The 56,816-nt window shown below is 36.6% G+C and overlaps 1 protein-coding gene across 1 annotated transcript; it reads right to left on the reverse strand.

Moving 5' to 3' along the window:
• Nucleotides 1-15,267: 15,267 nt before the first annotated feature.
• On the reverse strand, nucleotides 15,268-46,697 carry LOC129258798 (dystrophin-like). The gene is made up of 22 exons (XM_064098672.1): nucleotides 46,545-46,697; nucleotides 41,892-42,064; nucleotides 39,539-39,695; nucleotides 38,838-38,928; nucleotides 37,865-38,019; nucleotides 36,870-37,004; nucleotides 36,253-36,478; nucleotides 35,592-35,652; nucleotides 35,060-35,196; nucleotides 32,609-32,813; nucleotides 31,497-31,740; nucleotides 29,681-29,887; nucleotides 28,923-28,994; nucleotides 27,825-27,961; nucleotides 25,573-25,641; nucleotides 25,119-25,169; nucleotides 24,121-24,184; nucleotides 22,682-22,773; nucleotides 21,370-21,622; nucleotides 20,928-21,093; nucleotides 20,164-20,382; nucleotides 15,268-19,446 (listed from the first exon to the last, which is right to left on the reverse strand). The coding sequence occupies exons 1-22, from the start codon at nucleotides 46,680-46,682 to the stop codon at nucleotides 19,328-19,330; spliced, it is 3,171 nt and encodes a 1,056-aa protein (XP_063954742.1). The 5' UTR covers nucleotides 46,683-46,697; the 3' UTR covers nucleotides 15,268-19,327.
• Nucleotides 46,698-56,816: the final 10,119 nt, after the last annotated feature.

A 56,816-nucleotide genomic window follows, 5' to 3' on the forward strand; every position in this document is an offset into this window, starting at 1 on the left:
CCAACAGCCTGAGTTGTAGCTTTATTCCACATAGATAGACGGATGTTTGCACTCTGAACTACATCCTCCTCTTTTAGATACTTTTGTGGAAGAAGATTCACTGTTGCACCTGAGTCCAGTTGGAACAGTACCCTCTGATTGTTGATAAGCATGTTACAGATAATTGGCTCTTTGTCCATATCCACTGCATTAATGTGCACAAAACTAATGCTTTCAGCTGAGGATGAGTAGTCATCATCTCCGACATGGTGAACATTCCTGGTCTTGCACACTGAAGATCCCTTGAAGTGATTAGGCTTACTGCAAGCTTTGCACTTTTGTCCCCATGCTGGACAGGACTCTTTTTTCATCTCATGAATCCTGTTACAGAACTTGCACTTCTTAACCTCTGATTTACCATTCTGTAGATATTTCCCGATTGGTTTCTGCGTGCCATTCTTTTTTTTTCCAGACTTTGGGAAATGTCTCTGTCCAACTTTATGTATGTCTCCATTCTTTTGACTCAGAGCTTTCATTTGGACAGAAGTAGCCTCTACAGCTTTACACACGTCTATAGCAGTCGTGAGGTCAAGGTCAGATCTCGAAATGAGTAGTTCTCTCATTCGATCATCACGCACACCGAGTAGGACACGATCAACAAGCAGTTTGTCTTTCATACAGTCACAGAATCCACACGTCTTGCTCATCATACGAAGAACCGTGACATACTGCTCGATGGATTCACCACTCTCTTGATTGCGCTAGTTGAATTTAAATCTCTCAAAGAATTCTCTGCTCTCTCCCACCCATGGGTTCATATCATCTCGCGTGCGAAGGAATATCAGTCATATGCATGCGACACACACGACAAGTCAAAAAGATAGTGGGCTTTTGCCCACATAAAATATCACCCATAATCTGGTATTTCACATTCTGCTATGACACTTACCCAATCATTTAGATCCTTCCGTGACTTCTCCTTGAAGTTTCTTTTTAAAAATATGTATATTTTCTTGATCTTTAGTGAAGATTTCACGGAGATAAAAATTGGTGAGCGTAGATAAAAATTTTCGCCTAAAGAGGGCGCGCGATTTATATTCATACCAAAGACACGACAAGGGAAAGATTAGGAAACTACACTATTTTACACGCAAATCGATGCAAGGCATTACGCGAAGTCCGTGAAGTGTCCAATCTTTTCATTGTATAGACTTTGGTATACCGTGACGTTCGTTAATACTGCTTGTACTGCTGGTTTCGTTCCAGGCATGTGTATTTTTTTCAATTTTTTTTTTATTAGTTATCGTTTTAAATTAATTGCAAAAAAGTGTTATCATCGCCGATAGTAATCTTGAATTATGTTTTTGAAGGTATTTCATTTATTGGTGCCCATAATTAGTAAATTAATCATAAGAATTGCGCATTCAAAGAATTTAGACAGTTATAAAATTACAGAGGAGCTGAATCAAGGTTGTGAAATTTATTAACGCCACCAACGGGCTTCCTTGTATTTCCGTAGAAGAGACAAACGAAGTCACTCGCCAGGCCGAGGTAAGCGAAATTTGCTCTTTTTATAATGAAATTATTTCCAAATCATATGTATAATTTTTTTATGTATTGCTACTTACCGGAAAGAGCCCAGGTGCGTAGCGAGAAGGAGTTTCGGCAAATATTACTTCAGCAATGAAGTGATGTTTGCTGACTTCTTCGAAATCCAGGGTCAAACACGGTCCCTTGTACGAGGTTAGTATATATACTAACCTCGTATTAGTGTGAGTGGACTTAACTAGTAAGAGACAGAGTGAATGAATTGCTAAATTCCATCACATCAATTTGATAAAGCAGAGCCAGGAATCAACATCTCTAGATCTAACTGTTGCTGGTAATCAATTCAGCAACACGCCAACAAACACTAAACAACAGTAAGTGCATTCAAAAGACAAAACATTACATGCCCCCCCCTGGTAGGCACGGCCGTAGTCACGAGATGGCGCTGTCGCGGAAGTGCTCAAAATTTGTACGCAAGCTTCGTTCGCATGTCAATCATTGCAATCGCATAGCGATGCGATATCGTCAAAATTAAGCCCCTGTTAGCGCGGATGATTATGATATTTTCTCTTTGTGGTTGTCCTCCCGTGCGATGAAAAATATGTCATTGCATTGCACAAGACTTTCGCGAGCTACTGATGCCATTTTCGTGCCCCAAATTCCATGAAATCTTCCGAAAATAACCATGAAAATGTCTGGAGTTGCTCTCAATTCTTACCTTATTTAGTTGTATTTCTTGTAAAATGGGTCTCGAAGGGTTCCGGATTTTCCGTTGATTGTGAAAGTTGAGTTGATTTCCTTTCTGTGTATTGCAGTGAAATTGCAGCGCGGGGAATCGCAAGGGCTGGGGAAGCCCTTCTCAGCGAGGTTTGCAAGCTGAGCTGCCCTTGAATTTGGTCGAATTTCGAGCCATTTTAATCGCGCGCGGGATGATTAATTTACATCATAATAGAGATTAAGATTACGTCACGTACGTGCGTACCTGTGATACACACAGAAATGAAATTGAACTTGAATCACACGGAATCACAGTCAAGAAATGCTTTGTTTTCTTCGTTTGCTGAATGATTTCCTGAATTTAAAATCATGAATAAACACCAGAGTAATGACATGAATAAGATAATCATGGTCATATTTGAGAAATAACTAAATATATTCTGAAAACGAGTGAAGATGATGGGGCAGTGATGTGCATGCACTGGAAAATGAACATTCAGTGTCAGTGCCGTGGTGTCAGTGTTTTACTGCCAATACTGGCTTTACTTTTGCACTGGTTTTTCTTTTGCCAACTAGATTAAAAACTCATTTATTGATATGTTTATTGCAATTTTTGAATAAATGGTAATACAAAGTGGAAAAAAAAATTAATGAAGATAAAAATAATTTTGACTAAAAACTTGTCATGCCATCACCCCCCCCCCCTAAAAAAATACCCACTATCTTGAATGACTCAGGTAATTTAATTTGCATTGAAAAAAAAAAAATTGTATTTATGCATTTTTTTTTCTTCTGATTCTTTCTGCCAGATGCCATCATGAATAACCTCACCACCAGGTTGAACTCCTAAACATCTTGATGATGACTATCTCCCGAGATATATCTTGCCTTCTTGAGATTGGAAGTTTTAAGTTCAAGTCAGAGCGACCTAAGGCCCTACTACCAAGAAGAATCCAGATTTACATAAAAACAAATCCCACGAAAGATACAAACTGATTTTACTATTAATGTGTAGTGTGTGTGTGAGACACTGTGTTTGTGTTTATTTTGATGAGGATCTCCTGTCTCTTTTTATTATTTCATTGACTGAATGAATGATCAATACCTAAAAGTGAGAACTGATATTTGAGGAGAGTAGATAAGTGTATGGTTTTGAGTGAATTTGAGTAACTGTTTTGTTTTTATTACCGGTATTTTTTTCATAAATAATATTATTTTGCCTTTTATTACATATTTTCAGTTATATATTTTCAGTTTATTTAACATTAAGTTTAAGTAACCAAATTTGATCAAAGTGTTCAATTTTTGGGATAGAATTTTGTAATTTCATTTATCAGGTAATAAAACTGAGTTTGGTAAATTTAAAAAAGGACACTAAAAATATGAACACTTGGAGATGCTCACTAAGATGAGGAAAAAACATGAAAGGAACTGGAACTTAAGTGGATGTTATAGCATGCCTTTCGAAGATCTCCAAGCACCTGGAATCATAGGCGGTGGAAGTGGGGGGGGGACGTATCCCCCTAAATTTTAGGTGGGGAGGGGACGACCCCTCCCCTCAATTTTTTGTTGATAACCTTTTTTTTTTTTTTTTTTTTTTTTTTTTTGGCTTGTCAATTTTCACTTTTGTTTCCTGTGTCCCCCCCCCCCCCTAAGATTTTTGGTCACTATTTTTTTTTTTTTTTTTTCAAAAAATTTTGGCGGTTCCCCCCTAAAATGTTTGGCTTCCGCCGCCAATGCTAGGAATGATGATGTTCAACTGAGAGTCGCTGAAGTGGAACTTGTTGCAGAGAATGATTATTCCAGGACAAGTTAGATGATATTACCCAGCCCATACATCACAACAATGGAAGGGAGACAATATACCCCTGTAATACGTGAAGTATCATATTATCTTCAGGTTGGTTTGGAAAGTAATAATAGTCCTCTAGTCAATATTAACGTCTGTCCAACATAATGGTACTATCGAGCAATTTGGGGGTTCAATCACAAACAGCAAAAGTTTAGTAAATTGACACTAGTAAGATAATTAAACAAATATAATACAACCAAACTGTCTGACCCCTTACTTGACTACTGACTTAACTACTTATTAAATAATGACAAGTGATGCTTAGGCCCTTTGTAACCATTGTATTGGGCAGACTTTGGAGCAGATGACTAGAATTCATACTTTCATGAAGATGAAGGAAGATCAAAAGAATTATTACAATTTAGCAAATATGAAATTAGAACACTGTCATGGTTATAAAAAAAATGAATTTCTATCAAGTAAAATGACAATACAATGTAAGAAATAACTGCAATCAAGTAATTTCATTTGCAAAAGATATTTTCCATAATTTAATAACCAAATTTCTCAAGATAATATTCTTCTGCACAGAAGTGTATGACACGCTCAGTGTAAATCATGCTGTTTATAAATCTCTCGGAAACCTTTTTTTTTCAAAATGAAAATACATGTAAACTTAATAAAAACCAGGGGTGGATCCAGGATTTATCCTGGGGGGGGGGGGGGCACATTTTCATGATGAAAATTTGTCAAGCAAAAAAAGGGCCTTGCTTTCCGGGGGGGGGGGGGGGGCATACTCTGGTGAAAATGGCATATTTTCATTACAAATCTCGACTGTGGCTCTCTAAGGGGGGGGGGTGAGCCAGATGTGCCCTCCCCCAGATCCACCAGTGATAAAAATCAACATTTGTGAAAGATGGCATACCTTATCCTGAATTGGTAAATTCAATGCATATGTCTACAAAATGAAACTGACATGTTTGAATAAATTGCTTATTTTTGTTTCTAGAAAGAATTCATTAATAACAGCTTAGAGTTATTGAGAAAACATCAGGCAAAAATAACATTCTGATATGCAATAACTAAATCTGTTTAAAATATGCTTTGTTTATCAAAACCCCCTGTTATGTCAAAGGCTTTATCGAAATAAGATTATGCTATCATTTATAAATTACTGCATTTTGGAGCCCATTCAAAATGAATCATATAGGGCAGTGCCACACCTTATTCACTAAAATAAAGGAGGGGTGCAGCTGAAAAATCTCATCAGCAGGGGCAATAATTTTCACCGCCATTTCAATAGTACTATTAGATATCCTGAAAACACATAATTAAAATAAAATTAACTTTCTCTCAAGAAGTGCCCCTGTATACTATTACAGCCCTTGACCAGTATATTCTCTAAAGAGGTTCAATAATTCCTTCTCTTCCCTTGTTGAGTCGGTTCGGGTGCGAATGTGTCTGGAAAAAATGATAAGCCAAAAAAAAAAGATCATTAGTAAAAATTGTAGAGTGAACAGAACATATCATTTAAAAAAAAAATGACAAGCAAAAACAAAGATTGATCTGGCATTGGAAAATAAAAGGAAATTAATGAACACCGCCCCCCCCCCCCCCAGCTTCAACATTTTTTGTTGTTTGCTTCTCCTGCTTACAACTTTATAACTTTACCTGATACACCATATATGGACCTTTCAAAACTTCTGGCTCCATTATCATGACTTTGCCACTGTTCAAGTATTATTTATTTGAAACCAATGCTAAGACTATATAAGGTGAAATGAAATTATATAAAGAAAAAAAATATTTCACAAAGTATAAAATCATAATGATGTAGGTCATGTTGAAATTAGACCCTGGACTGGACTCAAAATTAGATCAAGTGTAGTGTAGACCAAATGTAAATTACACAAAGTGTAGACCAAATGGCAATTAAAAAAAAATTATAGACCAAATGGTCAAGCCCATTTGGTATTTAAAAAATATAATTAAGTAGGTCATGCTGAAATTAGACCCTGGACTGGACTCAAAATTAGATCAAGTGTAGTGTAGACCAAATGTAAATTACACAAAGTGTAGACCAAATGGCAATTTAAAAAAATTTATAGACCAAATGGTCAAGCCCATTTGGTATAAAGACTAAAAAAATATATATAAGTAAAAAATATATAATTAAGTAGGTCATGCTGAAATTAGACCAACTGGACATTTCGCAAAATGAGAATTAGACCAAGTGTAGACCAAATGGGTTTAGCCCATTTGGCATTAGACTAAATGAGAAGTGGGCAAACTGCATGTAGACCAAACGAATATATACATATTTCACACGGGAACTGCATGATATAAAGCCAATTTTATGTACCGGTATTTGACAAAGTAAAAAAATTGTAATTATGTAGGTTATGCTGAAATTAGACCAACTGGACATTTCGCTAAATGAGAATTAGACAAAGTGTAGTGTAGACCAAATGGCAATTTAGTAGACCAAATGGGTTTAGCCCATTTGCCATTAGACTAAATGACAAGTGGGCAAACTGCATGTAGACCAAATGAACATACACCATGTACACATATTTCACACTTGGGACTGATAAAGAGAGCCGTAGCAGACGACGGAGATGCGTACATGATCTGCGTCCGCAAATAACGTGCACGCATATATGTACTAACATGGAAAACAGCATATGGGACGATCTTACAAAAAATTGCACATGCGGGGCTATTGGAGAGTCACAGCAGATAACGGCTAGCAGACGCCGATGGGCGCGCGCATTTAGCGAGCACATCGTGATCGTTTTAACTATCGATAGTACGTACAGTGTATAACAGAGGTACCGCGATGTCTATGGCTTTTTCGGCCCATGTTGGTGCTATGAATTTGATTTTTTTTACAGTTTAAATGAATTTTACGTAAGTTTTAAGTGGTTTCACATGATAAATTAGATATTAAGGAATATTTTGATATCATTCTTGGGACAACAAACACATTTTGAAATTCTTGTTGTCCTGCCTACCCCTGGCAAAAAAAGGCAAATAATATAGATCTAATCTATCTAGAATTGTAGAAAGACTAGATGATAAGATCTAGACTCTAGTGAAATTAAATTTAGCCTTTTAGGCTTGAAAGTTGAACTTGAAGGTAATGTTTGTGGAATTTATTTTAAACTTGATCAGGGCATCAGGCAAGACTTTCATTGGCATTGGCAAACTAAGTAAATACAAAACAGTTCACCATTAAGTGCACGTACACGGACAAAAACGACAGTCTGCACAGTCAGTAGGCGTGAGAGCCTGCTGCTGCCTGGCCTGGGTTACGCAAACGTCTACCTTGCCGTGCCTAACGCGTCGGGAGGCTAGCTGAGCCTGAGACGCCCGAACTGAACGGAGCTGAGAGTGACACATGAATATGATGCATTCAGATTCACGCGCCAGGCAATTCCGTAAGACAACCATTTCCCTAACTTTGACTTTGTTAGAGGCTTTAAACATGTTAAAACCGGTCTTCTATCACTCCGAATAATTACTAAAATTGCAGCTGTGCATTATATTACAGGGTTCAAATTAAGCTAAGTATTGGTGCATACCTGTGATGATAGCAACTTTACCCGCAAGAGAAGAAGACGCCATGGATGCTGCCATTTTGGATTACTGAATAATGCCTAGGCCACGCCCCGGTCGGCCTGGCCACGCCCAGTCGAGTGATGGATGATAAAATACTAGTACTGTAATTAGACCGCTTGTAATTGGAAAACACGTCATGTTATTTTTTTTTTCATTCTTGGAGGTTTTGTTTAGTTTTGTTTTAACTCCGCTCGCTCACAGCCTTTTAAAGTTTTAGAAAGTTGCCCCCCCCCCCCCATTATCGCCATGGCCCCTCAATTTTTTTGGCTAACATACGCTTGGTGCCTCGACTAAAAATAATAAATAAGTCGAGGGAACGAGTTAGAAAAATAAAAATTCTTGTCACAGTAGGGGGCTAACGAAAAAACTGACTCGGCAAGGGCGGATCCAGGATTTTCCAAAGGGGGGGGGGGGGGGGTTGGAGGAAAATCTCGAAACGCAAAAAAAAAAAAAAAAAAAAAAAAAAAAGGTTTTCAATCACAAATTAAGGATATTTCGTACCCGAAAAAACTTGACAAGCAAAAAAAACAAAAAGAAAAAAAGTTTATCAATTTCAAAAGAGGGGGCACACCTCTGTTTTAATGGCATCTTTACATTACAAATTTTAATTTTACTCCTCAAAAGGGGGGGGGGGCAAGTGCCCGCTGTGCCCCCCCCCCCCTGGATCCGCCAGTGGACTCAGGGCACCACTTACTGCATGGGGATCATGATGATGGGCTGCCCATAATGAATAGTTTACTTTGAACACAATTGATAAGACCTACTCCTGAGCCCCCCCAAAAAAAAAAAAAAAAAAAAAAATTTGAGGTGACGGCTGATGAGCCACTGCCACCCCCCCCCCCAAACGGGCCCGCACCTTCCATTTTAGTTTTCTGTGCAAATGGTGTTAACCCTTCTCTTGAGGAAAGTGGTCTATGCAAAAATCCTTGAATGCAGGGATTTTCGCAAATGGCAGCGTACCATGCCCCACAGCGAATATAATCTTTGCCACTTATTTGAATCTTGCATAATTTTCCGCAATATATTTCAAAAAAAAGCCTTCATGTTCTTCTTTTCTTTTCTTTCTGCTTTGTTCCACTTTTTTTTTAGAAGCAGCTACTGCATGGTTATATAAGATGATATATTCCAATCCAATTTCCATTTACCGTCTGAGAAACCCAGCAGACAATCTAATCCTCCAATGTAATGATTTCCAATAATTGTACGTCAATTCCGGATAACACAAAATCACCAAGATCTTACAAAAACTATAACTTGGCTATAGCACAAGCGATATTTGGATGACAGAGTTAAATGTTTAGGATTGTCTCTTGAATTTCCTCCATGCAGGTGAGATGTAGGGTCATATCATGAAATATTTTTTTTAATTGGATCATTGAGTTGATGAATCTCAGAAAGGGTGATGTCCCGGATGTGATGTTTACTCCGAATGAGATAATGGAAGCAAATTTTACTTCAAGCTGACGCAGTTCCTCATTGGCGGCGGAAGCATCAAAATTTAGGGGGAGGGACGGAACAAATTTTAACCCACATTTTTCTCAGTCCGGGATGCTCTTTTTTTCTTCTCTTCCCCCCCCCCCTCTTCCTTTATGATTTTTGTTTAGGGTGTAGTCCCCACTAATCACTGGCGTAAATCCGGGGGGGGGGGGGGATGGGGGGATATATCCCTCCCACTTTTCGAGGAGGGGGGGGGTGGCCTGTACAAACACCCCCCACACACTTTTTACGAAAGAAATGAAAAAAAAATCACAAGAGATAATTGTTTTATTGGTGAAAATTCTTCCTAAAATACCGTTTAACAAATAAAACAATATTATTCATCAATGTTAGGGTCTTTGGGAAGGGATTAAGATGGAATGTCCAAAAAATATTAATGTAATCTCTAATAAAATCATTAAACCATCATGGGGTAAAAAAGATAATAATATTGGAGGGGTATTTGCCATATGGACATACAGTTGGAGTAACTACGGGGGGCATGGGGGGCACATCCCCCCCCCCCATCGGCTGACCAAAAAAAAAAAAAACGGGGAAAGGGGGAAAAGGAGAAAAGAGGGAGAAAGGAAGAGAAACATAGTGAAAGAAGAAGATATTATTCATTATAATATTATATTATATTATAATTATGTTATGTTACATTACATAAGAAGCATTTTTATCATAACTTTATGATTTGCTCAGGACCTACGTCTTCATTGTTCCTGGTGCTCGCACTGTCTGTTTAACGAGATGTATAATCCTGTTGTACTAAAACATCCCGTTTTCAAGTCAATACAAACCAAATATATTTCCTAGCACTTGAGTTATCATTGTTTTATGTAGTGACATATATGCTTCTTTTTCATGTCTCAAAAAGTGATTGTCCCATGTTAATGTCTTCGTATACATGAAACATTTCCTGTCCGTGATTACGTTCGCATTAGTGGATTGGTGAAATATGTCTGCTCTTCTTGAATTCCCAAAATCAGTCCTTAAAATTAATGTCCCTTCTTCTGATCTGAATATAAAAAAAATTTCAGCTCGCGCTTCGCGCTCGCATCATTTGGTTAATGAAATACGTATGGTCCTAATTAATTCCTACTTTTCAGGGGGTAGTCCTAACTAAAAACTGAAGTTTTAAGTATAATTATGTTAGTTTTGAATGTTATAAACACGATAAGGTATCTCATGTGGTCTTAATATATAATGCGAGCGCGAAGCGCGAGCTAAAATTCTTTGATATTTTATGTCCTTAGAACTGAAGATTTTGAGCAGTTTTTATAATCATGAACAAAGATAAGTATCCAACTAAACAATGCGAGCGCGAAGCGCGAGCCGAAATTTTATTATAGTAACGTGAAAAGGGACTCAATTAGGACTGATTTTAGTGATTAATGAAGAGGATACAAGTATCACCAATTAAATAATGAGAGTGCGAAGCGCGAGCTCAAAATTTTTTATATTCCGACCTGAAAACTGGACAGTCTAAGCGCGTTTTTATTTAAGTAAAGAAAAAGCTGTGTGTCTTAAACAATAAATGCGAGCGCGAAGCACGAGCTTAATTGTTTGATATACTGACATGAAAAAGGAGCATTTTGACAAATTTTGGAAAGAATTTTCAGAGGATAGGTATCTCACAAATCAAACAATGCGAGCGCGCAGCGCGAGCTGAAAATTTTGATATAACAATAATTTGTGTAAATCAAACAAAATAATGAAAGCTTGATGTGCGAGCTAAAATAGAAAGTGGGGATGTTACATCAACAGCCCACCTAATAAATATTCATGACGATGTGCATATAACTATTTTCACAAAATATTGATAAACTTTTAAACTCAATAACTTCAATAACGTTATTAATCCGATTTTGATGAAATGTTTAGCATTTTGCTTTGTGAATGTTACTCTATTTATTTAGATATGAATACTTTTAGCCCGGACCATCTCTTTAATTGTAAAAAAGGTGCTAGGAATCTCTATCAAAATGGTTACAAAAGAAAGTGATTTCCCAAGATTGCACTGAAATGATTATCTCTAAATACTGCTGAAAAGCAGTAACTAGAAAAGTAAGAAACGAAGGGCATTTTCACACGTGAATCTTGAATCATCATTGTAATGATTGCTATTGTTATCGTGACTGTGATAGCGTTCGTGAGTCTAATCATGTTCTAGTTTGGTTTCACATGTGCTAAATTTTCGTCATTAGCCGCATTTTTTTCACTGGATCATTATTCAAATTACAATTTTTTTACCGTGTGAAAGGGCGGGAAGAAATGTGAGATCAGAGCTGCTAACTCGGGAAAGGGGGAATGCAAATTTCTTAGCTCTATATGTCTTGTGCAATATACCTTTGTTGAATTTTATTATTACTCACATTTCACTATTTAATTTCACTTATCAAATTATGAATTTATGTTGATTTAGTAATCAGAATTGTTTGTACCAGTCTTCCAAGTGTATTAACTAGGAAGATTTTTTTTAAACATTAAACCGAAATGAATAAAAATAAAAAAAAATCATTTTTCTCCCAGTTCTTTTCTTCTGTTTTATTTTCCCTTTTTTGTTTTTGTTTTCCTATTCCCCTTTACTTTCGTTCTTTTTCTTCCCGTTTACTTTCCTTTCTGTCATCTTCTTTGAATTCATTGTAGTTTCTCTGGTTTTTTTTTTCTTTTCCCTTTTTAAAACTTCCTTTCACCAATGAACAATGCGAAACTTTGTAATATCAAACGGTATTCCTCCTCCCATTTGATAAAATTGTCAGGAATGAAAAAAAAATATTTTTGTTGTCTTAATTTCTATTTCAAAGTATCAAAATTATGTATTTTACTCTTTCTCTTTCCTTTTCTTTCTTATTTTTTTCTTTGTTTTCCTGGTCGTCAGTGCCTGCTCCTCACATTCTCCAGATTCGTTCGTTCTGTATTTTTTGTCTTTCTTTTTTCTCTCTTTCTTTCTTTCTTGCTTGCTTTCCTTCCTTCCTTCCTCCCTCCCTCCCTTCTTTCTTTCCTTCTTTTCCTTTTCCTCTCTTCTTCTTCTTCCTATCATTTTTTTTTATATTTTCCCTCTTATTTTTCTTCCCTTTTCTCTCTTTACTTACTTTCTTTCTTCTTTCATTTCTTCTACTTCTTTTTCTTCTACATTTCCCCTCTTATTTTCATTCCCTTTATCTTATTTCTCATTTTATCTTTATCTGTTCTCCTCTCCTCCCCTCCTCTTTCTTCCTCTTCTTTTTCCTCATCTTCATTTTCTCCACACTCTTTCTTCTTGTTCCTCCTACTTATTCCCCTCTCCCTTCTTTCTTTCTCTTTCTTTCCTTCCTTCCTTTCTTTCTTTCTATCCTTTTTTCTTTCCTTTTTCTCCTCCTCCTCCACCTCCTCCTCACATAAGCCTACTCCAGAATAATTTTTTCCATATTTTTCTCCCTCCCTGCCCTCAATTTTTGTTTTCATTATTCTTTCTCTCTTCTTTCTTTTTCCTTCTCATCCTCCTTCCTCCTCCTTCATCTTTTTTCATTTCTCCCTCTTATTTTTCTTTTCCTCATAATTTTTCCCTCTTGTTTTATCTTTCTCCTTAGATTAAAATCTGGATTATTTTCTAAACTTCTTTTCTTTCACCATTTAACGAGAAAATAATTTTTTTTGCAACCAGGTTTATGTTGTTTCTGATTTCAGTTGTGTAATTTTTGAATATTCAACTATACCCCCTTTATTTCCTTTCCCTCACCATTTCCCTTTTCTTTTCTCCTCTTCACTTTTTCTGTTATTCTTCTTCAAGTGTTTCTTAAAGTTTCATTCTAATTTCATCTAATCCCCCCTTGTTTTTGTTCTGATTTCCATATGCATTCATGGATTAAAACATTTAATTAACTTGAAGTTATCTCTATCTTTTACCCTGGTAAATGTAAACGTTGGTAACTTTCATTGTAGGGTGTCCCTGGGAGCGTTTCATGAAAGGACTTGTCGGACGTTTCATCTGACAAATCCTGTTTTATCTGACAGTTACCATAGTAACAGTGCCTCTCAGCCAATCAAAATCAAGGAAAAATGTCAGATCTGACAACTTGTCGGACAAAAATGTTGATGAAACACTCCCCAGGTCGTATTAGGGACTTTTATTAACAACTGCAACGGGGACAAGCTCAAGAACACAGCAAATGAATTGAAAATACCTATCAAAGAACAATAAACAGATGGGAGGTCTTTGTCCAAATATTGGTGAACCAGAACTGCACTTTCGTCACGAGTTTCTGAGCTGACAAAAATTGCACATTTGTCGTTTGTCCAGAGTCACGGACGAAACTGCTCAGGGGAGTGTTTCATCAACATTTTCATCCGACAAGTTGTCAGATCTGACATCTTTCTCTGATGTTGATTGGCTGAGAGGTACTGTTCACTAGCGTACCTACGGGGGGGGGGGGGCAGTCTGCCCCCCTGACGAGTCACAACCCATGCAAAAGACGTATCCATGCCCCCCCTGACGAGCTTGAAGACCTTTTTTGCCCCCCCTGACGAGTTTGAAGACCGTATTTGCCCCCCACTGACGAGCTTGAAGACCTTTTTTTTTTTTTTTTTTTTTTTTTTGCTTGTCAATTTTTTTGTCCTACGGTTTTGCCCCCCCCCTGTGGAAAATCATAGGTACGCCACTGGTACTGTTACTATGGTAACTGTCGGATAAAACAGGACTTGTCGGATAAAACGTCCGACAAGTCCTTTCATGAAACGCCCCCCTGATTCACTATTTAAACTCTCGAGAAAGAGGTTCCGTAGTGTGGCAGTTCCGGCACCGACGGCACGCAGCTTACGGTATGAAAGACGCACGCAGCGATTGTCCACTTCATTGCCTGACGAAGACTAGCAGGTGCAGTCGAAACGTCGCAATTTCAGTTTGCCGCATCGTGAGACAACAGATTATTTCCTTTACCGAAAGACTGCTTTGTCATGAAGGGCATTTGACAATACATTCTCTGTGTTCCCGAAGGCGTCGTGTGTTGTGGAAGTGAAAAACTCTCTAGCTATGATTGTGACCCAACATTCTAAAGATAACGTTAGGGGTAGGGATGCCATAAAGGTTTATTAATGTTTAATATGAGGATTAGGTGATTGTTGGGGTTTTGAGGGAGAGTCCCTAGTCTTATGTTAAAAAAAATAGGTCCCATTTTAGTGTGAATCAAAACAGAAAAATTTGTTCAAAGAAAAGGTACCGGTAACTTGGCTTGTGTCATCTTGCATTCAAACAGATCAATAGAATTACAAACCTGAAACGTGTTTGAAATACATTATTTCAAACTTGTTTCAGTCTCATATAGGGGTCTAGATGCAATGTTTTGCTTCAGCTGTGCTTTTTTTTTATCAATATCATATCTGTATATTTGGTATTCATCTTCTTTTTTGCCTTGAGTCATTTTTTCTGAGAAATCTTGTATTCTTCCTGAATTCCATGAAAGTTTCTTTAATTTCCCAAATTGCAGAAAACTACAGGCTTTCTGTTAGGTATTATGTTAGTTGCAGATTTTCCAAGGGAGCATTTGTTGCCAATGCAGGAATGAAGTAGTGGCCACTAGAGAAAAACCTTCTCCCAAAGACATTTTACATGTGATTCAGCCCCAGGCCAAGGCCGGCAAAGAGTGGTCTCGTGGCCAGCCAGAGTTGTGTTGTAGTGTGATGTGTTTTTGTAATGTGTGGTATTGGGTGTGTTTTTGGTGTGGAGTTTTTGTAATGTGTTTATTAGTATGGTATGGTGTGGGTGGGTTTTTGTGTTTTTGTAGTGTGATGTGTTGTGATTGCTCAATGTCGAACCGGGGCACATGGATGTGTTGGACCGGCACCGTGCTTGGTGCGTTCCCCCCCCCTTCTCGGCACCAAGTAAAGCTTCAGTGCAGCTGCCTTTGCAACGTACTATTATATTGTTTTGGGTTAGTATTAGGTACTGTAATTTTGCATTGTACAATATTTACTGCCATTATTTTTGAAATTATTTATTATATGTTATATATTGTTCTTCGTATACCAACAGCCGGAATATGATTTATATGCTAATCTAATATCTAATATCTAATATCTGTCTTGGAACCTTCACACACTCAGAGATGAGCACAATACAAAAAAATATACTGACAATTTCGACACTTTAGAGGTTGTATTGCATAATGATTAATTTAATATTATAATCATGTACGACCACAGTAACTTGATACAATGGGAATTCAAGCAATAGTGAAGATAAAATACAGTGAAAACTAGATCCAACGCCGAAATACATATCAATCATAACATACTCACATACAAGGGAGATCTTGGGTTTATAAAAAAATGAACATGGTTGCAAAATAATGTATACAAGGCATAGCCTCATTTACAGTCAATTCATGATTTAATCAAAACTATGTAATAAACAGATGCTCATGAATCAGTTGTTATCAGGTAATTTCTTCATAATTCATCCCTCTTTTTTTCAAATGACTTGAAAATCAAGATGGACAATAGTGCATAAAAGGTGATTGTGACGAGTTAACCATACCACAAAATCTTTTCTACATGACCACAAACGTCGAAGTCTAGTACAAAATATGACTTCATAATATAAAAGACAAAGAAACGATTTGTTTCATGATTTGTGTCGAGCTTGACAAGAAGGAAATCAACATATATTTACAGAGAAAAATCAACAATATTCTGATAATTTTTTAAATATTTAAGAGAGAAAGATTATCTAAAGATGTGGCATTTGCAATCAAAATGACATCTTTATTAAACATATTAATAATCTATCAAACACCCACTCACCTTCTAAATGAACTTGTTCTGTTCTGAAATATTAATCATCCATTAATAAAATCAGGATGAAAAGAAGGGGGAAAACACCTTCCTTCCAAACGTCTTCTACAATGAATACTTTCTAAACTGCCATATATTTCTACACATAAAAAGCCTTTCTTCAAAACTGTTTGGGAAAATACTGAATTGACTTCAAAGTATGTTTTTTATTCTCATTCCATTAATTGTGACTTAAATAAATGCTAATTTTTGGCACCTCAATGTGGAGTTTTCAAATACTAAATCAGTTCGTTGAAAAAAAGAGGGATAAATAAATACCTTCACATTAATTCATCACAAATTTACAAGCTTTTGACCATTTACAAAGCTAAAATAGACATTGAATCTTTGTAAATTGTGACCAGATTTCTCTATTATTTTAAAATACTGCATAACTTTATATACATTGCCATGCAGAGTATTAAATCATTAGTTATATATCTCTCACAAAATCTACATCTTAATTAAGTAGCAAATTGGAAGTGCACTTTTAAATCACAGGTGTCCATTAAGAAAAAACAGAATTTTGTGCATCGTGGCAAAAAAAAAATTTGCAGATCTATAAGCATGAAAACTATTCATTGTCGAAATCAGTTGGTAACATCAAAATGACCATGATAATTGTATTAAAAATATGTTGTTTCTTTAAATACTGGCGATACTCAAAGTGAATACTTACACTTTATATTAATACATATTAATACTGAAATCCCCCCCATAAAAAAGGGAGAAATGACAGGACAATTGTTGAACTTAAGAGATGTGTATACTTGATATCAATTTCATAACAAATTTTGTCCCCCCCTCATACGAGCACGTTGTTGTCATTTTGTTTTACAATAAAGCAGAAAATAAGAAGAAAGGTTGCAAATTATCAATACAGTTGATTTTTCTTCTTTTAAAGGAATATATACTGAGGAGTAACGAGTGAGAAAAAAAATAAAGACACATCTTTAATGAAAAAAAAAATTAACAAAAACAATCCAAAACAATATAGTTTGATGAAAACAGAAAATATATTTTTCATATAAGCACACATTTTTGGATTTAACGTAGAAGGGATAACCATTAGCACACAATCCCCAAATACTACTGGAAAATGTGTAGTATGAAATGAACAAAGTCAAATTCACTCCTCCGTCCGTCAAATTGTAAAGAAAGTCTGTGCAAAACAAATATAAAGATACATTCCTTTCTTCAGGAAAGGAATTGTAGCTAGCACAAAAAATTAATTGTAGTTAGCAAAAAATAAAATAAAAGGAACAAATTAACAAATATGAAACTGACAGTTTATAAAGTGAATTTAATGGCAATATTATGAATCAAAATGTAAAACAATCATAATTGATTGTTTCAGCTATGAAGCAAAATATAATCTAATAATATAATGATTCAAACATCTGAAAAAAAAAATGATTTCATTCAATTTTTGAGAAGATGATTTTAGCATGAATTCACCATGACACAACCAACTAGATATATGTAAAAAAAAAGAAAAAGAACTATAGTACAAGCTCTAGGCAGAAGGAAGATATCGATGCATCAAGAATATAATAATATGATGATGTATAACCTACATAGAAGACATGAACATAATGAAACATAATCATGAAATAAAATAAAGGAGGAAGCATAATGCAATCATACAACAAATGTGTGGAATCCACAAACATTCCAGTAGTAACTTTACGTCATCGAAATTTACACAACTTTTGATATGAAGTGGGTAGAATGCATTGTATATTTCAACCATAAAATAATCAGCCCTAATCAACAATATGTGTAGGGGCGTCGTGGTCTAGTGGTTAAGACTCTCGTCTTTCAATCTGAGGGATGTGGGTTTGATTCGCAGCCATGGCGTGTTTTCCTTCAGCAAGAAATTTACCCACATTGTGCTGCACTCAACCCAGGTGAGGTGAATGGGTACCGGCAGGAAGTAATTTCTCAAAAAGCTGTGAGCACCTGAATAGGTAGACTAGCATAGCCAGGTAATATAGGAATGCCTTGAGCGCCTAACAAAGTGGATATGTGCGCTATATAAATCCTATATTATATGTAGGCCTAAGTGATTTTCTTCAGGTTAATCATTATTCATTTGATCCTGGAGTCATTTTTTGTTAATGCCCCGTGCATAATATTCATGTCTAATTTCAACCCTACAAGGCATAGTGTACCAAATTGCATTGCAATTTTTCTAAATTTTAATAATTATACTAATTTATGCAAGAAATCAGAATTTGCTTTGGATCCACTGATCGATTAAATATCTACTTTTTAAATTTTCACTCGCAGCCCGTGCAAGTAGGAAAAAGTGGTCAACCCACTAGCCACTCATATTAATGAATGTTGATGGCGCGTTTTATGAAACACACAGATTGCTTGTGCACTGGACAGCACCCAGGCCAAGGCAACCGTAATACTCATGAGGTCATGAATAGATTCATAATAACCGATAGGAACAAAGGGTTTATATTTCGATACGTCTTTAATTACAGCAGCTTCTGTATTACCAGGGGCCGGTAACACAAAACTTAGCAATCATCATAGGAGAATATCTTTACAATTGATTGCATTGACTACAATGCACAATCAATCGTGAAAATCGAGCGTACAATCAATCGCTAACCTTTGTGTCACCGAACCCGGAAGAGTAGTCAAGCATGCGGTGTAGCGACACAACGACTCAGCTTGTCTCTATATATGCACATAAATTCCTTGATAATAGCACCAGTTTAACATCTACACAAACTCATTCCAAGTTGAGTCCCTCGTTCCCTGCAATGTATAATTTGTCTTTGGTCCTAATAAACCATCTACAAGAAACTAACTCCAAAATTAAAAAAAAGACTCGACAAATCAGAAAAGATTATCTCGACATAAACACAAAAACATTGCATGATGGGAAAGGACGACATTAACTGCAGCATGCATAGATCAAACAAAAAGCCGGGAAAGTTAGTTCTAAAAAATGGCGATAATTGATAAAATCCTTTGTATATCATATCTAGAAATAGCTACTGTTTTGTGAATTGCTGTCATAAATAGCTAACATCCCCTGGAAATGAGACTATTTCATTTGATAAAAGTCATGTCGCATTCATATCATCATGAATCAGGGTAATTTATCTAACAGATATCAACTGAAGTAAAGTCATATGATACAATCACATACTAGAAAAAAGGTTTGGACACTTGTCCTCATAAACGTGAGGAATTCATAGGATGGAGAGAGGGGAGCAACATTCCCCCCCCCCCTCACTGGCAATGCACACCGCACTGGCTGTATATATATAGAATGGATTATGCAAATTATGTTCATCATGGAAGACCCCTCATTGGTTGAATTTGTTATGATTTGAACGGAGAGAAGCGTGTGATTGGCTATGCCTCGCTTTCCTTATCGCTCTGTTCCTCGTCCGTCATGACGGTGACTAGGGTCCCGACCGCCTTGCCGATGTTATCCGCCATATGGAGAAGACTACCTACACTGTTTTGGCCAGCTGGGGATGGAAACAAAGAGGGCAGAAAAGAAACAGAAAATTAAAGATAAATTATTGTAATTGCAGTTAACGCTGATTTCAAGTGAAAGTCTGTAAAACCAAAGTTAATTGTCGCCATATCAACATACAATGTAGATCTAGATCTGGTTACAATTACATAAACTGAACTTTATGAAATCCTGAAATCTAAAACTCGATCACACTGAAGATCGCCAAAACAAATAACCACATGTGGAACAGTGTATTACCATTACTTGGAAAAAGGAATTAAAAAATTACATAAATCACAGGTAACTCTGCCCAAGTTAAATATTTTGGAACAACAAAAATCAGTTTGACTTAGGAGTAGTTTGAATTAGAAGAGGTATGTAACATAAGTCTTGAATGATCCGGGTCCCGTTGCATAAAAGTTGCTAATATGGCAACTAAACCATCCAATGATACATGTAACTTGCATGGAATCCTTGATTTTGATTGGCTGTTGATCAGCGTTACCATGGAAGATACCACTGGATGGCAAAGTTACTGTAATAGTAGCTTTTATGCAACGGGGCTCAGGTCTAAACAATTGCTTTGGCTTGATTAGGCGATTATTCGACTTACAGAAGGTTGTCTTAGGCGGAGTTACCTGTATTTCAAACATGTGGTCATTTTGTATAAAGATTCCTTTTTAACTTTTTCTATTCTAAAAGCAAAAATATAACCCTCCTGCCTCACCACTTCCATTCTTGGTCCCGTCGGGAAAGTTATTGAGTTCTTGAATGACTTTGTCAAGGTCAACCTTTCCCTTGGCTGGGACCCCGTTAGCTGCCCCGCCCTGGTGGAGATGATGATGGTGGTGGTGGTCCCTACCGTTGGGTTGGTGCTCCCTGGGGGTGGGGTCATCTTTCAGGTGGGGAGGGGTGTGAGGAGACGGGTGACTGTTCTGCTCCTCCACTGAGAGAGAAAGAGAGAGATGATATACATGTAATGTCAGTAGCTTCATTAAAGATTAGTAATTACAAAGTATTACTAAGAGTATAACATGTAATTTGGCTAGCTGAATGCATGACTTCTTGGCTGCTATTCCAATCCAAAGATTTCTAAACTACATTTTTTTCTCACAAGATAGAATGTACTGAATGCTGCTTACTTGTAAATGCCTACGATTATTATCATCATTCTAATCATCATCATCATCATTATTCTTATTATCATTAATAATAATCACAATAAGCATTACCATTACCGTTACTATTGTCATTATTATAATCATAATTATTATCCTTATTATTATTATCATCATTATCATTATTATTATTATCATTAATATTATAATTATTTTCATAATAATTATAATTTCAACAGTATGAATGATTCCCATTTATCTTGAAATAACCTTGAAACATTCCTTGAAGCTTATAGATCAATATCATATAGGGCAGTAAAAATTCTCCAAGAATATTTCATTCTAACAAATCAAAATTCTCATTTGCTCTCACCTGCCATATCACTATCATAGTCACTTGTACCGCCATTCGTTCTGGTTTCTACGGCAACAGGATGCTGTATTCTGATTGGCTTAGAGGCGGAGCTTATGGAAGAGGTTGGTGAGACTGCGGGGGTGGTCTTCGACGAGGACACTTGGGATGTGCTTTTGTCTTGCGGCTGAAAAAAATGGAGAGACATAAACATTATTTTTAAGAAATCAAATTCTAAATACTGATGGCAAGTGATGATTGATGATTATCACATTGGATAAAGTCTTGACAAATAGCTGGAATGTCATAATTTCTCAGGAATTGAACAATTTCTTGCAGAATCCTTTCGCATATATCCCTCATTCATGCATACGACAATTGGGTGGTCATTTCATTGGCTTCTGGACAAACCCATTTTGAAATCGTTACCACAACTGGTTTTCAACTTTTTACTCCATCATACCTGTTCTAATAACTGTCTCAGCCTTTGCAGCTGAGCTTCGAGCTGACGGTTATGATCTTCCAATATTTGCATCCTTGCTTCTAGCCTTCCCTTGTGTTGCCGTAGTAACTTGGCTTCGGCGACGAGCTCCGCATCCCTGCCCGGTGACCTCCCGGATGACCTCTCGTCACCCGACGATGCCGCTAGCTCTGCCGCCCTCTTCACGTCCTCCGTTCTTAGGGCTTTCAGCGTTTCAAGCTCTGATAGTAACGTTCTAGACGGGAAGAATAGAAAAAGGAGTTAAAAGCAGTCAATAAGTTACATGCAAGCTTTTATGATGATTGGGAGGATGCTGGATGTGCTTAACATCCAATGATGTCATTACTATAAATTTACTAAATTGATGATGATGATGTGGATACTGATGAAGATGATGATGACGAGGAGGATGATGATGAAGATGATGGCGGTGATGATGATAAGGATGATGATGATGAATTATGATGATGATGATGATAATGATGATGCTGGTGGCGGTGATGATGACGATGATGATGAGGAGGATGATGAGGATGATGATGATGATAATGATGATGATGATGCTGATGGCAATGATGATGATGGTGAAAATTGTGATAAGGATGGAGATGACGACGATGATTTGAAGATGTAGATGAGGATGGTGATTATATATGATGTAGGAGATGGTGATGATAATGGTGATGATGATGATAATGAAGATTGTGATGATGATGATGATGGTAATGATGATGATGATAATGACGATGATAATGAAGATTGTGATGATGATGATGGTGGTGATGATAATAATGATGATGATGGTGATGATGATGGAGATGACAAGGATGATGATGAAGATGATGATGACGAGGAGGATGACGAATTATGATGATGAAGATGATGATGTAGATGAAGAGAACGATGGTGATGATGATGAGGATCATGATGATGATTGTGGTGAGGATGATGACGATGATGATAATGGTGGTGGTGATGACAGTGATGATGCTGACAATGATGATAGAGATGGTGATAATGTTGATGATGGTGAAGATTAAGATGACAAGACAATGAAAAAGATGATTCCAAGCATAAGAATAGGTCCATATACAGTGTATCTGTAAAAAAATCAGTGAGAGGAACTGAAGCAGACTGCTCCAAAACAGATAGCATTCACATCTCTGGTAGGAAATGAGCATCTTCAGTGACGCCTCACAATCATGGTACAAGAAAATAAGAATAGGAGGAATGCTAAGTCTCCATGAAACTTGAGCTTGCAGTTAAAATAGAATATTCAGAAACATCAACCCACCTGTTTTCATCTTCCAGTTCATTAATTTGAGACTCTAGGTCCGGTCTATGTTCAGCATCGATGGATACCACAATCTGGGCTGGACTGTTAGGCTGCAAAGAGCAATCAAACGAAATGACTAATCATAGTTCTATTAACTCAATGTTTGGCAGCTTCTTTCTGTCAACTCATGTTGATAACAACTTAAACTTCTACTGCATCACCTACCTTCTGCAATTAATCCGAGGTGTTATAGAGAAAGGAAGAAAGTAATTGGGTAGCACATGAAACGTTTCTTATCATATTTATGGAATACATAATTTCAAGGAGAGAAATGTCTTTCCAGAGAAGTATCAGCCTATCAGGATAATGAAAGCAGCATATCTGAACAGGAAATCGGTTTCATAAATGACTATTTGTTCTAAGCAAGCTTCTGGCATCCTTGCATCTCAGTGGCTCAGAGCAGAAAAGTCAGTACGGGGCAAACGCCAAGCGTTGTCTCGCCTGCATATTGCAGTCATGAAGAGACTGCATGTCAAAACTACATGTATGCTATATGACTTAGATGGACCTCTGTTACGAGTTTGGCGATCCCACCTCGAAGCTATAGAAAGTTATTGTGTGTACAACACAGCAGTGCCAGTCATGGAAAGTTCATTGACCTTTGACCTTATTAAAATTCGACTCATATTCGAACTTGACCTGTACCTTCAGGAGGTGGATCTCTGGTATGAATTTGGTGATCCCACCTCGAAGCTATAGAAAGTTATTGGGTGTACAACACAATTGTTGACGACGACGATGACACCGACGCCGGAAATAGTGATACCTATGTCTCGCTCCGCTACGCAGGCGAGACAAAAAACCACCGACTATTTGTTCTGTGAAATGTTTCTCCAAGAAGAATGAAAAACACCCAGATGGGAACTAGGGTGAAAGAGGGTGTATATTTTTAAGTCATGGCGAAACAAACCTACATTTGTATAAATAATTTTCTCAGGTACAGTCAGGCACAGATCAAAGGGGAGGGGCGCATGGGGCATGTGGTGCACCCCTTCTTTAACCCAGATCGGTAAATAAAGGCACCCAGGGGTATATAGTACCCCCTCTTGGAAGTGAGGATAACATAAAGTCAATTTTTTATAGTGTTATCTAGTTTGTCAATTGATTTTCAACTATTTTGGAAAAATATTCTGCAATTCAGCCTTTGGCTAGGCATTGGCTGCGAATGAATTTTCAATAAACTATTACCATTACCACAGAGAAAAATGGGAATCCATGGCGCCATAGCGATTGATTAAGGAGCTAATTTCTACGATTGAGTGCATTGATTATTGTGAATGATCACATAAAAGTCAGCCAAATGATCGATTGCTTAGCTTAATGATACGGGGCCCTGGATCTGCCTCTGGATAATTCAAATAAATATATATTTTCATGGAATGAAAATATAAACTTACCACTGTAGAAACATCGCCACCAAGGCTATGACAGTAGTGGGCTATCAACTGATGCTCATCCTCGCTATCAAGACAATAGTCAGAAATAATGAGAAATAAAATGGGTAACCGAATTTACTCTAAATATCACTGAACATGATTAACATTAAAGGGACCACTGCACTTTGTAAGCAGCTGATTTAAAAAAATTCTCAAGCTGAGATGAAACATGTGTATGAGTGCTTGCATTTTTACTCTAAAACCCTGGAACACACCACAATAAAGAATGAAAAACTACGATTTCGGACAAGTAACACCATGATTTTGATACCCGTCTTTGAGAATCATTGTTACGTAACATCACCGGTTGCATAGAGTTGCGCGCCTTTTGCGTCAACCTGCAACGCGTTGTTAGATGCGTTGCGATGTCAACATATTTTCTTTTTCCAGTTTGTTTTGTCAGAGAAATAGATTTCCTCTCGTAAGCAGGTGTAACTTATTTTTTGTGCTGATCAACAACCATTTATCATCTGAATATTATTTGAATCGTTATGTTGGAAAAGGAAAGTTTTACAACGGCTTACGGACTGCTTTTTTGCCAAAAGTATCGTCACCGAAAGATTAGACTTGGTTCCCGTTTGTTTCCTGTATATACTGAATTCTCGGGGCTGTTTTTAATTTTGACAAGAATAAATGTTCCTTCAAACCTACAACAAGTACAATTTCACGTTTCGTAATTTTGAGCCCTCAACATTTGTATTGCAGTTCAAATTCGCTCTTTACACGTAGTGATTGAAACCAACCCTCATTCAATTTTAAACCTTGGTTTACATCTTCAAAGTTTGAAAATAGTTCCTGTAGATATGATACTTTAAAATTTTTGGATTGGTATTTTTACACTATAAGCCTTACATTTATCCCATTTCCAAGAAGCATAACGAAATTTTTTAAAATCAGAACAATTCTTTTTCCATAATATATTTGTATTATCGAGAAAGACAGAAGAATGAGATACTCACAGGTCGGTAGGTACAGAATTTAATGTTCCTTGGCTTTCGACCTCTGCTAACCTGTATGTATGGAAAGAAGAGCAGAAATGCTAAACAAGATCTCATTTTAATATCTGTAGGCACAGACCCAATTAAAATCTTGATCAACAAGTGGGTTTGGAGAAGAGCGTAGCATAAATACAACTCATTGCATCGAAATGCAGAAATCACATGGATATCCCTTATAATATTCCTAATTTCAGATCAGTTAACAGATATAGTTTATTTTTACATATATCCAATTTTCATCCATACATTCTATAACACCCCCCCCCAAAATATTTGCAGAAATAGGGGAGCATACTATCACGGGGATGCAAAATATTGTCCTCCCAACAACATACACATGAACAACAACAAATGGTGGTTGCTAAACAGTATGGGTCATGCCTTGTCTAACATAGCAACACTCTCTCATACATACCTGTTAGCATAGAGCTCCAGTCTCGTGTGTGTGTCCTGATTGGCCATGTGTTGGGGAGTTGTGATGGGACTGAAAGAAGACCACAAAAAAAAATTCTTAATTTTTATTTTTGTTTCGGCAGCAAGATCTACAAATAAAGACATCGGTCCAAATTCACAAAGTTGGTTTGGAATCAGTGGGTTGAAAACTTAGACAGAATTCATGCACTTATTATGCTTAAAGGGATCGTTTAACTTTGTGAGCAGCTGATTAAAAAAATTCTCAAACTGAGTTGAAACGTGCGTATGAGTGCCTGTATTTGTCCTCAAAAACCCTGAAACAGACCACAATATAGGATAAAAAACTCTAATTTAGATACAAGTAGCAATTTATTAGCCTGATTTTGAGAACCGTCTAGTAGACGGGTTCAGCTTATGACCAGTTTTCTCCAATTCAAAAAGTCCGTTGGCTATTTTGACTGCCTTCTGCTGTGTGTATCTCCTATACACACACTATTAGCTGCACTGTACATTCAGTGTATACCTTGTACACACTGTATGTAGGTCATGCTGGTCATGCTGTGTTCATCTAGAATTAATGTGTTGTGGTGCACAGATTCCCTGTATACACATACATGTAGTCATTGAAACCAACTCCCAATTATTTCAAACTTTGGTTTACATCTCCAAGGTTTTAAAATTGATCCTGTAAATATAATACTTTGAAACTTTTGGGATGGTTTTTTTACACTATAAGCCTAATGTTTAGCCCATTTTCAGGAACCAAAAGGAGAATTTTTTAAATCAGAACAAAGTGAAATGATCACTTTAATTCAATGCGTATACATCAAACAGTGAATGTGCGATATCATAACAGGGCTAAATTGATGAAAGATACTGCATTATGAGAAAAAATTTGAAGCAAATTAATGAACATTAACAGTGGTTGCACTAATTCAAAACTGGGGTCTCATTTTAATCTATTTTTTCTCTCCAATATTTGAAAATAAAATAAAAAGTGGATGGAAACACAGAATTAAATATAGCTAATCAAGAAAAACCATTTAATAATATCAAAATTCTGATTATAATTCTTGATGGAATTTCCTCAAACCTTCAAAAATATTTTTGCTTTTTTTTACAATAAATTTTTTGTCAGGGTGGGTGAACACTTCCCCTTTAAGGACGTTCCACAGTTATGTTTGTGCGCATTATGATCTGCGCATAGTTTACACTCTGCGCGCTGACGTCACAATGGATGAACAGGTGATTAATTAGCTGCGAGTATGAGCTGATTTTTGTCATCTTCTGCACTTTAACTGCAGATCTGATGCATTATTTCATGAAGCTAAAAAATGAAATTATTCCATGGACCATTCAAAAAATATTCTCTACAATTTCAAAATACTTTACTCTGCAGTGCTGCCAAGAATCACGAATATTACCCCGAGTTTGAATAAATGGTAGAGTGGTTTTGATTTTTTCTTCACATAGATACAAAGAATTTGGCGCATTTTTGGTGTTTTAAAAAGCACATCTGCTCTAATAAAAATGCTGATAGTTTAAAAACAAGCACATGAACCCCTATTTTTTAATGTTTGTACCTCTTAGGTATACCTTCCTCTACAACTATGCAAATTTTGGTGTAAATGACATGGATTTTGAATAAAGTGCAGCATTTATTGTACGTTTGTAGTGTGTTACTGAAATTTTTACATTTTTTAGATTGGGATTTTGTTATCTTTTACGCCATTTTTAAGAACTGACAGTGCTGTTAAACTTAAAATTGCAAACAAATAGTACTGTAAATAGATTCTCCATTCTAACGATACAATCATTAACTCTCTTGCGAAATTTGATGACTTTTTCATGTATTTTGACTGAGTAATAGAGGTTTAAACTCATTGTCGTAATCTTGGGCGGTCTAAAAATGCCAAATTCTTTTGAATGCGCAATTCTTAAGAACATCAATTTGGGTGAACTTTGAAGCTCTATAGCAAAAAATCAAGCACATGGACCTATGTTAATTTTTGCATATTTCGAATATTAAGGTTCTAAAGTATCTATGTGCAAAGTTTGGTGAAAATGACATGGATTTCACTTTAACTGTGGAACGTCCTTAAGCAAATGAATGAACATGAACAGTGAATGCACTGATTCAAAATAGTGGTCTTTATTCTATCTTTTCCATTTAAAAAAAATTAAATGAATGAAGTGAAAGGAAAAAATCCATTTTAAAATATCATCATTCTGATGGTGAGAATGTTTACTTACGATTCTAAGTCATCGCCTTCTAGAACTGACTGGACAGGGAGGTAACCCACGCGGGGGTGTTTTCGGTAGTACCGCTTCGATTTGAACTTGTTCCGCACCACTTTGGCAAAGTCTCTCACGTCTTCACCCGACGTTGTCTGTTTCAGAACAAAAGTTTGGATTAATTCATATTCAATATACAGGTATCTCTGCCTAGGTCGACACTCCGGAAGTCGAATAATCGCCTAAGTAGAAGCAGTTTTTTAGACCAGGGGGTGTTTCACAAAGATTTTTTAAAGTATGACTTACTAAGTCGCACTTAAATGCCGACGTGTAGATGATATGCAACGCGCAATCTTATTGATCAATATGCAGTAGTGCGCGTCCTCTTGGCATGATCTGACCAATACTGTCATGTCTTTTATACCGCGGGCAACTAGACATTTAAGTGCGACTCTAAGTCATACTTAAATCTTTGTGAAAGACCCCCTGGTGGTTTTTTTTTTAACCCCCACCCCCAAGTATATGATTCGACTTAGGCAGAGTTTCCTTTATATCCATTGAAAAATCACTCCATAGTACTGTAGTGAGGAAATAAAGAATCGCTGGAAAATTTCAACTGCATACTTTACACACATGTCTTTACTCAATCAGCAAGAGACTTTCATGTCTGTAATCCACTATATATCCTTTCTAATTCTTCATTGAGTCTGTCCTTCATGTACTACAAATTTATAGAAGTGGGATCCTCCAGCATTTCCTGGTATTAATTTAAATCCACATTAATTAATTAATGTTTACAGGATGGATTACCCTAAAAGCACACGGTCCATGTACAATGAAGATCTTCTCTATATCAATACTTGAAAGCTCCCTCTACCTCCTCATCCTCCCTTCCTTCTTCACCTCCATCTCCACTCCTCCTCTTTATTTTCCCTTCTCATTCTCCTTCTACTTCACCTCTTTCTTTTCTCTCCCTCCCTCCTCCTCTATTCCCCCTCTTTATCTCATCACCCCTCCTCCTCTATTCCCCCTCTTTATCTCCTCCTCCTTCCCCATCCTTCCCCATCCTTCTTTTCATGCCCCTCTTCCTCCTCCCTCCTCCATATCAATACTCACTGTTGTACAGTATTCCTGCATGGGATGTGAGAGTTTATGCGTCTTTGCTTTCCTACCAGAGAAAAAACAGCTCTGCAAACACAGAAGAAAACGGAAGAAGTATTGTGTCAATTATTAGTCTAAGTACGCAGAAGCCAATGTCCAAGGGATATATTTTTACAGATATCCATATGCAAATTCAAATTCATTTATTTCAACAAAGTCATACAAAATACATACAGTAATGAATCCAACTTGTGATATTTTAATACAGGCTTGGGCTTGCCTTATAACAAATAAACAAATAGATGTAAAAGTAGTTTTCATTCATAACAATAATCACAAAAAGGGCATATCTGTGCCAAAGATATACTAAAGATCTTCAGTTTCAATTAAGTTTAATATTGCTGCTCAGTATTCAATTGGTAGAACTCTTAAAAATATATATGTACATGTATTTAACCCATATTTTTAGGTCATCATTGCCAATTTTAGTGATTATTTTCTTTAAAAAAAGAACCACCCTTGAATAACAGATAAAGATCCAATCATAATAGGTATAGTCTGTGTATAATCTTTGCCCTTTTTTTAAATGCATTTCACATGATTTTTAGAGTGCTGCATTCAAAGTTATCTAACCAAACAACACAATGTGGGGAGCATTTCATGAAACAAAAGACAGTGATTTTCAATGACTATTTGTTATAAGCTTCTAAAATCCTTGCATCTGATTGGCTGAGCACAAGCAATCTCATCAGTTCGAACAAACGAAAACTCACCTGACAAAGGTCAAAGTTGAAGCATTTGAGGCAGCGATACCTGAGGCCCACGATGGGACACTCTTTGCATATGTTACACTTGGCTTGGTGCTTGGCCGTCTCCGACGCGGCCACCCGATGTAAGACCGGCATCCAGACCATCGACTGGGGTTCCAACTTCATCCAGGCCAGGAACTGGGCTGGTTCAATCAGAGGTTTGCTTCCGGTCTAGATCAAAGTAAAGGGGAAAGAGGGTAGAAATTAGTAGGGACAATCATACAACAATGACCAAGCTCACAATAACAAGTTTTTGCAACACTACGCAGATGCTTTCTGGAACATTGAAAATCTATTGAAAATGCTCATCAAATGACAATGAACAGCTTTGAGGTCATTGTCGAAAATTGGTGAGCTGGAACAACAGGTCGTTCCAATTCGGAGCTGACAAAAAATTGCAAATACGTCCTGTCCAGAGTCCAGGACGACACTGCTATTTTGGTTCACCAATTTTCAACAAAGGATGCTTTGTCATGAAGGGAAGTTGACAATAGATTCTCAACGTTCTATAAAGCGTCTGCATAGTGGTTGTGAAAACTCCCTAGTATCTATAGTGTGCAGGTACATGTACATGTAGGATGGGGGGTCGGGTGTCCGGACACTATATTTTTGAAGCCTTCTTTTGTGTCTTTGGATTACACTAAAAATATGAATTCAATACTTGTAATCATCTTCTATTTTGTTCTTTATAATATTTCCTAACATTTTGTACTAAAAATTTATGAAACTTCGCTTTCAAATTTTTCCAAATGACTTTCTAAAATTGATCGTCCGGACACACAACCTGTCCGGACACACAACAACTGGGTATACATAAAAACTTGCCTAGTCAAATCTTTTTGGGACCACAGTTTGACTTGGGAGAAATTGGACTCAGGAAGGTCTATCAAACATGTTTTGCGTGACATCATGGTAAACTACCATGGTAACAGGGCTCAGCAGCCAATCACAATCAAGGTTTCCATGGAAGTTAGAATAATGACAAAGTTACCATAGTCGTAAGTGTTTATGAAAAAGTCCCATGGTCTAAATAACTGTTTTGACTAGTTATTGATATGGGGCTCATTTTTACGATTGACCATACACAATAATCCATGCAATCAATCATAGAAATCAGCTCTGAGATCAATCACTAAGCTTTGATGTTCTGGGGCCCAGTTCATTTTTTCTACAGCCATCCAGGTTTAAATCCTGGATGGCTCAAGCTTTAAGGCCACTGCACACCTTACGATTGCTCTGCGAGCCGATTTTGGAATCAAACTTAGTAGGTTTTGATGCTAATATTGAGAAATGTAATATCTCACTGTGTAATGTTCCAATTCATCTCACGAATACATATGTTCAAATCTGTGGCTATATGCCACCATCCTAATTAGAACTAAAAGCGAATTTGAAATCTAGTCGTAATGACGTCATAGCAATCATACATTTGGCTTCGATTTGAAAATAATTTGGCCTTTCCTCCAAAACTAAGGCTTGCAAACATCAAAAATTGTTATATTAGTATTCTTCTTTCAGGTAATTTGAACCTCAAATAAAAAGATACTTTTCACTCACATTTTCAGAAACTGAGCGAAATGAGATTTGTTCAATTTTTTTTTATTTCAAGCACTTTGATTGATTGATTGGTGGTGATTATTTTACCTGATTGCTAAGAAAGCATGAATGCTTGTAAGCAAGCAACCAAGCAAGCAAAATTTGTGGACAAGTCGTAAGGTGAGCGGTTGCCTTAAGGTAAGGAACTAATATGACAACACATTGAGAATCCCTGGCCTCTTACCATGTTGAAGCAGCTCCTGACGCTTGGTTCGATATTGCTTCCTCCAAACGACGCGACCTCCCCTAGCTGCCTTGGAATCTGGACGCAGTCGTGCAGGAGGAGACCAAGCCCTCTCTGATCTATCATGCCGTTCTTATCCGCAACAAAACGGCAGATGAAACGGTACTTGTCCTCGAGGTGAGCGTTGCAGAGCATGACGACACCGACCTTGAAGGCCAACACTCGTATCCTCCCGCTCCTTACCCTGTAAAATATCATGAAAAATGAACATCAATATTAACCCGTTGACTACTGAATTTTAAAGTGCCCATTGGATTTATACAGGGACTGCCCATTTTCAGAAGGCAACGGGTTGAAAGGTTATGGTAAGTAAAATTTGGAATCGAATTTAACAGCACTATTAAGGACAAATTTGTAATACCAGTTAAAAGCTACTGAAATCCTTCAACCTGATTGATTGATAGTAAATTTGTTATAGAATTTGAGCATTTGTAACTACATGTACATGTATAACAAGACTTCATAGACTTACATACAACTGGTGAAACTTACTTGTGCTAAATGCAATATTTTTTTCTTATATCTAACAAAATGGGACTCCGCTTTCTAAAGTTATAATTCTAATCAAATCTTGACAAATAACAACTGCATTTAATTGCTTATTAACAATGAGAATTTGAATCTAAAAATGATCAGATTTCAACAATAGCTGATGAGAATACAAATCATTGATAATCTGATTTAGCCTAAAAAATTAGCTTATCTACTAACGTGTCATAGACATAAAAAACATAGATTAGCTTACGTATCATAGACATTGAGTAACCGATATTAGCTAATCTACTTATGTTCCATAGACATTTAGTAACAGAGATTAGCTAATCTAATTACGTTTCATAGACATCGAGTAACAAAAATTAGCTAATCTACTGACATTGAGTACAATACAAAACATTATAAGTATTTATATAGCGCTCTTCACAATGATTGAATCACAGCGCTTTACAAATTAGCTAATCTACTTACATTTCATAGACATTGAGTAAAAGAGATTAGCTAATCTAGTTAAATGTCATAGATATTGAGTGGCAGAGATTAGCTAATCTACTTACGTGTCATACACATTGAGTAACCAATTGAGGCACATATCAACACACTGAGGTACGTTAACCATCCCCGGGTGATCCATCGCCAGGTTCTCGTAAACCGTCGCTAGGCAATTGATTATCTCCGTTACATCGAGGGTTCGGTCGTTGCCGGTTACCAGCTCGTGTTGGGTGAAGATTGAGTCGGCACTCGCCAGATTCAAGAGGTATACTGCAAGGTCAAGAGGTCAAAGGTCATCGGTGTGAGGTCAAATTGAAACATAAATCATACAATTTTTTAGCATGATCATTGTTGTCACGTTCGACTATATTGCTTATTCTCTGCTTATGTAACATTGAAGTTCTCACAATATACGCAACTCCATCTCCATAGGCTTGACTATCTGATAATAACATTAAGTTGTTTATTTAAATACATTAACACTTCATATTGACTGGATATTATAATTGCACATGGAAACAAACACTCTTTATTATTAGGTTCTTTGTTTTATTAAGTAATGCATCTAAACATATATTGCCATTTTATCTGATTTTATTTTGTATATTTGTAAACCCCGACTAGTGAGGAGAGCTTCATAACAGAAACTAGTTTTTCTTTTAGTCATCCTCAGGCACTAGTCGGTGGTAATTTATTCCTCTTGTATATATTCTTATTGTCTTTTGCCTGGAAATAAAATAAATAAAAATAAAAATACAATGAAAGATATCCATGATGAAAAAGGATATAGATATATACACATATCCCAACTGTCAATTTTCACAGTATTAACCTCAACTTCATTAACGACTTAACCCACAGGCGCCAGAAATATCCTGTGCAGACAATAGACTTGCGGGGCAATTTGTTGCGTGACGACACTGACTTGACCCGCCAGGTCTCTGTCTACTCATTAACCTGCACTTCGACAATTGAGAATTTGATTCATAAACATAATAGCCTAAGTGATGTCAGAACAAGTGGATATTAAATAAAAGCCTATCTGGAAATAAGACAAATTTAACCCTAAATAGACTGGGCTATTTCGACGTCTAAGACGGGGGGGGGAGGGGGGGGGGGCTGATTCAGCCCCCCCTTATGATCTCGGCCGTCGATCACGCGATCGCGACAAAAATAGGCACGCGCGTTACCCATGGCATTATCTACAAAACTATAATATCAAATTCTGCGAAAAATCTCATTGCTCATTAAGTATGCTAATTTATGCGTAAAATCATAAGTTTACCCTAATTAATAAAATAATGCCCCTAAAATGCAAATTTTTGTTTCACATACTCTAGATAGGCATCTGATCAAATTTAGTTTTCAAAAATTTCAACATCACATTTATTTTCTTATGTATTCTATTGTTTTTCGACTTTTTTTTTTTTACTGTTTTGTCAATGGAAATTGTTGGGGACTTTATTTTGACCATAAAAAAGATAAAATTAATTGATTTTAAGCAGTAAAAGGAAAAATAATGATACATTTATGAATTTTGGCTTAAAACACTATTTGCATTGGATTTGTACACAAATTCACGTTTATGAGTAATTTTGGGTCTGCATGCATTTACGAAATGCTGCATAATTTCGGAACCGTGTATCCGGGGGTCACAATTTTAGTCTCAAAAGTTGCGCGAGACTTGAAAGTAAAAAGTTTTCAAGCAGCGGATTTATCGCAAAAAAAATGTCGAGGGGGGGGGGGCTGAATCAGCCCCCCCAGTCTTCTTAGGGTTAAACCCCCACTCCACAGAGAGCAAGACCTCTGTAAGACCATGAAACTTGCATGATCTTTCAAGGGTCCTTCAACAAACTTTCAAAGATCTCTGGGGTCTTTCACGATTCCTGATGGATCTTTCAATGATCTTTGTGGTCCTCGTGAGTCCCAAAACTTTTTGAAACGGTTCAAAACAGTCTTTCAGCGGTCTTTCAAGAAAATAGTCTTTTGGTGGTCTTTCAGCAGTCTTTCAACAGTCTTTCGATGAACTTTCAAAGTTCTTATTAGTCTTTCCATGACCTTCAGACAGTCTCTCAAGATATTTACGGGAAAGATTTAACAGACAAGATATTTTACGGAAAGACTAATAAGAACTTTGAAAGTTCATCAAAAGACCGCTGAAAGGCCACCAAAAGACCATTTACCCAAAAGAATGCTGAAAGACTGTTTTGAACCGTTACAAAAAGTTTTGGGAAACACGAGGACCACAAAGACCACTGAAAGATCCATCAGGAATCATGAAAGACCTCGGAGATCTTTGAAAGTTCATTGAAAGACCTTTGAAAGATCACACAATTTTCATGGTCTTACAGTGGTCTCTCATGTCTTGCTCTCTGTGGAATGGGGGTTTAACTGGAATTGTTAGTAGACAAACTGTTAGTAGATGATCTAGGATTAGATCGTTTGGGATGAGACCAAATGGAAAGTAGACGAAGCTGGCATAGCACTGTTAGCAATTTACTAAATGAGATACTTACAGCACAATGATTTTTGTAACCTTCTTAGCTTCATGCCTGTCCTGTACGCTGAGAACTTGACAGCATTGAGGTCTGAGAGCGAGTGAAAGAGCTCCGTCATACGAGGGTGATCCCAGTGGGTAGTCTCCGTACCATGGCTGTTAGTTGACAAACAAGAAGTGAAAAAAATTTAAACATCCTAGGAATAAAATTCATATTTACACCTTAAAAGGTCAAGTCATATCGAACTTAAAGTTCACTTGAATACATAGAGAAAGATTAACAAGTATATTGCTGAAAATTTCATAAAACTTGGATGAATTTTTCTTTTTTTATTTAAAATTTTTTAATATCATTGTTTTTATGCATTTATTTATTTATTCACTTATCTATCTATCTATTTATTTATTGCTTATTTAGTCTTTCATTTTAAAGTTTCAATTTATATGCAAATGAGAGTCAATGTCACACATCAACTACTAAATGTAAAAAAGGTGGATATAAAAAGATGAATGTCAAAAAATAAGCAATCATAGTAACTCCTAATACTCACTTGATAAAATATGGCACCTTATTTGCTGCTACTGCCCTTTCCCATGGATGTTGCACAGAAGCTGTAAAAAAAAATTTGTTAGAAAGGGTGATAAAAATCAATCATTTATTTATTCATTCATTCATTCATTCATTCATTCATTCATCCATTTCACAAATATCTTCTGTTATATTATAAATTCATACAAAATCAATCGTTTTTTAATAATATACAAATGATAAATGTTTATTTACAGAAGAATGCAGAAGTCCCTAAAAACAGTAAGTAGTGGCGGGATACGCCTGTAGACTCATATACAATACCATGGAAGGAAGAGGGGCTGGGAGAAGAAAGAGAGGGGATCAAGATTATAATTGGTGTTATGGCTTTTTTCCCCCGAAAAAGGCTGTAACCTTTACAATTTGCCAGATTATACATAACAAATAATATTGATTTGTTCATACTTTCCCCCAGTTCGATAAATCCAAAGTTAAACATCTGCGATCTGGGACCCGTTTCATAAAGAGTCACAACTATTGCAACTTTGCCATTATGGTAACTACCATGGTAGCAGGGCTCAGCAGCCAATCACAATCAAGGTTTCAATTGTGGTTACAGTTAATTGCGCAGCTACCATAGTTTGAAGTCATTATGAAACGATCCCTGGACCATCTTCACATACCTCTAAGGAAGTGTTGCGATTGCGGCCCAAAGTCTCTCAGAGCCTCGTGGAGTAACCTAGCCCTCTCGTCGATGGCCAGCTGCAAGGTTTTCCATCTTCGAACAATGTCCTCAAGCCTTCCCTGGTTAACAGTACTGAGACTGACCTGCTGAGCAGGAAAGTGGCCAGCCATCTGGGTCACCTTCTCCAAGTCATCGTGGATTGGACTGTAGTAATCCTGGAAGCTCTGATGATAGGATCGAGGAGGTTGGATGTTTAGGAGAGAAACAAAATAATGAAATTTTCATATTGAAAAGAATCAAAACAATCATTCCACACGTTTAGTTGCGATTGGATTCTTTTACGAATTATGAAGAGAATAATAAATCTGCTAATCATCAGAAGATGAAAAATAAGAAGACAAAGGGGGAAAAATGAGAATAAAAGGAGGAAGAGCAAGATGAGGAGAAAAAGAAGACAAAGAATAGGAAGAGGAAGAAGAAGGAGAAGGAGGAGGAGAAGGAGAAAGAAAAGGAGGAGAAGGAGGAGAAGAAGAAGATGATGAGTAGCAGGAGGAGGAAGAAAAAGAGAAAGGAGAAGAAGAACAAGACAAAGAAGAAGAAGAAAAGGAGACATACCTTAAGTTCAGCTAGATGCTGAGGTAGGCTATCGATGATAAGGTCACCCACTGGTAGCCATCTTGATCTCGTAGCTTCGGCCTCATGAAGACGAGCACTAAGCTTGTCCATGGCTTGATGCAAGGCTAACATTTTCTGAGATACGGGAAAGGGTAATATGATAATTAGAAGATGAAGAATAAGAAGACGAATGATAAAAATGAAAAGAAAAATGAGGAGGATAAAAAAAAAGAAAAAGAGGAGAAGGAGAATAAAAAACATAGATACAGTGAACACAGTTCAAAAAGACCATCCAAGGACAACAAGAAATGCTTTATCAACTTGTGACTTTTAGGAACAGGTTGCTACAATACAAGTTTCAATGGTGAAAACTTCGGTCCTTATAGTCAGGTGGCAGCTAAAGCATATTTGATATGAATTCATGTCAGTTCCATTATTCTATTGCAAAACAACATTTCAAATATCTATGATACGAACGATTCTTTAGAAGTCAAATTTCATCAATATACAAAGAGTAATGAATGGTGAATTCAAACACGTATCAACTTTTTGTAAAACACAAAATAAGATTATAAGCACAATACAAACATATCATCACTGATGTCAATGGATTCTGACATTAGCCAATGCACATTCTCCACTTCATGGGGAGCACTGTAGCAACAGATATAGCGGAGAAATGTATGTTCAGTATCGACCTTCACCTACAAGGTGTGTTTTTATTCATCGAGTGGCATCTGTCTAATTGATAGATACACAAGACCAAATGAAGTATATATTACTTGAGACACTATTTTGGCTTTTATATATTAGACAGAGTACTCATTAAACAATGGGCGGATAGTAACAAATGAAGATAAATGTCTTGCCAAAGGATGCTTATCACACCATGGTGGGATTTGAACCCCTGACCCTCCGATTGAGGGCAAGATACGGAACCACTACACCACAACGCTCACAACTTTTGCATTCATCTGAGGTTAAGCTAAACTTACGGTCGACATCTCGTCTAGTTTATGTTGCCAATTTTCCGACTTGATATTGAGTTTGTTCCAGCTGTCTTGAAGATCGGTCACGCTGTCTTTCAGTTTATGAACGATGTTATGAGCCTCGGCCTCCGGGCCACTTACAGCATTCTCTGACAGCAAATCTACAGTGAATCAAAAATTAGAAGAAATAAATTATCAGAAAAGGGAATAGGATAAATTATAAGATCATGTTCTATTTGAGACATTAATGAAGAACTTAATTCATAACCGTAGTACAATCATTTATAGTATTGAGTTCAAATTCAATTTTTTTTTCAGGGAGGGACTTTTTAGGGACAGTGATTTTCCATTTACTGGTAAATCCACATGGAAAATCCAGTTTAGCTCTTTACTTTTCATGAGAAAATTAAATTGACTTTACATTTGCAAAAAGGAATTCAAAATTTTGCTGTGTATAATCTATGACAAATGGAATTTCCAGTTTAGATCACGTTTGAAAAGGAGAAATCACGGTGGCTAGACTTAAACCTCAATTTTGACGGCAACCACGGAAGTTAAGATCATTCTTACATTATCCCACATAAGGTATGCTACACAAATGTATTTTATCTGTGGGGCTGTAACTGAAATATCACATAACAATTAGGTCCTCATGAAAGAAACTTACATGTATCATTCAGAATAGAACTTTTAACAAAGCTGACATATTTTGAATCATCCTGTGTACTTGAGCAAATGTAGGAGCTGTCGTACATCAGAACATTAATCATATGGCCAATTTGAAAATCCAATCAATTTTGAGAATGCAACTTTTTGGAATTGAAAACATTATTTGTTGCCCAATTTTTTTAAAATTTAATTTACCCGCTTCTCTGATATATTATGTATTTTTTCTTTTATAGCATCTTTTCAATTTCACAGATTTTCAGAATATATACATGTATGTATTTTATTGTGTGATATATTTCAAATAACTTACCCAAATCTCTCTGTTCGGCAAGATAAAGGCTACCCATTTGTAGGTTCCGTTCAACGGATGATTGCTTCTCCTCAAGCTGCTGCCTATACGCCTGAGGATGAAATGCCAATAACAAATACTGTAAACATTTGGGGAAGACATTTTACTCTCAAGTCCTCTTTTGTAAGGCATACACATTCATATAATCTAGTATTTTAGAATAGGTGATAGCCATATTATGGAGGTTTCACAAAAACTAAAGACAGGCTTTAACCTTATTGGCATCCAAGAATAATCACAAGATTGTTTAGAAATCAATTTGTAAACGTGTGTAATATTCTTTTTATTTTACATGGTACAGTAATTCACATTCATAAGTCAATGATAAGTCAGTGAAGGTGGTTGATTAATAATTTTAGGAATTTTAGTAATAAAAAATGTTTACTGTAATTTTGTTTTGTGGAGGTGCCGAGGCCGAGTGGTCTATGGCGCTTGAATAGACATTTGAAAGTCCGGGGTTCAATCCCCTGGCACGGCACCTATGCCCGTGAGCAAGACATTTAATTGTCAGAGATCTTTCATCCTGTATTCAAATAAATGGAAATACTATATGCATTCTTGGTAACTAGGTGTGCACTCCTTTTATTTTAAATAAATGAAATAATTTACAGAATACTCTCTCTTTCTTTCTGTTTTATTATCAAGACGACAACATGGCATACCTTGTGATCAGAGATCTGTTGCTGAATGGAGTTATAATCTCCTCCCACCGGCTGCCGCTTTACTAGATCGTCGTCTTTCAGTCTTATCCACCTGACCAGATCGTCTGTCGCCCTCACGAGGCTGTTCCACTCCTCAGCGTTTGCTTCAAGACGTTTCCTGATGTGGATGGAGGCAAAAAAAAAGGTTTGAATATCTCTATTTTCACTGGCTCTAAATGCATTCCGAGGCATTTTATAGTCGCTCTTTGGGTTACACAACACTAAGCAAATACTTCACAAACATGCGAGTCTGAATTTGAAGGACCTCATTATCATTGCTTTCCCAACCTTTCTACTTCTTCGGTAGAAGACTGCTTTTACTGAGGTTCAATGGAAATTTGCAGATGACATCGCCTTCCATGTACACATAGTCTGCAGGCATAGACCTTTGTTGGTTTTATTTGAATTTGCATAGTGCGTAATGCAGAGTCTGAAGTAGTGAGACTAGATTCAAGATGTACATGTAATGCGGTTGGTCTTTTATTTGACAGAGAGTTTGGCATCTAGTCTTCACTCTAGACATGATATACTTGGTTAAGTGTCAAATATCAGTCTGTGCCTGCAGTCTACATGCAGCTTCCAAGCCAACTAAATACACTGTCAGAACATCAGAAGGTTTTTAAAAATGTTTTTTGAACATTTAAACATTTTGTGTTTTCTTAGTTAGCATATCGTATGAGTAGTTCTAGTCTGCTGTGCAAACCCTTCATTCGAGTTAAGGGTCTGAATTCCAGCCTACTCATGCCTTGTGTACTAAAGGCCTCCTGAATTGAAACAGCAAGTTTTGTATATGCTAGCTAGTCTTTGTATGGAGATACACTTGTTGATCAAAGTTTCAATCAGGGTCTGTGCCTGCAGACTAGGTAGAACCTGCAAAACAAATCGTTGTACAGTCAGAGTTCTCTTAGGCTGCGTTTATGCGACCTCAAGCCAGAATTATGATTTGAATCATGATTTGAATCATGATTCAAAACACAAACATGAATCACAATACCACAGAATCAGCGTTCAGACGACCTTCATTTTAAAGCTGTTTTTCCTCGGATTCGGACCGATCCAGTGCGCATCACAGTGCGCAGTTTGACAGAGGAAGTTAGGTCAACTTTTTTCGCACGTGTTTTGGCTCTCGAAAACTCAATCCTGTACCTTCCGAATTCAGTCCATTATACCACAATTTGTTTACTTATTATTCTTCTTGTCGGTTTATCGAAAATTGTGTTCGGATGTAAATTTTAGCGTAGATCCAATTTCATATTGACACTTGTTAACTCAACAACAATTGATATCATTGTCTGTTCAGTTAGTTCATTTACTAGTTCACTTGAAGTTGAAGACATGACCAAAAAAAAGATGAAAAGAAGTGGACGATGCGATGCCCAACACAGAATGCATGCATATCATATAATGTATAAATACACTGAGCATAGCGCGTCTTGAGCTTGGCAAGAGTCAAACCTAAAGTAGCCCGACACAATAACGTCATAGAATCATGATTGTAATCACGATATCGTTTATTCGAACATTTTCGTACGTGATTCTGCAGAAACGTCTTTCCAAACGCCCCTTTTTTTGTGTTTCATGTTTGTGATTCTAATCATGATTATATTCATTTTCGACTTAACGCAATCGTGATTCTGCAGAATCATGATTTGAATCATGATTCTAGGGTAAAAAAGTGGCGGATAAACGCACCCTTAGAATACATACTTAGCCCCATTGAAGTCAATGTTGGCCTGGTTCTTAATGATAGAAACCAGGCCAATAATACATCGACTTTAATGAGGCTAATTCATGCATTCATGAGGTCATATCTAAGGCCCCCATGGACGGATTCCCACCAAGTCTGGGTAGTAGATGTTTTGTGACGTCATCTCTTTGGTTCTCTCCACAAATGCCCATAATAATATTGCCTGTCCAATTACGCCAAATTTTGTCAACAGAAACATCCAAGTCCCAACTGAAAACTTGTTTGATCTCCCATTAACAGTTTAATAGTGTGTTTATTCAGGAGAATTCAAAATTCTATTCTTTATCGTTTTCTATTATTGCTTGTGTGTGTGTGTTTATTTTTCTTGAAGCGCCATGAGCACCGAAAGGTGTACCTGTGCACGGTATAAGTAGCCATTATTATTATTATTATTATCATTATTATTATCATTACTATTATAATTATAATCCTCATTATCATTATCATAATTATTAATATTATTACTATCATATTTGTAATTAGCATTATTATAATTATTATTATCATTATTATTATTATTATATTTATTATTATTATTTTTGTTAATATTATTGATAAAATACCCACCTAATTTCAGCGGATCTATCCTGTACCTTGGTCCATCTGTGATTGACACCGTCTAGTCTCTTCTGAATCGTCTGGGATTCCTCCGAGCTGTCCGCATCCTGGACGGCTTTCACTCCACTCTGATTGAGGGACGATAGGATGCTATGGTGGGCTTCAATCTCGGCTTGGAGATCCTGAGAGAACAAAAATATGCAATATAAAAGAAAATATGCAATTTAATTAACGATGAAGACATCAGGACGAATACAGTCATGCCTGATTTTGCCAAATCATTTCCTTTTACACATTGATAGAATTTTTCATTTAAGTTGATTTAAAGAGCACGGGCACAGATAACAAGTACAAGCTTACATTTAATTTTGTTTAACTAGAGTCAAGAAGGGCATTTTCTTTTGAAATACAATAAAGAATCAAGAGTAAATCTAAACATTAATTTAACCTCCTTTTAGTATTTACATAGAAATAAAGAGATATATGAGTCAGTTAAACTCAAATGATTATTTGAAAAACAAAAATTTCTTCCAATAAAAATTTGGTTTACAGTTTTATCTCAATAACAACAATTAATGTATCTATTTCATCCCCCAGAAAAAAAATTATTTGTCTGTTAATTTACTAAAAAGCAAACAAAGACTTTTCAAAATCATCATATATATCACAAACGTAAATACAGCCCTTGTTCCAATAATTCATGAAGGGCCTTTCAACAGACGTGCACAAACCCACACCCACATACCCAGTGTTGTACACTCACACCTACACTATATTCAAGATTTTTAAAGATAGACCCGTGCAACTCTTAAAACTTGGTCCACACACAAATACTCAATCAACAAACTCAGTTCATGCTCTCAAATCACATAACATACAGACATAAAAAAGGTGAAATAAAATAAATTTGTTGCTATGTAAACAGTTATTTGAATGCTTACAAAATATTGTAAAAAAAAATATGTATAAAGAAATGTTTTACAATAGAACGTTGTACCATAACAAAAATTGGGTCAGAGCAATTTCAAACTGATACTCAATGTATCTCCTGTGATTGGTAATTATCAAAATAATTTCTTTTAAAAACTACTGACATTTTGAAAAAAAAAAAACCCTATAAATGTGAGAAACCCTCCCACAGTTGACTGAGATAAAAATCATTGATTTCCATTGCTATTATTTGAGCAAAGCCATTATATTTCACTCTTTTGTGATTCAGAAAAATGCTCCTAGCTTTACCCCTTATCAAGAGTTTTCAAATGATGCTTGAATTGAGAATTTGAATCCTTGACCCCATTACTGTGCGCTGTATTGACAAATATACATGTACTTCATCATGAAAAATTAGGTGAGTACAGCTTGCAATGCCCCCAGTTTCAAAGAGGAAGTCAGAAGAGGAACTTGTTACTGATCTTTGAGAAAAAAAATGAAAATAGGAATTGTCAAAGGCCTGTTTATTAAACAGAGTGGCCATGATGATCACAAGGCATATCTCCTAATTTCCAAGGATACTAACTATTCAGATACAAACTATTCTATGATTCTATGGAATGACGAGTGAAAAACAGATTCTGGGTATATATCTACACATGGACCTACCAGACAAGTACTACCTAGTAGGTCCATGACCTACACAACATGTTTTTTTATGTTCCGTAATATATTTCCTAAATTGTTTTTGCATATATTTTAAAGGAGAATGAAACCCTTGAAACCAGCTGAATCCATATCAAAGAGAAAAATCAAAGAAACATATTGTTGAAAGTTTGAGGAAGATTGAATGAATAATAAGAAAGTTATGAGCATTTGAATATTGAGATCACTAATGCCATGTAGATCCTCCTATTGGCAATGCGACCAAGATCTGTGATGTCACACACGTACAACTCCCTCATTACTTTAGTACTTATTTCACTTATATTCTCACTTTTATAGAGTCTATCACAAGGTGAGGTGTTCTCTTTATGAGAGGACAAGTACAGAGGTTTCACAACATTATATCAATTGATGAATCGTTTGTCATATGATTAGAATGAGCAAAAAGATGTTTTGGGGGTATATTTTCAGTGTCCAAAAGGGGAGAGTTGTTCATCTGTGACATCATAGATCTTGGTCGCATTGCCAATGGGAGGATCTCCATAGCATTAGTGATCTCGACATTCAAATGCTCATAACTCTTCTATTGCTAGTCGTACTTAACTCAAACTTTTGTTGATCTTATGTTTTGATTTTTCTGCTTTCACAAAAGCTAACTTGCTCCAAGAGTTTCATTCTCCTTTAACAAATTAATGCAAATTGTGCAGGGTTACAAGTGATAGGTAGTCTGTAGTCCAAGACCCTGACTTATTTTATTATGTTTTATTTATAACAAATGACAAAATAAGGTGGAGGGTATAGTTTGGTTCAGTTATAAAACTGCTTTACAACGAAGCCCTCCCCCTTTACAAACATAAAATAGAACGTAAACATGATAATATATACATAAATACAAGTGAAATCCATAAAATAAACATAAAAAACAAAAAAAAAAGGAAGGAATACTAGAAGATACTTTGTTATAATAAATGTTTGGCCAATTAGTAACCTTGTTTAAAAGAATCTATAGAATTTGATTTTCTTTTGAATTCAGTTTTGGGGAATGGAATGTCGAGGAGAGAATTTAGTGCATAGCAGTAGAAACTGATAGAAACCTTGATCAACAAGTGGGTCTTCAGACAAGATTAGCAGTCTAGCACAAATACAACTCATTTCCAAGTCAGGAACTTTGAATAGCCTGCATAATCAAACCACTTTCACTGAGTGAAGGGTTTTACACAACAAACTTAAGAATTGATAGGCGGCTGTGACTGAAAATCACACAAAACAAGCGAAAGGTGCATACATTTCATATTCTGCAATTCTATTTGATTCCTAACTGTGATAATATTTATTGCTTTATCCCCTCAGGCAATTCCATACATAAAATGCATACATTGTTTGCCTCTGATTTTGTTCATACTTTAATTAACCTGTTCGAGACTGACTGATTAGACTACAACATGTAGGCTTATTTTCCAGTCTCCAACAGGATAACACTCAACATCTATAATTCTGAACGTTTTTACATCGTTATCTCACAATAAATATATAGTGTTATAGTGATATAAGTCAATCTCTAAGCGCTTAACAGTAAAAATAAAGATACAAACAGATACACAAGCGTAAAATAAATTTTAAAATATGAACTGTTCATTTAGGTTTATTTTAGGGTGAACAGATGATATATTAGTGCTTTCTTGATGGATTCATTCAGGCCAATATAATCTTCTTAAATTCTATCCCTTTACCATCCTCTCCTTACTTAAATATTTTCAATGTTTGCATTTTTGTCATTTTTGTAAATAAGCATTCCCAATAACAAAACTTTTGTGCTTTTTCAGGGACTTCAATTGTACAGTTTCTTCTGTTTGTATCTCATCTATGTGACAGGTGACAAATCAGAAGGAAATAATGTTATTGAATAGAACAGAGAGAGATGGAGTGTGCCCGATCGTGCACATCGATGGATTACCTGGTATATATGTGCACATATTGCACAATAAATACAATTTTATTTTTAGCGCATCTTAGTTCTTTGAGGGTGAAGGCCGTGTGATACAGTGTAAAGAGATCAGTTAGTATTTGTGTGCATATAGTGCACTAGTAGGAGCTCGTTAGATTACCTACATGTACAGTGTTGCTCAAAATTTAGTGAACCCCATCACAAAATGCACTCCTTCATGCGGAATGTTGAATGTAGACAACAATCCAAATGTTCGGCGAGCCCAGAGAAACAAACTTTATTGAATGTAATATTTTATCACCTGACTTCACAATTAAATACCTAAAGCATGGCAGAATTTTAATGTGTTCACTTTCTGGTGGGGTTCACTAACTTTTGACTACCATTGGATGTGCTATTCATTATAGTAAATAAAATCATCATCATGAATATAAATACAATATAACATAATGATATAATATTATGATTCCAATCTAAAACTGCAACAACAAAAAATTCACGTTGATAAAAAAAATCAGTTTGCCATGTACGTCTAAATCAATGACTTTTTCATCATGAAATAAACAGTTTTTTTCTTCCAGAAAGGATGCAGTCTACAAAAGGAACATTCATTTGTCATAATTCAAAATCATTTTTCCTTGGACATGGCAAAATCAACTTTCCATTGCAATCTAAATCTAGTATAAACAGGGCTATAAATCAAAACATAAAAAAACCCTATTATGATCATAATCTTACAATCAGTGCAAATCAATAAAATATATTCAATCCAGCAAACTACATATACAAAAATACATGTAGAGTTTTTTGTAGACACAAGTTTCTGACTTATCGTTATATCATCTAATAAAATATTTGCTTACTAACATTTGGTTGCCTGGCTTGGTAGCAGAAGAAAATAAAACATTTTCACGTACATCAATTCCCATTCCTGTGTGTCATTTACATGTAGACGGGTTTTAACTTTGTGCGGACACAGTACATTTTCCATTGCTCTAAAATCCTTTTGCCGGCAGCACAGGAATTGAAACATGCTGCACGTGCTCATTAACTTTATAAAGCTACCTCCAGTTAGAACAGTACAACTACTTAAAGAATTTTCGAGATGAATCTTGAGTTACCTCTTCAAACTTGCTCAAGAGTTCTTTGAGAGTGAAGTTAATCACAACGGTCTGGACACGCCTCCGGGTGTGGCGTTCTAACCAGAAGAGAACTGTCGCTGCTTTGGTAATTAGCAGCAGGATGGTGTCCACAGACATTCGTGCTTTGAGGCAACGTTCCATCGGACGTTTAAATACCATACTCGCAAGTGTTTTATGATAATGCTGCAGTTTTATGAACAGTTACCCTGACGAATTGTGAGAACATTCCCATGATGCATTCCCAAGATCTACAAATTTGGCAAAGTCGGCATTCACAAACAAAAGTCGAAGACAAACCAAAGCAAGCAAGAACAAACAAAAAACCCTACAAAACAAGGGCTCGGGGATCGGACGGAAAAAGCCCATGAAATAAAAAGAAGCTGTAATTCCCACAGGGTGAGTAGTCCAATGTGAGGTCTACCATGTAGCAGTAGGTCCATAGAGCTATCTCTATGGTAGGTCCATGAATGTAGCAAAGTAGGGCTGGTGAGCTAAAAAGACCTTTAGACCCAGAAAAAATCTCTTCTTGCACAAAAGAAACGTCATCAAACTTTTTGAAAACGTCTTTCACTTCTTAATGTCTTACATCCTGAACATCTGTTGTTGTTGCTGTTGTTAAAAGTGTAGGCCCTCAGTGTTAACAAGATCAGGTCCAGTGAACCAAATTCTGCAGATATCTTGTCTGGCTAGATGTTATGGATGTAAATCCTATGAATTATACAGAAAACCTCCATACATTACTTGGTTCTTGAAAATATCAAAAAAGTTTCTTGGCCTCCTTCAGAAAGCAAATACATCTGCCAATGGTCCAGAATCTAAATAATAAATGATAACTGGAGATCTGCCAATGCATCCTACATGTCCTAAAAATTCAAAGATGAAATAAGTGCTACAAAAATAGTATACAATACCTTCAATATTGCTTGAACGGCCTCCCTGCAAGACATGGCAATGGATGCCCAAAAATGCCTAAAAATATATTTTAAATATAGATGAATCCAAAGTTTTGGTACAGCCAGTGTTTCCTGGTCAACTGGAGGAGTAGTTCATACAGAAGAGTCCATAGAATGAATCTTAGACCTAAACCCTGACTGATGGAAAGAAAAACCAGTGCAGAAGCTTCATGTTCCATTCATTTCTGGCCAATCACACAGCTTCCATGTCAGGTGAATTTAGACCGACTCCATCTCCAAAATAATGTAAATTTATGGCAACTTTATATTTAGGCCACAAAATACCTGAATTGTTTTCTGCATTCATACTCGCCCAAACCAGATTTATTTTTTGTAAATTGCCAATTCGTCTACTGCCAACTTGTCCACTCACCACTTGGTCTAACTTCATTTAGTCTCATGCCATTCTGTCCAACATTTCGTCTATCAACCATTTGGTCCCATAATCACTTTGTCTAATCACCATTTGGGCAATTCCATAGGTTGGTGGACATGAGCTCAATGTGTCTTTGTACATATAGCCCATCTGAACCGTAACGTGAGTAACCACTTTATCTGCACCCCTAGTAAAAACCATGTGTTCTTTATTTTTTTAATTATATACAAATTTGTCTCCCTAATATACTTCTTTGAAATGGATATAATCAACTTTAATAAAAGCCTTGTATGAGGACACTTTTCACTTATGTCCACTTTTCATTTTATGCATGTCCAAATCATGTAACATGAGTAACCGACACATTTCAAAGATTTGCCAGGAGCATAATGAAATTTCCCGAGTTTTGTTTTCATACAAAGGATAGTCAGACTGCGTACTATGTTGTGATAAAGAGATGTTTAGTTCCTATCAATAATAATGGAGTTACAGCTCCAAGTATGAGTCAAGGTGTCTCCAAATGTAACGTGGGTAACCGTGGAATAGCCCATTTCGTCTATATGACCATTTCGTCTCATAACCAGTTAGTGTATTCGTCCAATTAACATTTATCCAAGTAGACCAAATGGTTTATGGACCAAATGGCTATTGGACCAACTGGTTATGAACTGGTGAGTGGACAAAATGGCAATGAGACCATGTGGATAGTCGATGAAAGACCAAATGTTAGTAGACAAGTTGGTAATTAAACAAATTGGAAATAAACCCAGTTCTCGATCAAAGAATACCAGGTTTTCTCGGTTTTGAGTCAGTCTTAAAGCACTTATTATCAGATCCAAGACATACCTTCCTCTAAAATCTGGAGATCGCAATTCAATTAAAGTGTGAATTTGCTGGCTTATAGTCAAGGAGATGTTTATACGTTGACAAGGAAATGAAAAAGCCCTGTTGCATGAATCTGCAAGAACTGCAAAGGAACATGTGTTGCCATTGACCAACGTTGTCAAAATGTCTGTTGGAGCAAGAAGGTTGTTCTGCATCGTCCAGATGTAGCAAAGTCAACATCCAAGGTAGAGGGGTGACCCAATTCAAAAGCTTTTAACACCTGCTTACTACAGCAAGAATCCAAAAAGTCACAGTAGGTGGTTTCAGACCGCCTCGAAGTTCGCCAGTTCCAGGTATTCTCTGATCGGGAAATTTACCCCGATCAGAAAATACCAGGTATTTTGACGGTCTGAAAGCAAACTACGCGTAATATCCCTGAAAGAAAATACCCGATAAATAGTAGGTACTTGGCGAAATTACGAGAACTTTCGCGGGGATTTTTCCAAGGTCGTGGGTATTTTGGCGGTCTGAAAGCAAATTACGGGAACTTTTAGCCCAGCGTGTCGTTGGGTGCGGCGCCGTGCATGGGTTGCTGCTAGGCTAGTGATTTTGAATTTCGCGCCTTGCTGCTTATCAGACCATACTGCGCATGCTCGTAACTTCAGGAACTTATCCCGAAGGGTATGTTTCAGGGCGGTGTGAATGCAGGAATAATTAATGGGTATTTTTCAGCCTAAAAAAGTTCTCGTAATTTAACGGGGATTCTTGTGATCGAGGCGGTTTGAAACCACCTAGTGACTCAGGAAGCACTGTAGCCGGACAAATACAACTAATATTCAATGTATATTCCTAGTGGTACACAAGAAATTATATAAAGTTGTATGAAAATGGACTCCAAAATGATATCAGAAAAGAGATTTAGAAATTTGACCCATTTATTGCTTTTTTCGAAGGGGGGGGGGGGGGACATGAACTAATTACTATGAGGGTTATGCCCTTGTGGCTTGTGCCCTTTTGCTGAATAAGTTTTTAAGAGTTCAATTCTATATTTTTAAATTTTTTATTTGTTTCCTTCATCCATGTTTAATAGCAACTTTATCCTATATTTGAGAATGAAACAAATTTAAAGTGGGGAAACTTTTAAAGGTTTCAATGAAATCAAACTTTAATGTTTTTTTGTGAGAAAATCTGATACGTGGGGAGAGTTCATGGCTCAAATACAATACAGACAAATAGGTATCACAAAATCATGGAATTTCAAGTTTAAAATTGTAATGATAACTAAGAACAAGAATGAAGAAGAAAGGAAGACCAAACTGCTTCAAAGAATCCAAGTAACGATGGAGTGCCGAGATTCATCTTATAAGTATTCCTAGGACTTTTATCATCATTAGCAACATCAAGTTCAAGATCATTTACAAGGAGGAAGTACATACCAACAAACCATGAGAAATTCTTCCCATACCAAGTACTAATCACAAACGGATATCTCCAGAAGAGTCCGATGATGATCTCAGGGATAAAGGTGAAAACCAAGAAGAGCAAAGACATTTGGTGATGGATACCAACAATTGATGGGAAGACAAAAATAATTTAATAGCATTCCTCTTTTATTATCAAAACACTTCATACATTGGAATGATGTCTCCAAGCCCTTTAGATTATTGGCTTGGTCATTGGTCATTGAGTGCATGCATGCACTCAATGTGTGCACTTTCTCAGCTCCCTGGGGAACATTCCAATGATAGTTTCAAGACTCCAAATGTTGCAAGGCATTCGACAAAGGCTTTTGCATACTTTCCTGGTACCCATTTTAAAAGAGCGGCGATGTGTGCATTGATGCCATGCCGAAGGACACTTTGCCACATTCATTTCCTATACAGGTATATATGGAATAATAATCACAATGATTCCACAAGGCATGTGCTGTTGCTACATGTGCATATCATCACTAGAAGGACAGAACCTACCAGAAGACTATTTCATGGCCGATGGTGTAGATGCAATACCAATGACAGCCATTAGGGCAGAGAAAACCATCAACTTCCTCCAATATGAATTCATGCTGGATAAACATTACAAGAATCAAAACATATGTACATGTAGACTGGTAATAACCAAGCACCGAAGAACTCTTCAAGGAATTCATAAACTACTACAGGCTGACGTGTGAGCGATGATGGGAATGGTTCTGCCTCGCATCTGTTCGCATCGCCCCTTTGTAAAACGCGGTAACGGCCTTGTGAATACCGGAGAAGAATCGGTTCGACGACAAGATGCAACATGATATATGACTATTTCATCCTCCCTTTCTCGATCTGATCCTTTATTTGTTTCTTCTTTTCTGCAAAGAATGTCTGAATGCATCACAGGGTATCCCGTTCCCTCTTGGGTTACGGCAGAACATGGCGTTGAATGCTTCTAGCGTTTCGCCCTTACACAATGCTTGGACTTCATCCCAAAGCATTTCATTGTACATGCATCATCATAATCGAGCCAAAGGGCTCTTAATGAATACATACTGTGAATTTATTAGGTATTGGGTTGATCTATTAATACACCAGGTTAAAGACCTAGATGTTTTACACATCAAGCAAGTTCATTACTCACTTACAGGTTGCCATTTTTCAACAATCATTAATAGCAATTTAAGGAGGGTCGGTCGTAACAAAAAATTGCATTGAACACACTATCACGAAAACAGGAATACTAGAATAGAATGATTAAACTCTGAATGTAGATATACTTTTCTTTTATTTTGTAAAAAAATTAAGAACAGCAGCAATAAAATCCTAACTTGGGAATATATCAATATCAAGGCTAAAATTATACACTTACTTAATACAGAATAATGAAGGCAAATACATAGGCAGTTGGAAAAGCCAGTTGTTCTCATTTACTTGAATTGATTTCATTTTTCATAAAATTTCAAAGGAAATGAGATATATTGAATCTGCATACGGTATATATAAAATCATAGTGTCCAGCCCAAGCAATTTCAACATTGAAAAGATGCTGAACGCATTCGAACAGTTCGAGAGATGAACTGAGAATGGGGTCTAATTCTAAGCAGTAATCAAAGGGAGGGTGACTGAGCATTTCACATACTGTGTTCTTCATGATAGTAGGTCCATGATGATACTAACCCGATAATGAACCCATGGGACTAAGCTGGCAAATTAAATACCAATGTACATCTGCTGGAAAAGGCAAACGGCAAAACTGGGACCCAATTCCCCACAAACATATCTGTAATAAATATTAGATGCTGGTCACACATGTATGACTGCTACATGTAGTTCTTCTGTGCTGGAATTGAAATTCATCCCTTTGGAGATAAGAAAGAAATTGCATAATGGAAATGATGCAAAAGCGGCAGATGCAAACACTGATCTATCATTTTCATGACATCAATGCTTATTTGAATGTGACCCTCACTGGTTTTCGAGAGTGTCGCAACAAAACATTTGTAATCAATAGCAAATTTATGTTGCCTTTCAGCAGTAGATAGATACATTTTGGCTGTATAGCAATCAGTTTATTCTCCTCGTTGGGAGAAGCAGATTAGCAAACCAATTGCAAGATTTGCAAGGTATTAGATTTGCATTTTTATTGTAAGTCTCTTGAAATTTGTGAATAAAGGTTGTTATATTAACTTTTTTGTTTGTTTAAGTCCTACACTACAGACCTGGATGAAATGTCAATTTCTTGGAAGTGTTTCGTGTTCAGCATCAATTAATTAAAATGATCAGATGGAAGGATTTCAGTAGCTTATAACACATAATCCGTGAAAATAGATGACAACCATATGTTTTTAATAAAATGCTCCCCAGATCAAATCATTGGCGTTCATCCGAACCGTCGTATCAATATGACGGTGCAAACCCATTTCAGAGAAAATCAACTTCAAAGTTTACTATAATTTTCACACCTAGTTCCCAAGCCTTGCAACATATTCATTGCTAGAGAAATACATGGTTGGAAAGACCAAGACAATTGCTTGACATTGGTACATGTATACATCCTTATTTTAACACAAAACCAAGGATCAGAGAAAATATCACAAAAGAGCTCCATGCTTGTAATTTCAGTTTGAGCGGTTTAGATTTCCCCTGTACAAAAAAGCCATAGGGGATACAACAACCCTGACCACGATTTCAATGTGCGCGGTCAGTCAAAAGTTGTATCGCTTTTCACTTGCAAAGTCAATGCAGTGTCGATGGCCGCGTACGATTGTTTGGCTGACCGTGCGCACTGAAATCGCGGTCAGTCAAAACGTCGTATCACTCTGCTACAGTACACGTTTCCAATGGGATTTGCATATTTCATTTAAAAAAATATGCCATCGCCGTGAAAATCATCTCATATCTCAGAAACTAAAATAAATTGCTGCCTAGAAATTTAGTTATGACTAGAAAAGGACTTGTACTTTAATTTTCTGCAAAAATCACAAAATCATTTTTCTAAAACCAAAATTGACTGATATGACGGTTTGGATGAACGCCGACGAAATATTCACCCTACCTTGAAGCATACTCTCTCGGATGTTGCCATGTTGTGACCGGCTGGTAATGGGTTCTGAACAACATCAGGACACATCTTTCAACAATCACAATTAGTGGCAAACAGGCCTAAGGACAACAGAATATTATCCAAAAACCCTGGAAGAAGGGACCAGTATAGTCAACTGTCTCTCTCACACTATAGATCTGCATATTTGAAAGTTAATGTAAGTTCAATCATCAATGCTGTTACAGTCACATCAACGAATCTGAAACCAAACAAACAGATGATATGGCATTGGTAATTACTTAGAAGCTTCCGTCAGTCTGGAATCTGTTCCGCTGGTGTGACTTTCTCAACATTCAGAACTCAATTGATGAAGACTGGACCTGGAAGAACTTTTTCCTGAGGATGAGCAGTAGATTGTACAATGACAGTATGTTCAGTCAAGTGCTACAGTAATATATCCATCAGTTCCGACCATCCTTGTTCTTTCAGGATGAACTCCTACCAACAACAAACATCTTCCAGGTCATACCTCTCCAATAAAAATATTATCAAGAAACAAATGTATGGAACTCTCTGCATGACTGTAAGACTTGAACAAGATATTGTTCATTTCTTTCAAAATGATTTCTTTTGAAGACACATCAGCTTTAAAGAGACTGTTGCAGGCTTCCAAACATACACATGAATGTGTTTGATAAAGAATGACCATGAGTCTCCAAGTAATGGTGTCATCTATTCCTGTGACACAACGAAAAGCAAAGGGTCAACAACCCAAGTACTTGGTGATTTCTAAGAGTAAATTTGGATTAGTCACTGTCATGCCAAAGACAACTTGAAAGGAAATCGATTGTTATTGTTTGCTATCTTAAGAATATCAAGCAGTGATGATGATGTAACTCTTAATTAAGATGTCTCATAAGTCGCAGGAGTTCCAGTGAGCTGTGGATGTTAACTTTCACTGGGCTTTTAGGGGGTGACTGTGTCTGCATTATTTGGTACCACTCCAGGGGCCATTTCATAAAGCTGTTCGTAAGTTAAGAACGACTTTAAGAACGACTGGTGATCCTTTCTTGCGGTAAATGACATTCACCATTAAATGTTCATTGGTGATTATGAAGCACATAAGAAAGGTTCACCAGTCGTTCTTAAAGTCGCTCTTTAATATGAAACACTCTTCAGGACATGGGGTAGTCTGCAAGCAAGACTCAATTTGACAATTATACCATGTCTAGAATGAAGACTAGATACCACAAGCTCTGTCTGTGTCAAATAAGTAGATTGGTAGAGGCAGCAACAGTACATAGTGAATCTAGTCTCACTACTTCAGACTCTGCACTATGCACAGTGCACACAGGTGTGAATTGTGAAAACCAATGGGTCTGTGCCTGCAGACTAGACCCGGGGTGATGAAGTACTTCATTGGGATACTCCAAGTCCCAATACGTCAATACATGCTTGCGTCAATGTTTGGTCAGGACGTTATGAGGGGTGGTGCCACAGTGTGGGGGAGGGGGGGTAGCCGCCTCCCCCTTGATTTTGCGAGTAGTATGAATAAAGAGAAAAGAAAAAAAAAGAAATAAGGAGAAAGAAAGAAGAAGAGTACCAAAGAGAGAGGCCTGAGTTGTCTTAAGAGAGAAAATGCCACAATTTGATCATCTGACAATATAACAGTGTCAATACTAACTAGATATTGTGTATTCAATATTGCATTAAAATGTAGTAAAAATGTTTTACCTCATACTGCACAAAGTTCATCCAAAGTATATTTTTATACCATTTTACATTCTACCCATTAAAAAAAAGATTAATGGATCAACTTACCCCAAATGCCTGGAATGGGAGGGGGATCTGAAATACAAATGCCCTATGGGTTATGTATAACAATAACAGTCTAAGTATAAACCAGCTTTTGTGAGGCAAACTGAAGCCCTAGATTCGGACGAACTGAAGCACTCACCCAGAAAGATCTTTACATGTAGATTCCAATGAGCAGTTCCCCATATAAGTAACAAGTCTATCTAAAATATATTTCAGAAAAATCCTAATTCACCTCATAAATAATTCTACAAGAAATGGATAAGTTCACTAACAAATGAACATTTTTTTTTTCTATTTGTATCTCGACTTTTATGTGATTACAAAAATTGTTTGACAAAATATCCACTCCCTAACTGACAAGTCTATTTCATAAAGATATTTTGGAAATATCCTAATTCATCTCATAAACGACTCCATAAAAATTGCATTTAATTGAATCACTTTACAAAAGGATATAATTTTTTCCATTAGTATATGAATTTTATGTGGTTACCATGACCGTTTGACATCTACTCCATCACTCACAAGTCTATTTCAAAAAGATATTTTGGAAACAAATGATTGCTTGAAAATTTGATAAAAAGTTCAATTGAAGCACGAACAAATGCATTTTTCTTCTATTTGCATCTTGACTTTTATGTGATTTCTATAACTGTATGGCAATATATCCACAGTACTTTTCAGGAGTTAAAAAAAATATACCTTCCTAATATAATGGCCCATATTCACAAACGCTTCAATAAACAAGGAGGGGCTATAAAACCATAGAATATGCAAATTTTGTGTATAATTATGCTCAAATTAGAACTTATTTAGCGCCATGTACAAAAAGGGCACATTTCTCATTGGACCTTTCTCAGTGTAGCCTAAAGCCTACATGATAAAAAAACATTTGAAAAACAAGAAGAATCTCTATATCATACAACCTAAGAACAAAAATTTTTGCATGCATATCCTTGCTGTAGAAATAACAATTTTTTCTTGAAATATGATAACAACATCACCTTTGATATCTGAGTAATTTCATTGTTTAAAAAATTCAAGTTTTATTATTAGCAGGTCTCCCCTTCAGTGTTTTTCACTGTTTCTTTCTCCACAGTCCTACTGTTAAATCTAAAATGGGTAAAAAGATGCTTAGTTAAGTTAGTAGAATTCCAGCAGAAGTTGATCACTGAATTAAGTAATTCCCATAGGCTTTGTGCAGGGCCATCCGCTTCCACAAGGCAACAGATTAAACAAAAATAAGTTGAAACACTTCCTTAACAGAAAACTACTCACTTCTTATTAATCCAGGGTGGCAAATCCTTGTTTTATGAATTACATGTATATCCTGATTAATTATCCAAAAGAACAGCTTAGTCCACTGTATAAGCTTCCAGAACCTCTACAAGATTAACACAGTAATGGCACACAAGCAAAGCAGTTAGTAAGAGTAATGAACATCGATCCTCTCTCTCTTTTAAAAGATTCCAAGTTTCCAACATGGGAAGATATCAAGAAGTTCTCCAGCAGCGAGGATGAGGATGATGCAGAGAGTGTCCAAGGGGTAACAAGGAATTCCCAAGATGGTAGGGGAGGGAAAGTTAACACCTGCACCGGTCAGCTACCAGGGATGGGCCGTGGAGTCTATAACACCGCACCCCACCTACCAAGTAACCAACCCTGCTGGGAGCGCTACTCGGTAGCGCATATGGCGCGCCATCTGTGTCATAAAGGCGATAAACTCAGTTTATCGCCGAAAAACCTAGTTTTTCGATCGAAAAACCT

The sequence above is a fragment of the Lytechinus pictus genome, chromosome 4, assembly GCF_037042905.1.
Source record: "Lytechinus pictus isolate F3 Inbred chromosome 4, Lp3.0, whole genome shotgun sequence".
Taxonomy (NCBI): Eukaryota; Metazoa; Echinodermata; class Echinoidea; order Temnopleuroida; family Toxopneustidae; genus Lytechinus; species Lytechinus pictus.

Coding starts and splice junctions, on each gene's coding strand:
- LOC129258798 (XM_064098672.1), bottom strand. CDS start 46,682: ATGTCTGTGGACACCATCCTGCTGCTAATTACCAAAGCAGCGACAGTT. Junction 36,479..36,869: donor AGCATCTAGCTGAACTTAAG/GTATGTCTCCTT, acceptor TCCTATCATCAG/AGCTTCCAGGATTACTACAG. Junction 28,995..29,680: donor TCAACTTTGACCTTTGTCAG/GTGAGTTTTCGT, acceptor CTGTGTTTGCAG/AGCTGTTTTTTCTCTGGTAG.